Below are 63,008 nucleotides of genomic sequence, written 5' to 3'. Positions count from 1 at the left end.
AAGATGAAGTCCTTTCCTGAGCACTTACTACATGCCAGACACTATACCAGGTATTTGCAAGATAACGCCATCTATAGGAAGTTCTGAAGAGGCAAAAAGAACAGTGGCTGGCTCTAGGGGGTGAGGGTGAGAGTGGGACAGACTGGGAAGGGGCATGAGAATGTTCTGGGGGTGATGGTAATGCTATCTTGCTGGGAGTTTGGGTCACACAAATGTATGCATTTGTAAAAACTCATTAGATGTGCATGTGGTAGGCTGAATAATTGCTCTCCAAGAGGGTCACATCCTGATTCCTGGAAGCTGTGAATATGTTGTTTCACATGGCAAAAAGGACTCTGCAGATGCGATTAAATTAAGAACCTTGAGATGGAAGATTATCCTGCAATATCCATGTGGAACTGATGTAATCACAGTCTTTATAAGAAGAAGGCAGGGGATCAGAGTGGGTAGGAGAGGTAACTATGAAAGCAAGAGGTGAAAAAGGCAAGGGAACAGATTGTCCTTCAGGGATACCAGACGAAGCCAGCCCTGATTACACCTTGACTTTGGCCCAGCCAGACTGATTTTGGACTTCCAAGAGAATAAATGTATGTCATTTAAAGACACTAAGTATGTGGTGATTTGTTACCATAGCAAGAATACTAATACACTGCCTCTAATATTTGTGCATTTCATTGTATGTTAATTTTATATACAATGGGAAAAAATTTCATTGTATGTTAATTTTACATACAAAAGAAGAAAAGAACTGGAAACAAATTTGGAACTCTAGTTAATAATATGCATGCTGAAGCATTTAGGGATAAGTAGGCAGATATCTACTACTTACTTTGAAATGCATAAAAATGGGATGGATAAATGAAATGATACATGATAAAGCAAATACAGGAAAATATTAATTTTAGTGTCTAGATAGAGAGGTATTCACTTGTAAATTTTTAAAATTTTATTTTTGAAAATTTTTATAGTAAAATGTTGAAGGGAAAAAGGCAGAGGCTTGATCCTCGATGGTTTTTAGGAATTGTGAGTAGTTCTGCACAGTTAGGTTGTCTGTACTGGGGTAAAAGTAGTTGGCTCAGCCAGTCAGAATGCTGGAGGAGTAGGGAAGGAGATGTGGAGGGAATTTAGACTTTATCCTGAAGGCAACGAGGAGCCAGTGAAATGCTTTAAACAGGGAGGTACAGAAAAGGATTTGCGTTTTCAACTGTCACTGCACAAGTCATACCCCCGACTGAATTCTTTGAACAGCTGCTTACTTGACTTGAATGCAGGTCATTCGAAGAGAAGTTAGGGCTTTAGTCCTTTAGAATTCAGCTTTAGTCAAAGGGGTTCCTCCCTCTGTGTTTGCCTCATCATCGGTAGTGGGGGACAAACCTGGAGGTTCTCTCATCAATAGGTACAGATTTGAAAGCTGAGAGTTGGTAGGAAAAGGGCAGTTAATTCTAGTCTCATCTTTAAGGCTTACCTGTTCTTGGGGGTAAACTACATGAAGGACAAAAATATAAAATCTTTTTATAGAACAAGTAACTGAGGTGAACCAGGAGTCAGAAAGTCTGGATTCAAATCTCAGTTATGACATTTTCTAGCTGTGTGGCCTTGGACAAATTCTGAACTTCTCTGAGCCTTAGTTTCCTAGTTCAAAAATGGGGAAAACACTAGTCAGGGCCTCATAGGGTTGCTGTGAGGATTCTAATAAATGAGGTCAAAGTATCCACCATGAAGTACCTGGTATATTGCCTGCCGTGTAGTCAGTACTCAAGAAATGTTCAGCATTTTCATTATTGTTCACTGACCTACTTCTCAACAGAAAGCACAGAAGCAGAAGCTTAGCATACTCCTCGCTTATACCATTCCTCCCCTATCATGAAAATGATGATCAACTGCATGCCTTTAGTCTAGACAATTCTGAGCTTCAGGCCCATATCCCCATTTTCCTCATGGGCATTTTTCTTTGCCTAGCCCACAGGTATCTCAAACTCAACAAATTCCAGGCAGAACATATTGCCCCTCCCTTATCATGGGAATGCCACCATAAACTCCCAAATGCTCCAGCCAGGCATGTGAGAGTCCTGCCAGACTCATATTTCTTCCCCTCCCAGTCACACCCAATGCCCCAGCAAGTTCTATTTCCTGAGAATTCCTTCACCTATCTCCTTCATTCCATGTCCTCCCGTATTGTTTTGGATTGTGCTTTTGCTATGTTTTACCTAAATTCCTGCAGTAGACTCCTACTGGCTTTCCTACTCCCAAACTTGTCTCCTCCAAATGTAGCCTGTCTGCCTCTGCTAGAATGACCTTTCCACAGTGGGAATCTGGCCATTTGCTACCCTGCCCAAGTCCTCCAGAGGCTGCCTACTGGGATATGTTGGCTTCTGTGTACCTCTAGGGTCTGACCTCTCATCAGTCTCAGCAATGCCAGCCTACCTAGGCTCCTATCTCGGCACACATCCCTTGCCTGGAACACTCTGCCCCTTCCGAACTTGGCCTGGCTGCTGCCGACTCTCTGATGCCTCCCTTGATCATCTTCCTCTCTCCGCCGTGCCCCCACCTGGAGCTGACCTCCATCATAGCCCTGGCCTCACAAGATATCCACAGACTGTAACCTTTGACTCTTATCTCTGCATGGCCAGTGCTTAGCACGGTGGCTGGCAGTTGTAGGTACTCTATTGTGAATGCAGTTGATTCCAGGATCAAAGGAGAGTAAAGTTGAAGAAAAAGAAAAGTCACAAAAGTCAGTTAGGGTTCTGCTAGGAAACGGCATTCTCAGAAGGAGCAATATCGAGTTTAAAGAAGGGACTATTTACAAAGATGAGGCAGGGGCAAGGACATCACCAGGGGAGGTGAAGCACCTTGGGGCTAAGGGCAGTTGGAAGCCATTTTCACCCCTAGGTAGGTGAGAAGAGGCAAGGAGAGGGCGTGGCTAATAGATCGGGGGAGACTTGCAGGACACAGTCACCCGACCAAATCGGTGGCTTTTGGCAGAATAGTGCCAAGCCAGGCTGTGATCTGGCACAGAGGAAGCCAGGGGAACAGATACTTTGATCTCATTCCTTTCTTTTGTTTTTGTCTTCAGGGCTGGCCACATACTCTGTTGGGAAGAAGGCTCAAAAATGAATCCTTTCAAGTAGACCCGCTTTGGTTTCCACCCCTCTATTCTGAGAACCCAAGCTCAACCCATGTGTTCTGCCTTCAGGCAGAAAATGTCAGAATCATAGGGAAGACTAAGCTGAAAAAAGAATTTGGAGTTCCAAAGGAATTCTGTGCCACCTGCCGTCCGGCAATTCCCTTTGCCAGGTAATGGCATGACAGTAAAGACGCACTCTGTTCTGAATAGGCAGAGAACTGGCTTGGCCCAGGACTTAGGTTAGGGTGGGTAATGTTCGAAAAGACCCATTTGCTAGGGCATCTCAGGGAAGGCACAGAAGCCTTTGCAGGCGAGGCTGCAGGGAGAAGAAAACGCACGGGAGACAGTCCTGATTCTAAGGGGTTACAATTGGTTGGGGAGGCAAGGCAGCCACAAAGAAAGCACAGCATGTTTGGGCCAGGTGGGTGCTTCCTTAGGACAGCACTGCCTATTTGGGAAACAGTTGTAGAAACAGATGGGACAATCCTTGTCCATCGAGATGGGGTCAGAGTGACTGCACAAAAATATGGCTACCCCGAGTTACCACGGTTGCCAACACTTGCCCGCCTTCCATGCTCACCAGGCAGGGTGGAGGAGCTTGTTCTTTCTGCAGCCTGACCCAGGAGAGGAGGTGAAGCAGAGGGCTCCCAGAGGCTGCCCTTGTAGGTCCTAGCGCAGCAGGGTGATGCTGGGCCAGGAGGGCCGGGGGAGTGGGGTTGGGGAGGGCCACCGGCTGGAGGCGCCGGCTCCAGTTCCACTTCAGCTCCTGACCCTCAATTCCCGACTGCGGCCCGGCGACCTCGGCCTTCTCCCCAGCCACCTTGCTGGCTGGCCCTGTCTTCCCAAGGTCAAGTTAAAGAACCAAGGTGTGTAAGGTCATGTCTTCCCAGTCAGGGAGCTGCCATATCTTGGTATCCAATGGACAACCTGCCTGCTGCTCACTCTCTAACAGCCAATGATGAGGGAGCTGTGTACTAAGCCCCGCCTCCCCACCCCATGAATGTGCGCAGCGCCACCTTGTGTCCCAGTAGCGCAGCTTTGGGGAGTTTGGAAACACTCCTGGTTTGGGATTCTCTCAGCAAATATTTAATTGTGTGTGCTGTGGCCAGGTAAAATGCCAGGTACTATCTTCCTCTACATGGCAGGGACAGACATGTGTTCCTCAAGCTCACTGGGGATAGCACCACCTTTCTAAAGTTCCTCTCATCTGTTGCCCGGCCTCCAAACCCGGTGGTCCTTTATTAATTCAGCTGTGGCATGGGAGTTCATACTCTCAGCTTCCTTTACTGCGTTTCCTGCTCTTTCTGGCTTCAAGTTGTTGAAGTCAAAATAAAAACGTAGAGACTGAGCTCTAAATTTAACAGTTTATTTGGGAAGAAAGGATTGCCACTTGGGACACACATGCACACCGTAAGAACAAAGAGAAGGCTGGAGGTTTTACCGAATGTTACCCATTGCTCTTTGAGAAAGTTCATTGGCACTAATAAGGTTCTGGGGAGCTGGCAAGTTCCAACTGGTGGGCAATGGCATTGGGCAAAATTAGTCCTAGAGTTGCAGCAAGTTATCTCAGCAGGGTCGATAAAACTGATCTCAGGTTACAACAGTTGGTTTCAGCAGTTAGACATGCGGAGAATTACATTCTTGGAGCAATGCTGTCTTTCCTGAGTGCTTTTCCCCCTGGCTTTTTGACTTTGTTTTAGTTGGGTGGACAAAAATGACCCAATTCATTTGATCAACTTTCACAAACATTTCTGGAACTAGCGGCATCCCTGATGTTGGTTTTATTTTGTTCTTGAAACTGTTACCAGATGGTGCTGTGCAGCTCCAGGCTCTTGGTGTCCTGAACAAAGAATTGGATGAGATACACACAGATAGCAAAGCAGCGAAAGTGTATGATGCATAGTATTACACTCTCGGAAAGGGGAGAGTGGACTGACCTCTGCAAAATGAGATCAACGTCAATTTGGTGTACTTTGAGTTCTTTTATATATTTTTTCTCTTCTGTGGCCAAGACTGCCTGATCTCTAGCCAGTGTCTGCCTTTTGATGGACAGGTGGCCTGCTTAGTTATTTAATATTTTGGCCCGTGTGCGCTTGTGACTTTTTGCTAGTCACCTCCATCCCATAATTTTAAGTACATGCATAATATGCAGTCCATATGCATGAACCTTAAGTAGCTAATTACCATATGGGAACATTTTAAGGATACGTTTTCTGTCTAACGTGCATGCTCATCTCTGAGGAGCTGCCCCTGACAGGTTTGGTCCAGATCTAGCCGGCCATGTGGGCTCCTTACGCACTTTTTAAAAATCTCACTTTTGTTTTGGCTGCTCAGCCTCTGCTTCTTATCTCACTTCTTGCTCACTCGCTCCTTCACCTTGCTTCTGCTCTCATGCTCTCACTCATTCTTCCTGTATCCAGTCTCCGGTTCCCTCTCTACTATCTCCTGCCTCAAAAGTGCTGCTCAGCATATAATTTCTCTTCATAAGTTGTGGTTCTTGATTTTGGGAAATGAGTTTCTTAACTAGAGAATACTGTTGGGATGTGTCTACATCTATGTGACACTACTGGGACCCCTTGAATCCTATTTAGAGTCTAAAAGAGAGACATTGTTACTTAAAGGCAGTGGCCATTTAGCTGTCCCTCTTAGATTTGGTTCATATAATTTCTGATTTTCATGTCAGATTATAATCTGTAAACTTCTACTCAGGTCACCGCACCACTTTGATGGAATTTCCATTCCCTTTGTCCTCAAGATTTGTCTAAAGATATTTGACTTTGACAGAATTTTGGGTTCTTCAGTTTTCTTTTTAATTATAAAATATACATACAAATGAACATTAAGCATATATAGTTGTGTAAATAATTATAAAACAAACTTAATGTATCACCAAATCAAGGAATAGCTCATTGCCCCAGAAACACCCCCAACCCCCTAATAACAACCGCTCCCTTTCTCCCTCTCTCCAGAAACGAGCCATATAATAACTCTTGTACAAATTACTTTTTTGCTTTTCTCTAGATTTTTTTCCTTTTTTGTAGGCATTCCTGAAGGATATAAGTTGGTTTTGTCTGTTTTGAACTTTCTATAAAAGGAGTCTTACTGAAGATAATTTTTTGTCTTATATATTTTTCTCAATTTTATGTAGTTGTAGGTTGTTCATCAGTGTGTAATTTTCTACTCTGGGAATTTGCAACAATGGGTGTATCCATTCAAATGATGATGGATATTAGTCTTGTTTCTAATTTGGGGATATTATGAACAATGTATTTATAATCATTTCTGCACACATGACCTTGGTAATTTGTGTATCTGGGTGTATACCTTGAAATGCAATGGTGGAGTCATAAGTCATATATTTCAACTTTGCTAGTTCATGCCTGTTTTTCAAAGTGGTTGTACCAGTTTACATTTCTGCCAGCAGCGTACAAGAGTTCCCATTGCTCCACATCCTAACCAACACTTGGTATTGCCAGACTTTAATTTTTGTGGAATATTGTGGATTTAGTTCATGTTATCTTATTGAGGTTTTAATTTGACTACCTGGTTTATTGATGAGGTTGAACACATTTCCATTATTTATTGGCCATTTGGGCTTCCTCTTATGTACAGTGTCAGATATTTGGCAATTTTTTTCTGTTGGGTTGTCTGCCTTAATGATTTTTAACAATTCTTCATGTGAAATTGCTGGCATTTGACCATTTTTGACTTACAAAAAATGGCAGTTTCATATGATTCAATTTAACACCTTCTAGATATTGGTCCTTTGTTAATTATGTGTTGACTAATATTTTATCAGATTATGTGGCTTATCTTTTCATTTCCTTCCTTCATTTTTTGAGAATCAGAAAGTTTTAACATGAGTGGATTTGAACTTATCAGTCATTTTCTTTATGGCTGGTGCTTTTTATGTCTTGTTTGAGAAATCCTTGTCTTTGGGGCTAAAGGTGACCAGATTGTGCTGGGGGACTGGGGCTGCATTCTCAGGGCATTCTACTTTGGGCCCTGGGTCACATTGCCTCTGCTGGGGAGGAGGCAGATTTCTCTGTGCCCCTAGCCTTGACTGGGTGGGGGAGGGAGGAGAGGCCACTCCCGGGCTCTTTGTAGGGTAGCACTCATGTTTCCAAGAAGATCCTCTCCTGTAGATTGTTTCCACACCGTTCTTTCAAGTGCAGAGGGTCTTCCTAATGAATCGGCAGCCCTGCATCTCACTGGGCCAGGGTTGGGGCAGGAGTAGGCCAGCATCACGGTGGATGCTCAGCTAGGGTGGGCTGTGACAGGGGTTGGCTCCAGCTCAGAACTGGAAAACCTGTTTTCTGAATTGTGTGTCCTAGAGCCGATGAGGTGGGACAAGAAGAAACTGGCTGAAGACAGTGAAACAGTAGGAAAAACCCTGCCTGCCCTGTAACTCTGGGGCCTGGGGGATGTAATGGTGTGATTCTGACCAGTTGGCTGGAGCAGAGCAGGTAGCCTGGGACGCGCCAGACGGAAGACTGGAAAATGTCATGGCTTTTTGGCCCTCACTCCTCAACGTCACTGTGGGTTGGGGGAGGCAGGGGACTGTCCAACCTGTTCACAGTTCCCTTTCCAGTGCTGACAGTGCCTGCCACATGAGAGGTATTAATACACATTTGTTCAATCAATGAATTAATATTTTTCAAAGAATTGCATGAAAGAGTTAATGTTTTCTTTTCTATTTTTTTCCCTGGGGAAAACTTTTTGTAGCCCATAGGTGGCAGAGTTAATCACATCTAGCTGGCTTGTAAGAGATAGTTCAGATACGGAACCAGGCTTTTGCATTTAAAATTAATCTTGTTCTAATTCTGTTTTTGAACTTGTTAATCATTAAGGTCCTAAGAAACATTGGCAGAGTAAAACCGAAATAAAGACCTGGTAAACTACTTTCTCAGGCTAAAGATGGTATGAATTTTTCTTCTAAGTGCTTCTAAATCAGTCCTTTAATGGTTAGGTTGGATGTAAATTCTTACCATTCTTCACTCAGATAAATGAATGACAACCCAGTTTTTCCTTCTGCTGGAAAATGGTCTTTTACTCTCAGAATCTGGCAACCTCCTTTGTGTCTCGTGTCTGGAGGATCAGAGTCCGGGAAAGCAGCTCCCCTCCACCCCACTTCTCAGGCCTTCTCCCAGCTTCCCTGTTTCTCTCTCTGCAGCCACTGGGCTTCTCTCCCTGCAGCCACCCTGCCCCCTCCCAAACTGCCTTGGAAAGTCCTGTGTCTCTGGTTTTCTCTTCTGTAGGAAATCAAATGTCATGCCACTGCAACCTTTCATTCAAAATAAAAATTCAAAAGCAATTTGTGTATTTGAAAACACATCCAAAGCCACAGGCTTGAAGTTCCTGTTTTGATGGGGAAAATGAATATTCGCATCTTTTTGGGATGTTGAGATAGAGACAGGCAAATTCATCTCAAACTCATTATTATTTTAGATTCTTATCAATTATCATTATAGCAAAACTGATCATTTTTTCTGTGTACAATTTGTGAATTTTAACATGTGTACAGATTCATGTAACCAACACCATGATCAGGATAAAGAACAGTATCGTCACCCCGCAAATCTTCCTTGGGTGGTCCCTTGTTCAGTCACATGCTTTTCCCAGCCCTAACCATGGGGAACCATTGAGTTGTTTTCCATCACTATAATTTTTCCGTTTTGAGAGTATCATGTCAGTGGAATCATGCATTACGTAACCTTTGGGGACTGGCATCTTTACCTCAGCATAATGATGTTAAGGTTCATTCATGTGATTCTGTGTATCAGTAGTTTATTCCTTTTATTGCTAGTAGTATTCCAGTGTATGGATATTCCTACAGTTTATCCATTCACCCATGCAAGGACATGTGTGTTGCTTCCAGTTGTTTGGTAATTATAAATAGAGCTCCTATAAACATTCACATACAGATTTTTGTGTAAACATGAGCTTTAATTTTTTAGGGTAAATATCATGGAGTGTGATCACTGAGTCATCTGATGTAAGGTTAAATTTGGAAGAAGCTGCCAAAGCATTTTCTAGAGTGACTGTACCATTTTGCATTCTGGCCAACATCTGGTATTGTCTGTGTTTTCTATTTGACCTGCTCTAATTTGTGTGTAGTGGCATTTGATCATGATTTTAATTTGTATTTACTTAATGCCTAGTGGTGTTGATCATTTTTTCATGTAGTTATTTGTCATCCGTGTATCTTCTTCGGTGAAGTGTCTAAGTCTTGCTCATTTCTAAAACTTGGGTTGCTTGCTTTCTGTTGAGTTTTGAGAGTGCTTTATATATTCTGGTTAAGTTCTTAACCAGGTATATGGTTTGCAAATATTTTTCTCCTTGCATATAGTTTATCTTTTAATGAAGTATTTTGTAGACCAACAGTTATTAATTTTGATGAAGTCAAATTTATCACTTTTTTTATTTTGTGAACTGTATTTTAGTGTCATGTCTGAGAAATTTTTGCCTAACCTCAGGTCAGGAAGATATTTTTCCTGCGTTTTCTTCTACAAGTTTTATGGATTCATGTTCTACATTTAGGTCTATTATGCCTTCTATGTTAATTTTTCTGTAAGCTGTGAGATTGTGACATCATGTCATGTGACATCATGTCAAGGTTAATTTTTTGCATATAGATGTCCAGTTGTTCCAACACCATTGGTGTTGTTGTCTTTCCTTATCAACTCCAGGACATACAATTTGGGAAACAGGTTTTCCAGCTCTGAGCTGGAGTCAAACCCTGTTCACATTAGTTGAAGAGACTATCCTTTCTCCATTGAATTGCTTTGGTACCTTTATCAAAAATCACTTGGCCACGTTTGTGCGACTATTTCAAGACTTTCTTTCTATCCTGTTCTACTGATGGATGTGTGTCTCTCTCCACCAGTACCACAATGTGTTGATTGCTGTAGCTTTATAGCAACTCCGAAAACATCCAATTTTATTCTTTGTCTTCAAAATTGTTTCAGCTGTTGTGGTTTATTTGCTTTTTCATATTCATTTCAAAATCAGCTCCCCTCTCTCTTTCTATCTCTCTCTATATATGTTTATATGTATATTTATATATACATAAAATTTCTGCTGGGATTTTGGCTTGAATTGTGTTAAATTTATAAAAAACTTTGGGGAGAATTGACATCTTTACTATGCTTAGTCTCCCAACCCATGAACGCAGTATGTATCTCATTTAGTAAGGTCTTATTTGGTACTTTCCTTAACATTTTGTTGTTTTCATCATACAGATCCTGTAATATTTTGTTAGACTTACATCTAAGTATTTAATTTTTTGGAGCTGAGGTAAATATATTTAATGTTGCTTACCAATTGTACATTGTGAATATATTCAAGTACAGTTGTTTTTTGTGTGTTGACTTGTATCCTGTGACCTTGATAAAGTCACTTATTAGCCGTAGGGCTTTGCGTGTGTGTGTGTGTGTGTGTGTGCAAATTCCTTGGGATTTTTTGTATAGGCAATTATTGTCACCTAAAATAGGGACAGTTTTTCTTTTTCCTGTTTAATCTATATGCCTTTTTCATTTCTTGCCTTACTGTACTGACTAGGACTTCCAGTATGATACTGATTGGAAGTGGTGGGAGGACTCATTTTTTTCTTTTTCTCTATCTTAGGGACAAAGCATTCTGTTTTTCACCATTAAGTATAATGTCGACTGCAGGGTTTTGGTAGATGCTGTTTATCAACTTGAGGAAGATTCTCTCTGTGTCTAGTTTACTGAGACTTTTTTTAAAAAATCATATTTTGATGTAGAATTTTGTCAAATGATTTTTCTGCATCAATTGATATGATCATGTGGTCTTCTTTATACGTTTCATGGGGGATGGTCTGTAATTTTCCTTATTTTTACTGTCTGATTTTGGTCTCAGGGTGATGTTGAGCCCATAAAATAAGTTTGGAAGTTTTCCTCTTCTATTTTCTGGAAGGGATTATGTAGAATTAGTGTTATTTCTTCTTTAACTATTTGGTAGAATTATCCAGTAAAACCATCCAGGCCAGGAGATTTCTTTTTCAGAAGATTTTTTGCTGTAAATTCAATTTCTTTAATAGATGTAGCACCATTCATGTCAGCTAATTCATATTGCATAAGTTGACATTTCATGGGTTTTGAGGAATGAGTTTATTTCATCTAAGTGGTTGACTTTCCATGTATAGAGTTGTTCATAATATTCCCTTATTATCTTTTTAGTGTATGTGGGGCTTGTAGTGATATCCCCCCATTTCATTCTGGATATTGGTAATTTGTGTAGTTTTTCTTATTTTCTTTTTCTTTTTTTTCTCTTTTTGGACAGAGTCTCACTCTGTTGCCCAGGCTGGAGTGCAGTGGTGAGATTGTGGGACTCACTGCAGCCTCAACCTCCTGGGCTCAGGTGATCCTACCACCTCAGTCTCCAGAGTAATTGGGACTATAGGTGTGCACCACCATGCCTGGCTAATTTTTGTACTTTTTGTAGAGGTAGGGTTTTGCCATGTTACCCAGGCTGGTCTCAAACTCCTGGGCTCAAGTGATCCACCCATCTTGGCCTCCCAAAGTCCTCAGATTACAGGCATGAGTCACCATGCCTGGCCAGTTTCTTTTATTATTATAATTTTTTGACACTCTTATTAGAGGTGTATCAATCTTTTCAACAAACCTGCATTTAGTTTCATTGATTTCCCTAATTTTTCTGTTTAATCAATTTATCTTCTTTATAATTTTCCTTCTTCTGTTTTGCTTTGAGTCAATTTTGAGTTTATTTTGCTCTTTTTTTAGTTTCTTAAGATAAAATTTTAGATTATTGAGCTAAGAACTTTCTTATTCTTTCCTCATACAAATACTTAATGCTATGAATTTGCCTCTAAGCACTTCTTTAGCTGTATTCTACAAATTTTGTTAGGAAAAATTTTGATTTTTGTTCTGTTCAACATATTTTCTAATTCCCTTGAGACTTCTTTTATCCATGAGTGATTTAGAAATATGTTGTTTAATTTTCAAGTGTTTGGGGATTTTCCCATTACTTTTCATTGGTTGATTTATAGTACATTATGGTTAAGGGAATATACCCTGGGTGATTTTAATTCTTTTAAATTTGTTGAGGTTTGTTTTATGACCGAAGATATGGTCTATCTTTGTGACTGTTCTATGAGCACTTGAAAAGAATGTGTATTCTGATATTGTTGTGGATTGTATTATAAATGTAATGAGATCCAGTTGTTGATGGTGTGGTTCAGCTTTTCTATATCCTTGCTAATTTCTGTCCACTCATTCTGTCTGTTACTGAGCGAGGAATGTTGTGTCTCCAGCTATAATTGTGGATTTGACAACTTCTGCTTTCAGTTCTATCCACAGTTGTTCCATGTACTTGGAAGCTCTGTTGCTAAGTGCATGAACATTTAGGATGATTCTTTTTGAGGTGAAAATTTATTAATTAGAGTTATGTCTGGCAGTGAGTGCCAGAATATGTCAACGAACCTAAGCTTTTTTCACACATCAACATCTAGGCAGGCAGCTCAGGATTAGTATGTTGTGCATAGGTCACACTCTGTCCTGTTGCTCTTCAGTGAATGGATACTATTCCTAAATCATGTCGTGGCCCAAGATAGCTTGCTCTAGATCCAGTTGCACTCTTGTTGCCTAGGCTGGAGTGCAATGGTGTGATCTCAGCTCACTGCAACCTCCGCCTCCCGGGTTCAAGCGATTCTCCTGCCTCAGCCTCCCGAGTAACTGGGATTACAGGCATGAGCCACCATGCCTGGCTAATTTTGTATGTTTCTTTTTTTTCTTTTTTTTTTTTTTTTTGAGATGGAGTCTCACTCTGTCACCTAGGCGGGAGAGCAATGGCGTGATCTTGGCTCACTGCAAGCTCCGCCTCCCGGGTTCACGCCATTCTCTTGCCTCAGCCTCTGGAGTAGCTGGGACTACAGGCGCCCGCCACCACGCCCGGCTAATTTTTTTGTAATTTTTAGTAGAGACGGGGTTTCACCATGTTAGCCAGGATGGTCTCGATCTCCTGACCTTGTGATCCACCTTCCTCGGCCTCCCAAAGTGCTGTGATTACAGGTGTGAGCCACCGTGCTGGTCCGGTCCGTGTTTTAAGTGAAACTCTTCATTCAAAACAGTTTTTTTCCATCAGCTTGGCTGGTAGCTACTGTCCACAGCAGCTAACAGAGGTCTGGACAAAAGAGCAGCAGGACATCCACCTGCATGGGTCCCTTTGGGGAAGACTTGCCATAGGAGTCAGATTTCAGGCATGGCTTCAATGACACAACCACAATGTGAAAGTTTAAGAGATTTTAGTACTTGCGGACCCTGGGGGCTACACAGCATGCCTGGAGGTCAGGCAGCACAGGCAGAGACAGAGAGAAAAGGATCCCTTTATTGGGTCCATGGCATTATTTAAATAGGTTTCCCACAGGGAGTTTTAGTTGGTGGATTTAGAGCAAGCAGGCCTGAGTTCCAGGAGCATGCAGAGGTGCTCACTGCAGCATGTCTGCACAGTCGATACAGGGTGTAGGAGTCAGCAGGGCCAGTGGAACAGGGTGTATCCAGTTGACCTATAGTGAGCTGGTCACCAGGAGGCAGTTGTATAAGGCAGCTATCTGGATTGGCCACACAGGAGAGCTGGGATGAAGTATAGAAGTGGAAACTGTATCGAGGGTAACTGAGCCCTGCTGCTGGTATGGGAAAGTCCAGTTAATATTCAAAATTAATGCTGAGACAAGTAAAATTATAAGCATCCATTATACTGCTGCTATCACACCTGCACTCCAAGCATCAAAAGAGATCATGGGGGCAAAGGGCATCTCTCTCTTAAAGGATGTTCCCAGGACACACATGCACTATTTCCTTTTAAATCTTATTGCTTAGAATTAAGTCACCAAAGGAGGCTGAGAAATCTAGTCTCCATTCCGAGAAGCTATATGCCCAGTTTTTTTCCGAGGGACCTATTACAAAAAATAAAGGAAGAAAGAATGAAAACTGGGGAGCAACACCAGTCTCCGCCAAAGGCCACTTCATGCACCTTCTGTGGTGTCTGCGTGGTCAGTCCCACTGATGATGTATATAGCTCTGGTTTTCGTTATACCCGTTCTAGAAGTTTGACCAAAGGAGATTATATTCCCATTTGGGGACTCTGTTATACTTCCTTTGAAGTAGGGAGGAGAGAGGATTTGGGGATTGGTGAGTACTTTCTGTTCTCCCCAATTTTTTTGTTAGCAATCCACATTTATTTGAGTAATTCATACTGTAGGGTGTCCAGTTTTTAGACACTTCTATATTTATATGTATCATTTGATCCTCACATTAGCCTTGGGTTTTAGATATAATTATCCACATTTTACAAATACAAAGACTGTTGCTCAGGAGGTTTTGTAGGTAGGTCAAGGAGCTAGGAAGTGGCAGTGCTGAGATTTGTGCTCATGTCTCTGACTGCAAGCTCAGAGCTCTTACAGAGCACCATGCCAGCTTTATTCCCCCTGTTGTCCTTGGGACAGCTTTGCCAACTGGGGCCATAGTCTGGTTTGATTCCCTGCTTTGTCTAACTATTTATTTGGATTTCGGGGGACATGGAAATTTTCTTCGACATTCTTGATTTTTTTTGTCGTGTTTAGTGAATTTTTTTTATTACTATACTTTAAGTTCTAGGGTACATGTGCACAACTTGCAGGTTTGTTGCATAGGTATACATGTGCCATGTTGGTGTGCTGCGCCCATTAACTCGTCATTTACATTAGGTATTTCTCCTAATGCTATCCCTCCCCCAGCCCCCCACCTCATGACAGGCCCTGGTGTGTGATGTTCCCTGCCCTGTGTCCAAATGTTCTCATTGTTAAATTCCCACCTATGAGTGAGAACATGCGGTGTTTTGTTTTCTGTCCTTGTGATAGTTTTCTCAGAATGATGGTTTCCAGCTTCATCCATGTCCCTGCAAAGGATATGAACTCATCCTTTTTTATGGCTGCATAGTATTCCATGGTGTATATGTGCCACATTTTCTTAATCCAGTCTATCATTGATGGACATTTGGGTTGGTTCCAAGTGTTTGCTATTGTGAATAGTGCTGCAATAAACATACGTGTGCATATGTCTTTATAGTAGCATGATTTATAATCCTTTGGGTATATACCCAGTAATGGGATCGCTGGGTCAAATGGTATTTCTAGTTCCAGATCCTAGAGGAATCGCCACACTGTCTTCCACAATGGTTGAACTAGTTTACACTCCCACCAACAGTGTAAAAGCGTTCCTATTTCGCCACACCCTCTCCAGCATCTGTTGTTTCCTGACTTTTTAATGATGACCATTCTATCTGGTGTGAGATGGTATCTCACTGTGGTTTTGATTTGCATTTCTCTGATGACCAGTGATGATGAGCATTTTTTCATGTGTCTGTTGGCTGCATAAATGTCTTCTTTTGAGAAGGGTCTGTTCATATCCTTTGCCCACTTTTTGATGGGGTTGTTTGTTTTTTTCATGTAAATTTGTTTAAGTTCTTTAAAGATTCTGTATATTAGCCCTTTGTCAGATGGGTAGATTGCAAAATTTTTCTCCCATTCTGTAGGTTGCCTGTTCACTCTGATGGTAGTTTCTTTTGCTGTGCAGAAGCTCTTTAGTTTAAGTAGATCCCATTTGTCAATTTTGGCTTTTGTTGCCATTGCTTTTGGTGTTTTAGTCTTGAAGTCCTTGCCCATGCCTATGTCCTGAATGGTATTGCCTAGGTTTTCTTCTACGGTTTTCATGGTTTTAGGTCTATCATTTAAATCTTTAATCCATCTTGAATTAGTTTTTGTATAAGGTGTAAGGAAGGGATCCAGTTTCAGCTTTCTGCATATGACTAGCCAGTTTTCCCAGCACCATTTATTAAATAGGGAATCCTTTCCCCATTTCTTGTTTTTGTCAGGTTTGTCAAGGATCAGATGGTTGTAGATGTGTGGTGTTATTTCTGAGGCCTCTGTTCTGTTCCATTGGTCTATATCTCTGTTTTGGTACCAGTACTATGCTGTTTTGGTTGCTGTAGCCTTGTAGTATAGTTTGAAGTGAGGTAGCATGATGCCTCCAGCTTTGTTCTTTTTGCTTAGGATTGTCTTGGTTATGTGGGCTCTTTTTTGGTTCCATATGAACTTTAAAGTAGTTTTTTCCAATTCTGTGAAGAAAGTCATTGGTAGCTTGATGGGAACGGCATTGAATCTGTAAATTACCTTGGGCAGTATGGCCATTTTCACGATATTGATTCTTCATATCCATGAGCATGGAATGTTCTTTCATTTGTTTGTGACCTCCTTTATTTCGTTGAGCAGTGGTTTGTAGTTCCTGAAGAGGTCCTTCACATCCCTTGTAAGTTACATTCCTAGGTATTTTATTCTCTTTGTAGCAATTGTGAATGGGAGTTCACTCATGATTTGGCTCTCTGTTTCTCTGTTATTCGTGTATAGGAATGCTTGTGATTTTTGCACATTGATTTTGTATCCTGAGACTTTGCTGAAGTTGCTTATCAGCTTAAGGAGATTTTGGGCTCAGACGATGGGGTTTTCTAAATATACAATCATGTCATCTGCAAACAGGGATAATTTGACTTCCTCTTTTCCTAATTGAATACCCTTTATTTCTTTCTCTTGCCTGATAGCCCTGGCCAGAATTTCCAACACTATGTTGAATAGGAGTGGCGAGAGAGGGTATCCCTATCTTGTGCTGGTTTTCAAAGGGAATGCTTCCAGTTTTTGCCCATTCACTATGATATTGGCAGTGGGTTTTTCATAAATAGCTCTTATTATTTTGAGATATGTTCCATCAATACCTAGTTTATTGAGAGTCTTTAGCATGAAGGGCTGTTGAATTTTGTTGAAGGCCTTTTCTGCATCTGTTGAGATAATCATGTGGTTTTTGTCATTGGTTCTGTTTATGTGATGGATTATGTTTATTGATTTTCATATGTTGAACCAGCCTTGCATCCCAGGGATGAAGTCGACTTGATTGTGGTGGATAAGCTTTGTGATGTGCTGCTGGATTCAGTTTGCCAGTATTTTATTGAGGATTTTTACATCAATGTTTATCAGGGATATTGGTCTCAAATTCTCTTTTTTTTGTTGTGTCTCTGTCAGGCTTTGGTATCAGGATGATGCTGGCCTCATAAAATGAGTTAGGGTGGATTCCCTCTTTTTCTATTGATTGGAATAGTTTCAGAAGAAATGGTGCCAGCTCCTCTTTGTACCTCTGGTAGAATTCGGCTGTGAATCTGTCTGGTTGTGGACTTTTTTTGGTTGGTAGGCTATTGATTATTGCCTCAATTTCAGAGCCTGTTATTGGTCTATTCAGAGATTCAACTTCTTCCTGGTTTAATCTTGGGAGAGTGTATGTGTCCAGTAATTTATCAATTTCTTCTAGATTTTCTAGTTTATTTGCATAGAGGTATTTATAGTATTCTCTGATGGTGGTTTGTATTTCTGTGGGATCAGTGGTGATATCCTGTTTATCATTTTTTATTGCATCTATTTGATTCTTCTCTCTTTTCTTCTTTGTTAATCTTACTAGCGGTCTATCAATTTTGTTGATCTTTTCAAAAAAACAGGTCCTGGGTTCATTGATTTTTTGAAGGGTTTTTTCGTGTCTGTATCTCCTTCAGTTCTGCTCTGATCTTAGTTATTTCTTGCCTTCTGCTAGCTTTTGAATTCGTTTGCTCTTGCTTCTCTAGTTTTTTTAATTGTGATGTTAGGGTGTCAATTTTAGATCTTTCTTCCTTTCTCTTGTGGGCATTTAGTGCTATAAATTTCCCTCTACACACTGCTTTAAATGTGTCCCAGAGATTCTGGTACATTGTGTCTTTGTTCTCATTGGTTTCAAAGAACATCTTTATTTCTGCCTTCATTTTATTATTTACCCAGTAGTTTCAGGAGCAGGTTGTTCAGTTTCCATGTAGTTGTGTGGTTTTGAGTGAGTTTCTTAATCCTGAGGTCTAATTTGATTGCACTGTGGTCTGAGAGACAGTTTGTTGTGATTTCTGTTCTTTTACATTTGGTGAGGAGAGCTTTACTTCCAACTACGTAGTCCATTTCGGAATAAGTGCGATGTGGTGCTGAGAAGAATGTATATTCAGTTGATTTGGGGTGGAGGGTTCTGTAGATGTCTATTAGGTCTGCTTGGTGCAGAGCTGAGTTCAAGTCCTGGATATCCTTGTTAACCTTTTGTCTTGTTGATCTGTCTAATATTGACAGTAGGGTGTTAAAGTCTCCCATTATTATTGTGTAGGAGTCTAAGTCTCTTTGTAGGTCTCTAAGGACTTGCTTTATGAATCTGGGTGCTCCTGTATTGGGTGCATATATATTTAGGATAGTTAGCTCTTCTTGTTGAGTTGATCCCTTTACCATTATGTAATGGCCTTCTTTGTCTCTTTTGATCTTTGTTGGTTTGAAGTCTGTTTTATCAGAGACTAGGATTGCAACCTCTGCTTTTTTTTTTTGCTTTCCCTTTGCTTGGTAGATCGTCCTCCATCTCTTTATTTTGAACTATGTGTGCCTCTGCATGTGAGATGGGTCTCCTGAATATAGCACACTGATGGATCTTGATTCTTTATCCAATTTGCCAGTCTGTGTCCTTTAATTGGGGCATCAAGCTCATTTACATTTAAGGTTAATATTGTTATGTATGAATTTGATCCTGACATTATGATGTTATGTGGTTATTTTGCCAGTTAGTTGATGCAGTTTCTTCGTAGCATCGATGGTCTTTATAATTTGGCATGTTTTTGCAGTGGCTGGTACTGGTTGTTCCTTTCCATGTTTCGTGCTTCCTTCAGGAGCTCTTGTAAGGCAGGCCTGGTGGTGACAAAATCTCTCAGCATTTGCTTGTCTGTAAAGGATTTTATTTCTCCTTGACTGATAAGGCTTAGTTTGGCAAGATATGAAATTCTGGGTTGAAAATTCTTTTCTTTAAGAATGTTGAATATTGGCCCCCACTTTCTTCTGGCCTGTAGAGTTTCTGCCGAGAGATCCACTGTTAGTCTGATGCGCTTCCCTTTGTGGGTAACCTGACCTTTCTCTTTGGCTGCCCTCGACAATCTGACAATAATGTGTCTTGGGGTTGCTCTTCCCAAGGAGTATCTTTGTGGTGTTCTCTGTATTTCCTGAATTTGAATGTTGGCCTACTTTGCTAGGTTGGGGAAGTTCTCCTGGATAATATCCTGAAGAGTGTTTTCCAATGTGGTTCCATTCTCCCTGTCACTTTCAGGTACGCCAATCAAACGTAGATTTGGTCTTTTCACATAGTCCCGTATTTCTTGGAGGCTTTGTTTCTTTTTACTCTTTTTCTCTCTAAAGTTCTCTTCTCGCTTTATTTCATTAATTTGATCTTCAATCACTGATACCCTTTCTTCCACTTGATCAAATCGGCTACTGAAGCTTGTGCATGCTTCATGTAGTTCTCATGCCATGGTTTTCAGCTCCGTTATGTCATTTAAGGTCTTCTCTACACTGTTTATTCTAGTTAGCCATTTGTCTAATCTTTTTTCAAGGTTTTTAGCTTCCTTGCGATGGGTTCGAACATCCTCCTTTAGCTCAGAGAAGTTTGTTATTACTGACCTTCTGAAGCCTATCTGTCATCTCGTCAAAGTCATTCTCCATCCAGCTTTGTTCCGTTGCTGGCGAGGAGCTACGATCCTTTGGAGGAGAAAAGGCACTCTGGTATTTAGAATTTTCAGCTTTTCTGCTCTGGTTTCTCTCCATTTTTGTGGTTTTATCTATCTTTGGTCTTTGATGTTGGTGACCTACAGATGGGGTTCTGGTGTGGATGTCCTTTTTGTTGATGTTGATGCTATTCCTGTTTGTTAGTTTTCCTTCTAACAGTCAGGTCCCTCAGCTGCAGGTCTGTTGGAGTTTGCTGGAGGTCCACTCCAGACGCTGTTTGCCTGGGTATCACCAGCGGAGGCTGCAGAACAGGAAATATTGCAGAACAGCAAATATTGCTGCCTGATCCTTCCTCCAGTAGCTTTGTCCCAGAGGGGCACCTGCCTGTACGAGGTGTCAGTCGGCCCCTACTGGGAGGTGTCTCCCAGTTAGGCCACACAGGGGTCAAGGACTCACTTGAAGAAGCAGTTTGTCAGTTCTCAGAGCTCAAACGCTGTGCTGGGAGAACCACTGTTCTTTTCACAGCTGTCAGACAGGGAGGTTTAAGTCTGCAGAAGTTTCTGCTGCCTTTTGTTCGGCTATGCCCTGCCCCCAGAGGTGGAGTCAACAGAGAAAGCAGGCCTTGCTGAGCTGCGGTGGACTCTGCCCAGTTCAAGCTTCCCCAGGTGCTTTGTTTACCTACTCAAGCCTCAGCAATGGCAAACGTCCCTCCCCCTGCCAGGCTGCTGCCTCGTAGGTTGATCTCAGACTGCTGTGGTAGCAGTGAGCAAGGCTCTGTGGGTGTGGGACCCTCCAAGCCAGGCATGGGATATAATCTCCTGCTGTGCCATTTGCTAAGACTGTTGGAAAAGCACAGTATTTAGGCGGGAATGTCCTGTTTTTCCAGGCATAGTCTGTCATGGCTTCCCTTGGCTAGGAAAGGAAAATCCCCTGACCCCTTGCGCTTCCCTGGTGAGGCAATGCCCTGCCCTGCTTCGGCTCGCCCTCTGTGGGCTGCACCCACTGTCCAACCAGTCCCAATGAGATGAGGCAGGTACCTCAGTTGGAAATGCAGAAATCACCTGTTTTCTGCGATAATCACGCTGGGAACTGCAGACCGGAGCTGTTCCTATTTGGCTATCTTGGAACACACCAACATTCTTGACTTTTTTATCTTCTGTATCAAGTTGAGAATTGGCCAATCACATACTAAGAAAACTCTGGTGAGATTTTGATTTGGATTGCACTGAATTTATGCATCAATTTAGAGGGAGACGCCATCTTTACAAAATGGAGTCCTCTCATCTAGGAACATAGTATATGTCTTTTTTATTTAATTTAGGTATTCATTAATGTTTTTCAATAAAGTTTTATGATTTTCTTTACCAGTCTTGAGTATCTAGATTTATTTCTAAGTATCTTATAGTTTTGTTGCTACTGTAAATTTAAAAATTTCCTTAAAAAAAGCCAGCAAGGCATTTATTTTTTTGTCATCTAGAGCTGTTCAAAGGTAAGTATACAGGATTGGTTGGGCATATTCAGTTAATGTTGTTGAGGGTCCAGCCTCCTTAGTCTTTTGTATCATTTCCAACCTGTGACTATTACCCACGTAGCCACAAGATGGCTTCTTCAGTGCCAGGTATGGGGTCCTGATTCCTGGGAAAAGGGGAGGAAGCAGGGAGCAGAAAGTAGGGAAACCAACCAATTCTTTCTGTTCCCAGTGAATTACCTCGACTTCTCATTGGCCGAGAGTGTGGGTCATTGCAATCCTCAGTTGCAAGGAAGGCTGGTAGTAGCGACTTAAAAACAAAACAAAACTGGATTTCTGTTAGTAAGGAAGGGAGAATGACGATTGGATTGACCGTGAGTGGCCTCTTTGTCTCTGGCAATGCTCTTGAATACAGCCATACTAATTTGGTTGTTATATCTTTTTTCCTCATCCTTTTACTATCTTTCTGTATCTTTGCTTTAGTTGTGTTTTGTGTAACTAGCATATGGATGAGTTTTATAAAAATATAGTCTATCTTTCTGGTTCAAATGGACTATTTTATCCATTTATATTTATTGCAGTTACTCGTAAACTTAATTTATAATCATCATCTTTTTTTTGCTTTCTATTTATTTGTCTCACTTTAAAAAAACATAGTCATGCAGATCATTTAAGGGCTTAGTTGAAGGTAAATTTCTCCAGCAGAATTTGCATTTGTTTCTGACAGGTGGCAGGGGTCACTACCATCTTGAGAACCTTTAAATTATTTTCTCAGGGTTTGGGGGTTTATCCAAGGAGTGGGAATTCCATCCATAAGTCCATGTTAGGGCTGGCTTGTATTCATGAATCTTCATCTGACTCCTTTCACCAAGAGTTTACTTGTCATCTCCCTCAATGGAGTGGATTTTTTCCCAATTGTTCTCTGAAAGTGAAGATTTATACTGGGTCCTTCACTGTAACTCTCCAGCTTAAGTGGCTCTAGGCTTCATTTACTATCTTTCACATAGTTATTAAGTGCAGTTTTGGGTTGCAAGAGGTTGGCAGATGCCCTTAGGGCAGTGTGCAAGAAAGAGTTAACACAGAGGGTTGCCCTTTACAAGGTTTTGCTACCCTTGGCTGTCTTCTAGGAATTGGGCTTCTGGAATGTTCCTTGGCTGATAAGGTGTTTTTGTGTGCCTGCATACTAAATTCCAGTCTATCAGCTTGCCTAGACTGTATAATGTGATTTCAGGTGGACACCTGCTTTTCCTCTGGGAGTCTGGAATTGCAAGAGCTGTGCAGGTGGAGGGAGTGCCTATGTGGCCAGCTCTTAATAAAAACCCTGGTCTTTGAGTCTTAGGTGGGTTTCTCTGGGCAGAAACACTGCTGTGTTACTGTGTGGCCTCTCACTGTGGGAAGATATAGGAAGCCTGTGCCGGATTCTTCCAGAGTCCACCTAATGTGTTCTTTCCCCACCTTGTGTATCCTTTTACTATAATATAACTTAGCCATGAACACAACTACATGCTGAGCCCTGCGGGTCCTTCAAGTGGAACACTGAGTATGTGGGTGGTTGTGGGACTGACACAGGCAGATACTGGCTTCATTCTCTGAATTCTTGCCCCTACTTCTACTATAGGCTTTGATGGCCTCCATCTTTTTCTTGGTTCATAGTCATGAATTTAAAAATATATGATTCATGTTTTATCAAGCAGTTTTAGGGTTTTTTATGGGACAATTTGTAAGGGTTTCTATTTTGCCATATTGTTGGATGTCCTTTCTATATTGTTGGATGTCCTATCAGTGTTATGTTGTCTACTTAATTTTTTCAAACTGTCACAATAAAAAAAAAAATCTAATTCTTAAATTGCCAAGCATTCACCTTCTTAAATGTTAGTGGTAGGGAGTGGGCTCAGAGTCTCAGCCCCGTTCATCCTTTATTCCTAGGCCTTTGAACCTACAGCCACAGGATCAGCCTCAAAGAGGTTCTAGCTCCAGGACCAGCAACTCTAGCCTGAGGCAGGAGGATGGGGAGCTGTGGGAGGTTTGCCATTGGCTCCTTCTCCACTTCCTCCTGCAGCCAAGAGAAATTCCCTGGAATAACTCAGCGAGAACCTGGGAACAATAACATGAGAGTTTATTATCACATGACTACTCAGGAGGGGACATGAAGCGGAGCAGGATGGGGAAGGGTTGTAAGGAATGGGCAAGTGCTGCTGGAGCAGGGCTGTGGCCATGGTCATGGGGGCAGGAAAACTGGGGCTGTTGAAGAGTCTCTTTTCCTCAGTCTGGGTCTTCTTCCAGCAGTCAGATGCAGGGACGCCTGGTGCAGAAACACCAGGCACTAATAATCAGGAGAGGCATGGCTAGATTCCACTCACTTCCAACATCTCCTTCTGGTCTCTTTTCTAAGGGAAGAGGAAAGGCAAGACAATCGTGAGTGGGAGAGAAAGGGTGGAGTCTCTCCTCCAGGGCAGCTTAGCTCTGGAGCTACCAGAATCAGCAGCATGGTAACTGATGCAAAGGCATAGCATGGATATGGACTTCCCTGGATTCCTGGGCTCTTTGACTTGGGGGCCACTTGGTTGGGGATAGGGGCTTTCTGGGCTGGGCCACCACTGGGTAGAAAGACAGGCATGATAATAGGTGGGACTTGGGTCATGGGCCCCTTTCTCCTCCCCAAACGGTACACTGTCCATTCCTGTCTCCTTTGAGCAGTTCCACTGCCCCAAACACACAGGCACACACTTTAGGGACTCACCCCTTTGGTTGGGAACATTCTCCAGCAGTACAGCCACAGAGGGGCCAGAGATGCCAGAAGCAGCAGAATCCAGACACCCAAGAGCATGGCCTGAAGGGTCCTGAACAAGGCCTGGGGACAGAGGGCCAAGGCCATAAGCACCAGGATGACAGCTGCCTTCCTGCTGTGTCCCCAGGCTCCTTATTGACCTGGGAAAATCTCTACCCCTTTATCTCCAAGTTCGTGGCTTCTGGAGGGGAAGTCAATGCATTCAGTGTGCAGAATGCAGCTGGAAACTCCTCACATTGGGCCTGTGTCCTCATTTGTACAGTGACAGGTTTGGGCTATGATTTGATTCCCTGATAACCTCCAAGACTTCAGAGGATCAAGGGAAAACATGCATTTAACACCTTTGCAGTACTCTGCACACTTGCTATATTGGTTCATTTCTTATTATTTTAATGCTTGTATTTCCCACTAGTCTGTAACACCCTACAGGAGCCATTTCTATTTTGTCTGATGCTTTGTCTTTGGTGACAATACTCAAGCTTGGTGCAGAATAGGTAACACCTATTTCTGGTGGAGAACCTGACTCTTGCCCCCGGCCTGGCCTGGCCATCCCTACCTCACCTGCTGCTGCCCCTTCCCCTTGGCCACCTACCTTCAGCATGTCCATGAAGGAGGTACACAGGTGTAGCCTTCTGACTTCTTCTGGACTATGAGTGGGGGCTGGGGTGTACCAGTCACTTGAGCTGGAGACACGGCAGGCACTGTTGTAATAATAGTAGCCGTGTCGGAAATCTTCATTCCAAAGTTTGAGGGCAGCGATGGCTGTGGAGAAAGCTGCCAGCGCCAGCAGAGTCCTCAGCAGGGCCTGGGGAGGGAGGAGGCAGAGAGAAATCTTCGTGTTTCAGTCTCTCTCAGAGTCCAGTCGGGGGAAAAAATGGGCAAGGCCCAGAGAAGCCTGCAACAGGGCAGGAGATTGGGGTGACCTCCAGCCTGAACCTGGTCCCCTCCCATGCCCTTCCCTGAACTTACCCAGTATGTACCACCCCGTTTCTCGTAAATGAAGGCAGCAGCTCCAGCCAGCACAGCCTGGGGAGAGATTGAGCCAGAAGCAGGCTTAGCACAGGAAACGCAAGTCCTCTCCCACGAGAGAGCCTCCATGCAGGCCCTTCCCCGGCACACAGCTTGGGCCGGAGGTTTCATGCTAAGCTTTATTATCCATGGTAAGATAAGTGCTGAGAGGGTGGAGCCTGGATCCAACTCCTGAGGCTGCAAAAGGCCCTGCTTTAGTGACACCTAAGAGCTTGTGGTCAAGCCAGGTGTGAGCCCCTCTTCCCTTCTAAACCTTCCTTTTTAAACAACACCAAGTGCTTTATGAAAATTCCAGGGATGGTGGGATCTTGTGGATAAAAGTCATGGGGTGCTGGAGAAGATCTCGACGAAGGGTGAGTCTATACAGAGTGGGCACTGTTAGGTCTAGAAGCCTGTCCTAACAGTGCCCAATAATCCACTCAGCTGGGCTTGAAGAACAGGAAATCTAGTATATCCCAGTGGACAGGTGGACCTGAATCCTGTTTGGCTAATTATGTAACTAAGCTGGGTATTTTGCCACAGCCTGGCTGAAGGTAATTACTCTCGGCTTCTGTCAGTAAATATGAGTGTTTTAGTGTTATTCTGAGGGTGTAGGTACCATGACCAGCCTACCCAGCTCCTGTGCAAACTGCACACACCCATCTATTGACAACAATTCCTGGGTTCCCATTGTGTGCAGGGCCTGTGGAGGACAATGGGAATAACCAGGGGGAGATGATGCTTCCTGGGGGATCACATACTATCTGGAACGCTCTGCCTTCCCCATCTCAGTGCAAGTATCTGGAGATGAGCAGGTCCTTAGATCCTTAGTTGACGTTAACTGTTGAAGGCGGGGAGAGGCGGCCAGCCTGGTGGGAGCAGCACTGGGCAGGGTATGGGAGAGCAGATAGTGTGACTAGGACATGCCACCACTGCCCTCAGCTGTTTGCTCATCTGAACAGGCAGGGAATGGGCCTAGATAATCAGATCTCTCCGACTGCCAGCATTCTGTGGTGCCATGTTGAAGGATGGCAATCAGGAGAGCAATGCCCCACCCCTCTCACAGGCAGTCAAGCACTGTCCTGCTCTACTCACCACGGCTCCTGTCCAGATGGCAGCTCCTGAGGTGACCAGGAGGGTGTAGTTGCGGATGTAGAAAAATCCTCCCAGGACTGCACTCAAGATCCCCAGCACGATCTGCATCACCTGAAAGACAAAGGACCCAAGATCCTGGTTCCTAGGTGGACTTGCCACTGTAGGGATTAACCGCTAAAACCCCAAAAAGAGAGGGAGAGGTAGAGAGAGAGAGAGAAAGAAGAGAAGAGAAGAGAGAAGAGAAGAGAAAGGAGAAGGAAGAGGAGGAGGAGAAGAAAGAAGAAGAGGGAGGAGGAGGAGAAAAGAGAAGGGAAAGGAAGGAGAGGAGAGCCGGCCCATCCTGAGTTTGGCCCAGAGGAAAGGATGGACTCAGGGCTCCACTGACTGGGACTCTGCGTGGCCAGTGGCTCCTCCACACCCCTTCAGCCCAGAGCCTCCCCTCCCCAGGCTCTTACTGAGAAGGCCAGAGAATCACATCTCTAAGAAGACATGACTGGCTCGGTGTCCTGTTCAGAGGGAGGCTGGCAGAGAGTGCTGCTGTGGCCAGAGGTGGGGAGTCCCTCCCGCTGCCCCACGAGGCAGGCCGTCACACTCACCCACGAGGCCACCAGCAGGCGGCTGCTGCCCCTGGCCTGGGTGGCCCGGGGCCGCAGCGCAGAGCAGCAGGTCAGCAGGAGCTTGGCCAGGGCAGACTCCTGGTGGATGTGCACATCGATGTAGGTGGACTGTGGGGCCTTCGGGGCCATCTCATCACTGTCGGCTGTTCCCATTGTCAGGGACACAGTCTACGAGGAAGGGAGCACCAGAGAGGAAGGGCTGTCAGAAGATTTTCGCAGATTTCATTGGAGTTGGGGAGGTCAGGGGCCAGTGGTGGCTCAAAGTCACCCAATGAATGGCTGTCCTGGTCACAGGGCCGCACCCCTGGCCCCCTCACGAGGGGAATGTGTGTAGCAGAGGGGGCTGCTGACCATGCTGGAGCTGTGGCGACTACTGAGCCTGCGGGAACCTCCCTTTTCGCCCAAGATCTGCTCTGTCCCCCTCATCCTCCTCTCAGGGCCCTGGCGTCTGGGTCAAGCAGCGCCCCACACCCCGACCCCTCACCCCCTCCACCCGGGCTCTTCCTGCGGCCTCCCCTCCACAGTCAGCAGGCTCTGGAACAGGACCGAGTCCTTGGCTGCCTGTGGAGCTCCTGTGGCAGCAGCTGCGCCCCGGCTGGGCTCCGGATACCCACCGCCGACCTCCCGCTCCACCGACGGCTGCTCACGCCCGACGGGTTCACGCCGCCCCTGCCCCGTGAAGGACCGCGCTGCGGTGCGGAGGGAGGTCAAAGGCCGGGGCCGCACCTGGCTTCCTCCGCAGTCCCCTTCCTGCAGTCTCACCCCTGGGTGGGGTCCCTCCTACGCTCCTCCAACTGTGCGGAGGCAGCTCGGGGCGCGTGCGGAAGGAGGCCCGGGGGCCCGCCGGGAGCGGGGCGCCGCCTCACCTGCGCTCCTCGGGACCTGCGAGCGGGCGGCGGGAGGGCTGGGGCGCCGGCTGGAGAAGTGGGTTGAGAGCTGGAGGCGGAGGCGGGGAGGGGAGGCGGGGGTGGGGCTGAACTTCAGCCCCTCGGGTTCACGGCAGGCTGCAGGGCCTGGGGTCCGTCTGGGGTTCTCCCGCTGGGCGAGGGTCACTGGGCTCTGGGGAGCTGGGAGGGTGCGCGGGCGGACGGCCCTGGGAAAGCCCGTGGGGTCGTTCTCGCCCCCAGCCCCGCCCGGCCAGGGCCGGCGTGCAAGTCTGCGCGAGTGGGAGCGCAGGGGGGCGCGCGGGGGCTCGGCCTTCTCCCGCCTGGTCCCCTCCTCCGGGCGGAATCCCCTGCCGGGCCCCCGGGCCGCAGCTGGTTTCGGGAAACCGCGCGGCCTGGGCGGGGCCGCAGTCCCCACCCGTGCATCTGCCGTCTCTGCCCTCCCCTGCTCGGGGTCAGCTCCTGTCCGCTCTGCTCGGCTGCCGGCTCCCGGAGGACGGCAGGTGAGGCAGGGCCTCTGTGGCCCGGGAGACCCTCTTGCCGCAGGACCCTCTGTCATGAGGAGTCCCCAGGGCCATGCCCCCCTCCGCCCGTCCTGTCCACAGGACGTCTTTCTTCCTCCATCCTGGTTTCCAGGAGGACTCGCGTAGGAGGGAGGGACAGCTAGGTGCAGGTGTTTCTCCCCAGAAAAACGGCTGGAGAGCGGGAAGAGAGGCCTGGGCCTGGCGCGTCCCGTCCACCTTCCGCCGCCTGCATGCCTGGACCCTGGCTGGAGCCCGATGGTGGGGTGGCTCCTGGGACGCGGCCAGGGCGCGGCGGGGCTGCCTGACGCTTTCCCCAGCCCCGGGGCACGGGAGGAGCTGGACAGAGGAAAGTGTTCGGGGCAGCCGGGAAGAGCCCACCACCTACCAGGTGTCGGGCGGCCCGCAGGGCAATCTCCGTGGTGCCGGCCTGGTTCAGATCCGACTCTTCAGGCGGGGGCGAGGCAGATCTAGGGGTTGGCGTGGGGCGGGGGAAGCGGTGGTCCTGGGGGCTCGGAGGTAGCTGGAACCTGAGGTGCCTTCAGGGCGAGGCCTGGGCCCTCAAGGGAAGGTCTGGCTGGAATCTGGGGCTGGGCTTCCTTTTGTGGGAAGCAGTCTGAAGCTCTTTTGTGCACGTGCGGAATTGTCTAACTCTTGTCCTTTCTAACCCCAAGGAGGCCAGGTGGGTGAAAGAGTGAAACTGCTTTGAAAAGTAGGTAGCGTACGAATGGGAGGTGTTATTAGAATTGTTAATAATGTTTGATTTAAACTGTGATACTTAGCCAGGATGTCCATTAGAATTGCCTATGCAGGATTTATTTTAGAGCCAGGCAAGCTGATTCTAAAGTGCACGTGAAGAAGTAATCTAGCAAAAACGGCCATGACAATTCTGAAAGAAAAACCACACGAGGGGATCATGAAGCAGCCCGATTAGCATTAAGCTCCATGTTAAAATTGTGGTAATGATGCCTAGCCCATGAGACATGCCAATGGGCAGAATATAAGGACTGGAATAGGCCTACATTGTAGGGGAACTTCATTTCTGCTCAGGAGAGAATTTTAAATCACTGAGAAAAAGAGGATGTATTTTCCACAAATGGAACGTATCTTTCAGAAGTTAAACATCTGAATGACAGTAACAGAACTTGGATCCATGTCTCCCAACGGCCAAGGTTGGTCACCCAGCTCCCGAATTCCAGATGGTCAACATTTAAAAGTGAAAACTGAAAGCATAAAGGCACTTAGAAGAAAATATGGAAGATTTTTTTATAATCTTATAATCTTGAAACAGGGAAGTCCTTTAAAAGTATGAGCTAGACACCATAAATAGAATGAAATAGAATATGCATTGTATGAAAATACAAGCAAGGTAAAAAAATAAACTACAAATTGTAAAGAAACATTTGAAACGCATATCACAAATGGTAATTTTGTGAATAGATCAAGAACTTCCATAGAAAAAAGCAAAACAAAACAAAACGAAACAAGGATATGGAATGTGAACGGAGAGCTCACAAAAGAAGAAATAAAAATGGCCCTTAACATATGAAAAGACAATCAACCTCACTCATAATAAGAGAACTATGGGCCAGGCGTGGTGGCTCATACCTGTAATTGCAGCACTTTGGGAGGCTGAGGTGGGAGGATTGCTTGAGTCCGGGAGTTTGAGACCACCATGGGCGACAAAGCAACACTCCATCTCTCTCTCTAAAAAGAGAACCTGCCGGGCGCGGTGGCTCACGCCTGTGATCCCAGCACTTTGGGAGGCTGAGGCGGGAAGATCATGAGGTCAGGAGATCGAGACCATCCTGGCTAACACGGTGAAACCCCATCTCTACTAAAAATACAAAAAATTAGCTGGGCTTGATGGCGGGCACCTGTAAGTCCCAGTTACTCGGGAGGTTGAGGCAGGAGAATGGCGTGAACCTAGGTGGAGCTGGCAGTGAGCCGAGATCACGCCACTGCACTCTAGCCTGGGCGACAGAGCGAGACTCCATCTCAATAAATAAATAAATAAATACATAATAAAATAAATAAATAAATAAAATAAAAGAGAACCATGGATTAAAAGTATATGGAAATCGTTACAGAAAGCAGGTCAGTGGTTGCTCATGGCCAGTGGTTGGGGGTATTTCCTGGGGAGGAGCTTTAGGGAATGTATTGCTGCGTAGGAATGTCCTATATCTTGATTGTAGCTGTAATCGCACAAATGTATAAATTTGACAAAACTCGTTGAGATATACATTTAAAATGGGGCATTTTATTTCGTAAAATTGATTAAAATCAATGCATTTTTCCCCATATAAAAGGAAAAAGATAAAAGAGTTTGCCTCCTGCATGTGAATTGCTACCACCTCCATGGAGGATAACTGACAATATGTACTAAAATTGCAAATGCACATTCCTGTTGCCCTGCCAATTCCACATTGTCTGTAATGGAAAAGGATTGGAAATAACCTAAGTGTCTGCCAATAGGGAACCACTTAAATAAATTATGAGGAATTCATACTCTCAAAATATATGCAGTTACACAAATGAGTGAAGAAGCTTTTGTGAAAGTTGTCAGAATCATCATTGAGTCACTTGAGTTAAAAAAAAAATCTGAAAATGGGAAGCCCACAAGGCAGGATTCTCATGTGTAAATAACCTGGTAACAAAAATCATCACAAAGGACTCTGTAAAATGACAACCTTACACAAACAATACTTCCGTGAGGATATCCACCAGCAACTGCCTGTCTAACCCTGGACTGGTGTCACCCTTGTTATTGATCCTTGTAGCCAAGGATGATCATCTCAAAGAGATTATGTAAGTCTCCCCATTTTTTCCTTTAAAAACTTTTGTCTTCCTTTACCTCCCTGAATGTGCACATGATTTACTATGGTAAGCATATTCTCATTGCAATGCCCTATTCCAGAATAAATCTCATTTTCTTTTGGAGAGCCTCTCTCTGTTATTTAGGTTGACACTTTTTATGGACTCATGTAGGATTATTCTAAAAACATATGATCATGTGATCACAGCATCATGCTAATCAGTGTGTATAGTATGCTGCTATTTGTGGGAAAAGGGGGGAGAAATACTTTTTCACACTTTTGTATGCAAAAATGTCATGGTAGGTTTTATAAGAAACTAATAATATTACTTTCCATCTGCAAGGCAAATAGGTGGTTGAGGGAAAAAGATGAAAGATAAGGTTTTAAAGGTATATAAACCCTTTTGTAGCTCTTAACTTTTTTATGTGTAAAATCACTAAGGTCACAGTGACACTGATCTCTGCACTGGGAAGACCCTTTGGATCTTGACAAAGACACTGTTTGTTTGTTTGTTTGTTTGTTTTTGTTTTTTTTGAGATGGAGTCTCACTCTGTCGCCCAGGCTGGAGTGCAGTGGCAAGATCTCAGCTCACTGCAACCTCAGCCTCCCGGGTTGAAGTGATTCTCCTGCCTCAGCCTCCTGAGTAGCTGGGCCTACAGGTGCGCACCACCGTGCGAATTTTTATATTTTTAGTAGAGAAGGGGTTTTGCCACATTGGCCAGGCTGGTCTTGAACTCCTGACCTCAGGTAATCCACCCGCCTCAGCCTCCCAAAGCGCTGGGATTACAGGCGTGAGCCATTGTGCCCAACTGGGATCTTGACAAAGACACTATTTCTCTCCTTTCACCTGTGCTGTGTATTTTTCCCTCACCTAGTTCCCAGACCTCACTTCTATATGTCTTCTCCCTGGCAGGCAGGATGACCCAAAACACGGTGATTGTGAATGAAGTTGCTATGGCCTCTAGGTCATCCCAGCCCACCCACGTCAACGTCCACATCCACCAGGAGTCAGCTTTGACACAACTGCTGAAAGCTGGAGGTTCTCTGAAGAAGTTTCTTTTTCACCCTGGGGACACTGTGCCTTCCACAGCCAGGATTGGTTATGAGCAGCTGGCTCTAGGGGTAAGACTGGGCTGGTGCGGGGTTGGGGGGCACATTAACGAGGTGATGAGGTCAATTAAAATATAGAGCCAAATCTTCAAAATTAAAACATTTTATTTGGGAGGAGAGAATTGCATTTTGGAGCATGCACACAGACCAGGTGGCCTCCAGTACATCTTTAGAACAAAGAGAAGGTTAGAGGCTTATAAAAAGGAGAAATGTTACATATTGCCCTTCATGAAAGATCGTAGGTTTTGGGGAGCTGGCGAGCTCTGATGGGTGAGCGATGGTGTGGGTAAAACTAATCCTAGAGTTGTAGCAAGGTCAGAAGCTGTAGATAAAGCTGGCTTCAGGTTGCAGCAGGCAGCTTCAGCAGCCTGATTTGTAGAGAATTACATTTTGGGAGCAACATTTTGTGCCCCGAGTGCTTTTTGCCCCTGGCCTCTCGACTCTGTTTTAGTTGAGTGTGACAAGAATGACCCCATTTGTAGGCTCAGCTTTCACAATGGAAACTCTCCTTCTTCAATAGGATGCAAAAGAGGAAAATGGGTTGAATTCCCATGAGAGGGACATGAGAAATCACTATTTATATCTCATCCTGTGTAGGAAAAAGTTGTAAGTATCCCCACAGAAATTTGGATGAAAAGGAAGAATCAACCTCCTCTTTGGCGCAGAGGAGTCAGTCCCAGCCAGAGGTAGGGCAACAGGAAGAAGAGTCTAGAGGCTATTAATTCAGTTTCATTGATCCCACATGGACTGAAAGCCTACAGGTGCAAGGCAATGTGTTCGGCACTGCAGGCCAAGCTACAGAGAGAATCCCTGGGCTATATCTAAAAGTACTCAGTGACCATCAGAAGGAACAGCAGCTACACTAATGACTGGAACTAAAGGTAGATCAGGTGAGGGAGAAGCACATCTGACATCCTTGAGGGCAGGAGAACCCTGAATGGAGAAGGAATAGGTATAGACAGAGGTGGAAGATGGACAAAAAAGAATTCCAGGTTAAAGAATGGCAGGAGCAAAGGCAAAGAGGCCAGAAGGCATAGGGCAAGTTCTGTAATGGTTAAGAGTAAAGGGAATGGGCTTCGTGAATGGGTGATTTGGGGCCATATTGCTGAAAACCTTGAAAGACCAGGTGAGGAGTCTGTCCTGAATCAGCTTTGACAGTGAGAAGGCTGTCGATTGATTCTGAGCAGGAACCTGCCTCAGAGTCAGGAGGCATCCAGGTGAGAAGGATCGAGGGTCTGCACTTGCATAATCATAGCAGGAATGGTGAGGAGACAAAGGAGTCCCTGTCCTTCGCAGACCTCCATGGCATGGGAGTGAAGGGGTTTGGGGCATAAGGAAAGAGAGGTATCCACAGCATGCAGAGGGTTGAAGTGTGGGTGACCAGGAGATCGGAGCCCTGAAAGTCAGGAGGAGCAGACATTTGGGAGGTGTGTATGTGGTAGTAGGGGATTTGGATGTGACAAATCCGAGATGCCGGTAGGATGTGGAGGTGGTGACAGTTGGGTTTTCCAGGAAGAAGAGGAGTTCTCTTCTGAGTCGGAGTTGGGTGTGTGAATGGCTTATTGGGGTATGACACCTATGAAATGAAAAGAGGGGGAGCAGGATTGGGCAGGAGGAACCATCAGGCTGCAATGCAGACTCTGCCAGGCTAGTGGGGAGCGCCCAGGCAAAGGTTGCCCACTGCAGGAGTTCCACACTGGGTGAAGATGGCCCTTGAGCCACTGTCTTGCTTAATCACTGGCTGGGGGGCCCTCCTCAGTGTGTGTCTTCAGCTTGAAAAATTAGGGTGACCCGGAAGGAGCTGACAACTGCAGGCTGTCAGCAATCAAACAAGCCCTTTCTTGAAGGGGGTCTTAGAGGCACATCTTTGTGTCTGCCACAGAGCCCTCAAGAGTGTGTGTTTGGATCTGAAGAGAAAGGATAGGCCAGAAGCTCAGGTTCAGGCTGGGGGTTTGGATGGGACAATGGGATCTCTGAAGGAGAATGGGGGGGAAAAAGTGGGAATCTTCAGGTGGGATGAGAAAGTGTTGAAGTTGGGAAAAATTGATGAAGGATAAATAGCCAAGCCTATGAGAAGGGTAAGGGGAGACCCAGGCCAGTGCTGCTTCATGGATTTTAAGGGGACAGAACCTTCCAGAATCAGAGCTGCAGAGAGGTCAAGGCAGAGGAAAAGGAGAGGAGAGCCACCTAGGTAGGAGCCAGGCAGCTGCTCCCGGGGCAGCCGGGGCACGTGGGCTCACGGGAAGGGGTCTGGTTTCTCATCCTGTCTTGCAGGTGACTCAGATATTGCTGGGGGTTGTGAGTTGTGCTCTTGGAGTGTGTCTCAGCTTGGGGCCCTGGACTGTGCTGAGTGCCTCAGGCTGTGCCTTCTGGGCGGGGTCTGTGGTGAGTAAGGAACAGGCTGTGAGCCTGGAGGGAGGCAAGTGGTGATGGGCAAGAAGGCGCTTATGGATCTCGGTTGGGGCTTTGGGGAAGCGACCAAAGTCTCTGAGGCCAAATAGCCTTTGGCCATGAGGAGGCTGCTCTGGGGTGTAGCTAAAACCCTGTCACTTCCATTTTTCTCTTGAAGACAGATGGGAGGGGCGGGGCAGGTATAGGTGGAATCCTATCTGTGTGTCAAAGTTCTTTGTCTGTCCCTGGGATCCTGCTTCACATTGGCTATTCTGGGAACTGCTGGTGGGAGGGTGATGATAGACCAATTCAGAAGAGTAAAGGGGAGGCCTTTTTCTGGTGTCTCTTTTCAGGTGATCGCAGCAGGAGCTGGGGCCATTGTCCATGAGAAGTGCCCGGGCAAACTTGCTGTGAGTCTTGGACACCCTCTCTCCACCTTGTTCACTGACCCCCTCCTGAGTTCTGCTGCATTATCTGTCTTCTGCCCTTTGGTTGTCAATATCTTGGGGTCTTTCTTGGAGGGGAGGAGAGGGTTTCCTGGACAGGGGCTGAGGAAGAGGAGATGGGTTTGAGGTGGGGACCTCATGACTCTTCACCGATTGAAGGAGCCTGTGTCTTGACCCTCTTTCTCTTCCAGGGCTATGTATCCAGCCTGCTCACCCTGGCAGGCTTTGCTACAGCTATGGCTGCTGTTGTCCTCTGCGTGAATAGCTTCATCTGGCAAACTGAACCCTTTTTATACATCGACACTGTGTGTGATCCCTCGGACTCTGTCATCCCTACCACTGGGTACAGATGGATGCAGCAACGTCAAGAGATCCAATGGCAGAAGGAGGAGTGTAGAGCTTACATGCAGATGCTGAGGGTGAGCAGGAAGAGTCCAGTCTTCGGGGACCCATCACAGTTCTTTGTTCCTAGGGAGCTGGGGGCCCTGGAGGACAGAGATGTAGGCTCTTTGAGCTTGGACCTCATGCTGGGTCTTTCATTCAGGAGGTTTTAATGTAAGCTACAGACATTTCTCAGACCTCATGACACGAAGATTCTCTGAATCAAGGAGGATGAGGAACAAAGAGGAAACATTTGAGAGAGGAGATAGCAGGCCACCCTTCTGGCTTTTCTGGCATGTTGGTATCCCAGTTTTCCATTACTGAATTAAAAACCACACCAAAATGTAATGGCTTAAAATTACAACTTATTATTTCTCACGGTGCTGTGAGTTGGCTGGATTCAGATGAGCCATCCTCACTCACGGGTTTTCTCATGCAGTTACAGTCAGATGGGGGTGAAGTTATCCAAGTGCTCGCCGAGGCTGGAGGTCTGAGATGATGCAGTTGCATGGTCCGGAGCTCAGCGGGGGCTGTCAGCAAGAGCCGGCGATGGCTTCTCCACTTGGCTTGGGCTTCTCATAGCACAGAAACTGGATTCCAATGGGGAGTACCCTAGTTGCAAGCATTTCAGGAGACAGAAAGCAGAAGCTGCCAGACCAGCTAAGGGCTTCCCTGTCACTGTATAGTGTCACTTTCACTGTGGCCAAAGCAGTCCTAGGCCCTTCCAGATTCTACGGGTTGAAGGAATAGTCTCCACTTCTTGACAGGGAGTGATAAGGTCACTCTGCAGACAAGCCAGCGGGTTGGAAGCTGTGGCTGGAAACACAGTCAGCTGTGGTGGGAGCTGCAAGCTGGATAGAGTCAGTGCCTGGGTGGGTGGAGAGGGTGGTGATGTGGGCAGCATTGGAGTAGCTGACACCTGACTATCTTTGTTCTTCCCTTATCTCCAGAAGTTGTTCACAGCAGTCCGGGCCCTGTTCCTGGCTGTCTGTGTCTTGGAGGTCATTGTGTCCTTGGCTTCCTTGGGAGTAGGTCTTCGAAACTTGTGTGGCCAGAGCTCCCAGGCCCTGGTGAGTTGTCGGGGAGGGGCCGCTGGGCAGTGTGAGTCTGGGTGGTGAGTGTGTGGGACAGGTAGGAGTGCGGGGCCAGGGGCACCCGAACCTGAGGCTGGGCCTGGTGCCCCTCAGCTTCTTTCCATATGCAGCTCTCCCCTTTGCTGTCTGGGGAATGTGGCCATCACCACGGTCCTGGGCCAGCTCTCGCTGCCCTGTGCCTCTCTGCGCCCTCCCCTGCTCTGATCTCCCCACTCTCCCCTCTGCCCTGTCCCAGGTGTTCGTCTGACTCCGCTTCCTCTGCCACCTTGTTTTCTTTTGCCTGATCTGCGTTTCCCGTCACCTTTTCCTTTCCCTCCTCCTTTCCTCTTTCTGCTGAGTTCTATGATGCTAACTCTGCCTGCATCCTTTTCCCCTAAGGATTTCTTTTTTCTATTTTTTCCAGAATGAGGAAGGATCAGAGAAGAGCCTACTGGGGGAGAATTCAGTGCCCCCTTCGCCCTCTAAGGAGCAGACCTCCACTGCCATTGTCCTGTGAGCCGCCAAAGACCCCATGGGGTGCCCACATGTCCCTGTCTAGGGCAGCCCAGGGCCCCCACTCCTGGCTCCTCACACTTGCCTCCCCTATGGCCGCTGTCCAGACCCTCCTCCTTTCTTCTCCCCACATTGGCACCTGCTGTTCCCACTCCGGGGTTCTCAAGTCCGTGAACAGATATTGTTGCATTTTCCACAATGGTGATTAAATATAATAATCCAGAAAAGCAATTTTGCCCAGAAAGATATGGTTTCCCTTTGTTTATACACCTCATGCGCTGTGAAAGGCCTTTCTTTGTGTCGCTATGTATGAGGTTAAATGGGAGCTGATTTATCCCATTGAAACACTGTCCCAAGAAGATTAAATTTAATTATGTTCCGCTCTACATCCAGGTGGCAAAACCCCTTTTTATTATTTTCTTCAATTCAGTGTAAAGTGTAAGTCTAGTGGGCCTAGAATCTTCTTAACCTGCTGAGATTGTCTAGGCTCCTACAGCCTCGGCCTGTAGACTTAAGAGAACTGTGTGGAGCATGGAACGAGATTTTTGCCCCCTCCCTCCCTATCTCCTTCCTTTCTCTTTTTTCGTTTTGCAGTAATTAGTGTTGGTTCTGTCTCTTTTCCTCTCTCCACACACACATAAACACATCCTTAGTCTTCTTTCCTTTCATTGTAAATGATAGCGAATTGATTTTGACTTTTTCCATTTTCTTTATATATGAAGATATAAATATATAGATGTAAGCATTTCTGAAGGGCAGGAAAGCTGGTAGGGGCTTTATGAAGTCTCCATGAGGTCAGTTTCATGACTTAGCAGCCCCACAGGGCTGGGCTTCAGGTCCAAGCCGATGGGCTGCAGGGCCTGCACCTTTCCTCTTGGCAGAGCAGCGCCACAGAAGTGCAGAGCTGCTGCGCTGGGCAAGACCTGCTCCCGCACAGGACTTGGAATGGGGGCCTGTGCTGAGGGCGGTGCTGCTCTCCCTGGGGCCCTCACCAGCCTGTGCTTTACATAGAGGCTTGTAAAGAAGCCTGCGAGACAGGAGTGTGTTCAGAATATGGACAGGGTCAGCCGATTACAGCCTGAGGGGTAAATCCAAACTGCCATTGAATTTTGTAAATAAAAATTTATCTAAACACAAGCACACCCATTTCTTTACACATTGTACCTGTTTTTGTGCTACAAGGGCAGAGTTGAGGAGTCTTAACAGAGACTGAATGGCCCACAAAGCACAAAATATTTACTATTAGGCTTTTTACACACAAAGCTTGCTGGCCCCGATGTAGGAGCTTGCAGTGTAGAATGTTACGTTCTCTTTCGCTGTTGAGGGGTGTGGAGTGCTCAAGAATCCCTTCCCAGGGGAGCCAGCCTTGGATGAGCAGCAGGTGTGTAGCCAGCTGGTTTCCTCATTTCCCAGGGTCCAGAGCCCACAAATCATCAGGCGGAAAAACTTGGACTCAGAACCATTGCAGTCCCCATCCCTCCCTCAGTCCCCAATAAAGAAGACATTAGAATCTCAGAGGAATTTAGAATCTCCTGAACCTCAACATTTATTTTACCCCCAGTGATGGAGTAATGGAAGCCCCCAATTCTTTGCTAAACAGGCAAATGTAAAGTAGCTGGGCCCAGAAGCCAAGCTGGGTTGAAGTGGAGAATGTGGAAAGAGACCCATTAGCAGGGCAAGAACCTGTGGGGCCTCACTTAGCCGGGCTTCAGGGAATGCTCAACCCATCAAAAAGTGTGGATGGCTGCCTTTCCCCAGGTCTCATGTTTCCACACATCTTGTGAGCAGTGGCACTGACTGCCTTTTCAAAGATGTTCTCACCTCCTAGTGGGCAGCCTTGGAAAATAGTGTCTTCTTCTGGACCAAAGGACAGGCATGGTCACCTGTTATAAAAGAATCAGATTCCTTAAGCTCAGGGTTCCTTTTCTAGAACCCAGCCCACTCTCTGTGCTGGTGTCACCTGCAATGCCTCTTTGCATTGTGTGTGGGAACTGGGGTCCTAGAACCCGTGCGAAAATGCTGCTACTGTGGCCACTGCTATTGCCGTGTGTAATAAATTGTTCTTTGTCACAACTCGGGGTTTTGTGGCTTCTACCAGCATCCATGAAACTGTGGCAGACTGACTTGTTGACCTGCGTGTACAGTTAGATCTCAGACCCTTCACTGTTCCTGACTACCATGTCCTGCTGTGTGCAGGGTTATGATACACACAGACTTAAGATAGAGCTTCTGACACTAAGAAGTTTACAGTCTGCTTAAGAGGTGAGGCATAAACCCTTGACTACAAAGAACGAATGTTACTTGACTGCCAAGTTAGCAATGCATCAGGCAGGAAGGTGGTGTGCTTGCTGAAGAACTGTAGGAAGACAAGGGACATGAGAAAGGAGAATGCAAAGTAGCAGACACTCAGGGGCAGAGCACCCTGAGCTTGCTGTTGCTCATGTCGTGAACAGCCATGAGAACGCAGAGTGGGCAGGGCTGCTCAGACCTCAGTGTCCATGGGCACATTTGATAGGACTGAGTTACTTGCCCACTCACCACCCTGACTGCAAGGAACTGTGGCCAAAGTTGGGCAGGGGGGGTTGTCTTTTAGTTGTCACAGATGTTGACATTCAGAGCTCCATCTACAAAGATCTCAATCTGTACTGCAGCGTGGACAGAGGGCTGGTCCTCAAGCCTGGAGAGGACCAGAGTCCTTGAGGCAGGAAGGAAACCTTTTTTGCTTCTGGGGTAGGGTGGGAGGTGGTGGGCGTGAGAGGCTGAATTTTTGTCCCCTCCAAATTCCTGTGTTGAAGCCCTAACCCCTAGTAGCTCAGGATGTGACTGTATTTGGAGACAGTGTCTTGAAAGAGGTAATTAAGTTAAAATGAGGTCATTGTGGTGGGCCCTCATCCAATATGTCTCATGTCATATCAGAGGCAATTAGAAGGCCGACAGGCCCAGAGGGAAGGCCACATGAGGACACAGGGAGAAGACGGCATCTACCAGCCAAGGAGAGCCTCAGAGGAACTCCGCTGGTGCCAAATCTTGGACTTTGGCCTTCCAGAACGGAGAGAAAAGGAATTTCTCCTGTCTAAGCCCCTCAGTCGGTGTTTTGTTATGGCAGCCCTAGCAAACTCAGACACTGGGAGACGGGAGACAGCTTGAGACAGCCTGGGAGGGGGATCAGGTGTGCCCCAGCACTGCGTTTTCAAAATCCCTTCCTTGTTTAATGTTAAGGAGCCCTTCGTGCAGCCCCCCGGGTTCCCCATAAAGGGGTGCCTCTCATGGTGTGGGACCACACCTGCCTTTGCCACAGCTGAAAGCTGCAGTTCCCAGGAGCTGCTGTTCCTGGCACATCACCCTGAGGTCTCATCACATCCTCAGGCCACCGTCGCCCTGTGTTGCCTGGTCCCACCAGCCTCTCCTCTCCCTCCACATCTGACTCCTCAGGGTCTCCAGGACACCTCCCCACTCCCTAAGTGCTGCCTGAGGGGCACCCCACCCCCTTTGTCTTCACAACATCTCTTCTAGCATAATCTCTATAATCACAGGCATTTCTAGCACAGTCTCCTCTAGTATAATTTCCAGTAAATCTCCCAGGCTTTTCTGGTATAATCTCTTCCGGGAGCTCAGATGTTAACAAGCCAGAAAGAGCAGCTTCTGCTTTCTGCTTTGGATATCAGCCAAAACTGTCTGAGGCCGAGAGAGGCTTCTGAAATGCCTTTCTGTCAAGGGCCCAGCTATATGGTCAAAAAGAGGAAGGAGAAATACTTGGAAATTCGGGGCCACTTAAGCCTGTTCGTTATCTTGCCCTGATGACCTTGGGGTGCTGACATTTGCAGCTCCTGCTGAATGTCCTCTCTGTCTTGAAGCAAGGCCCTGCCACTCTGTTCTGGGACCTTTTCTTTCTGTTTCCACGTAGGGCAGATGACTCTGCTACCCCAGAGTGGGGCTTTGCAGGAGCTGCCCTGTCTCAAACTGGGCATGTCTGTTCCTTGGGATGTGTCACTGGAGCAGATGAGGTGAAGGAGGGAGAGCCTGGCCAGGGATAATGAAGGAGCAGTAGAAACTCTACTCTGTTCTCTATAATCATGAGGGCTTTGGGGGCAGAGCACGGGATTCTCTATGCAGGTCACACTCCCCATGGGATGGCACAGTGCTGACCTGTTGGCACTAGCAGAGCAGGTGGCATGCGGACACACCTGGTCCAGACTGGAGGGGAGGGAAGATGTCACAGTTTCTGGGCTCATAATCCTGAGCTTCTCCATGGGCTGGAGGAAGGTGGGAGCTACGCTTTTCTTGTATTCAGCCTTATAGGGGTTATTAATAAATATTCAGTCAATAAGCAATAAAAAAATTTTTTTTTTTTTTAGAGACTAAGGGGTAAAGGTTGATTTTTTTTCACTTCTATATTCTGTAAAAGAAAAAGTTTGGCAGCCAGTGGGTGGTCTCAATTCTTGCTGCTCAAGGTGTGACGCACTGGCCTGCATGGGCAACCCTGGGAACCGGCTAGAGATGCAAAATCTCCTCCACCCCAGACCAGCCAAGTCAGAGCCTGCATTTTCACAAGGTCCCAGGCACTATATGTGCTTTGTGCATTTCGAGGGGCACTGGTATGAATATTACAGTTAGGTGGTTTGCAGGAAAGAATTCAGATACAGAACAGGGCTCTTTGAATTTAACCTCTTTGTTTTCATTCTTTTCACGAACTTGTTAACCTTGGAGTTTTACAAAATAATTCTAGCGGTGGCCAGACGCGGTGGTTCACACCTGTAATCCTAGCACTTTGGGAGGCCAAGGCGAGCGGATCATGAGGTCAAGATATAGAGACCATCCTGGCTAACATGGTGAAACCCCGTCTCTACTAAAAATACAAAAATTAGCTGGGCATGGTGGCGCTCACCTGTAGTACCAGCTACTTGGGAGGCTGAGACAGGAGAATTGCTTGAACCTGGGAGGCAGAGGTTGCAGTGAGCTGAGATCATGCCATTGCACTCCAGCCTGGGCGACAGAGTGAGACTCCGTCCCCTACACCCCCTGCCAAAAAAAAAAAAAAACTCTAGTGGTTTTGAAATACTGAAATTAAAAGTAAAAAGTGGCCTCTTTCCTTAGCTGAAGATAGTATTAATTCCTGTACTTCAGTGTCTCTAAGTTAGTCCTTTTATGGCTAGATCCAGCAGCAATTCTTTTCCTTTTTTTATTCTGGTAGACAAAAGTCAACTTGGTGGTTTTCTTTTTTCTTTTTCTTTGTTCCCCCTGGGTTGTTGTTGCACAAAATGGCCCCTTTCTGCCTGGCAACTTCTGCATTTTTCCCCTGGAGTTTCCAGGCCTCTGAGTGAAAATGGTTTCCCCTCTATCTGATCCCTCTCCCGGCCCCACTTCCTCTATTCCTGTCTCCCCTTCCCATCCTTTCCCTTCTCCCCTCCAGTGAATAGCCTTAGAAGTCTGAATCTTTGTGCTTTGTAGAAAGTCAGATGTGACACTCTTCCTTTCTGCTTCTGTTTACTTGGAAAAGATGACAGCTGTTTGTCTCTTTGCACAGCTCAGTCTTGGTGGTAAAACTGCACAGACACAGATGGGCATGACTTCATGGCCCTGGCACGAGGGCATGCAGATAATCTCAAGCCTATTTGTGTTCAACGTATTTATTGAAGGATTTAAAACCATTCAGAGTATAAACAGGAAATGATTCTTCTTTTTTTTTTTTATTTTCTAGTCACTTCTTTTAACTGTATTTTGTCAACTCACTCATTCGCCATCAGATCTTGGGTTCTTTAACATCTGGACAGATTCTAGATTTCACAACTCCGTCATTACAATGGTCTCACATTCAGTGTTCTAGGCCCAATCCTTTTCATGTTAAAAACTGCAGCTATAGGCTGGGTGCAGTGGCTCAAGCCTGTAATCCCAGCACTTTGGGAGGCCGAGGCGGACGGATCACGAGGTCAGGAGATCGAGACCATCCTGGCTAACACGGTGAAACCCTGTCTCTACTAAAAATACAAAAAAAATTAGCCGGGCGTGGCGGCATATGCCTGTAGTCCCAGATCCTTGGGAGGCTGAGGCAGGAGAATGGTTTGAACCTGGGAGGTGGAAGTTGCAGTGAGCTGAGATCGAGCCACTGCACTCCAGCCTGGGCGACAGAGCGAGACTCCATCTCAAACCAAACCAAACCAGACCAGACCAGACAAGACCAGACCAGACCAGACCAGACCAAACCAAACCAAACCAAAACAACTGCAGTTATTGGATCCTGGTTTGCCTCTCTCCCAGAGGAGACTCAGATTGCATGGACGGGGAGGAGCTGGGGTCAGGGCTGACTCCTCTTCCCTGCTGCTTTCCCACTGGTCTTCTCGCGCCCCTCCAGCTGAGACAAGGAAGAGGGATGCAGGGCAAGGTTTCCAGAAGTGACTGGCCGCAGGAAAGCTGCAGAGGGAGTGGTGTCTGGGCTTCGCGTTCATAGCCTTTGCTCATGTGATGTGGGTGATGGGTGGTGTCTAATTTTGTTGCTCAGTGTGGGAGGCACTTGGGAATTACCCTGCCCTCTGCTACCTTAGCTGCCTGGGTCAACCATGAAAATCTCCTGGAAAAGTGTTTCTAGAGGAGGGGAATATGAAATGGCAGAAAGGAGAGGACTTTCTTGTAGTGGGAAAATTCTTTGGACCGTCTCTTGCCTCTGCAAAAACCCAGAGTCTGCTTTTACAGATATTTCTAGCAGATAGCATAAGGCCCTGTGGTCTCAGACTCCACAGAGAAAGCCTGGAGCCTCAGATCCAAAGAAGCACTCACACAAAAAATTGCAACAAAGTATTAGGAAAACTGCCAACTGTACAAAAAAATCCCCTCCTGAAGTAGGAATTCACTTTCACTAGGTGCTGCTATGAACTTCAGGATTTATCTCATTTACCTCCCTCCCTTGACTCCTCGTTTTCTTACTGGTTTAATCTATTCCTCCCGTTTTACCCCTAAAAACGAGGTTTGTTCACTTGCCAAGTAACAAACGACTTTTAGCGGGAACTCAGGTTTTGATTAATGGGAGGCCTTGTACTTTGTACAAGTGAGGAGAGCACTGAGGGTATTCTCCAAAGCCATGCCTCCCCGACAGAAAGTGACAGGAGGGCTTATGGGGCGGTGGAGGGGGTGCGTCATCGTCATCACATGCAGAGGATTCTCAGCTGCACGCAGCGAGTCCTCATGCCAGCATATAGGTCGCGTACAATGAACAGGAAACTGTAACTTCCCTGGGTGGAGGTTTTAGCATGGTCATGAGAAAAGTCCACTCAGGTTCATCTATTTTTTTTTTTTTTTTTTTTTTAAGAGACAGAGTCTCACTCTGTTGCCTAGGCTGGAGTGCAGTGGTGTAATCATAGCTCACCACAGCCTTGAATTCCTGGACTGAAGTGGTCCTTCCACCTTAACCTCCCAAAGTGCTGGGATTATAGGCATAAGCCATCATAGCTGGTCCTGCAACTGATTTTTGAATGTTGATTTTGTATCCTGCAACTTTGCTGAATTTACTTATTAGTTCAAACAGATTTTTTTTGTGTGTGTGTCTGAGTTTGAAATCTTTAGGGTTTTCTACATATTAAATCATGTTGTCTGAGAACAGAGATACTTCTGCTTCTTCCTTTCTAGCTTGGATGCCTTTTATTTATTTTTCTTGCCTACTTGCTCTGGCTAGAACTTCCAGTACTATATGGAATAGAAATGGTAAGAATAAACCTCCTCATCTCATTTCAGATATGAGCAAAAAGGCTTTCAGTCTTTCACCATTGATGTTAGCTGTGGGATTTTTATATAAAAATATTTAATTATATGTTTTGTGATTTTTAAAAAAATTTTGACCTCATGTTTGTTGGAACTTTATCTGTGGGATATATTTGGAACCTAGGTTGATGAATATACTTTTTTCAGAGAAGATTTTAGTTTGTTTCTGCCAGAAACCTGGGATCACTATAAGTTTAGGATTTAAAAAATTCCCAGATTGAGATTTTTTGGTATCATACGTTTCGGCTATAAATTCTACATATTTTTCAAAAGATTTATAGCGGATTAAGCCCATAGTGCACGTGCTGTTTTTTTCCTCCTTTTCTTTCTCACTCTCCTAACTCCCTCACTTGTGATCTCCAGGATCATCTCCAAAATAAATTACGTGTATCCACATCCTTGCCATAGTCTGCTTCGGGGAAATCTAAACTAAGGCGGGCCCCAAATCTACATGTGAGCTATAATGCCCACAGTTTCTCAGGAGAGTCTTTCCTTTATATCCAGAACCATGGTAGTGTCCTTGCCACAGTTTGTTACGGGCAAAATTCTTTTCGGGTTTATTTTTCCCTTGAAAATATAATTTTTTTTTTTTTGAGACAGAGTCTCACTCTGTCACCCAGGCTGGAGTATGGCCTACTGCAATCTCACCTCCCAGGTTCAAGTGATTCTCCTGCCTCAGCCTCCTGAGTAGCTGGGATTACAGGTGCCCACTACCACACCCGGCTAATTTTTGTATTTTTAGTAGAGATGGGATTTCACCATGTTGGCCAGGCTGATCTCGAACTCCTGACCTCAAGTGATCCGCCCGCCTCAGCCTCCCAAAGTGCTGGGATTACAGGCTGGAGCCACCCTGCCCGGCCAGAAAATAGAATAATTTGAATATCGAGGTTTCATATAAGCACCTAAATCTGTTTTCCACCTGTGTTGGCACTCAGTTTTTCTTCTGTCCTCTATGTAGCCATGAAAACTCAAGTTTTTAACAAATTAACAGAAATTAACAGTTGCTCTTAATGAATTTACAAAAATTTAAAATAACTATTTGTGTCCAGAATTTTCTGCTTTTTTGTAGTGAGTATTTTTTAAGGCTTTTGGGCTACTGCAGTGCTAAAAAATGAATACTTGAGTTACATTAGATCTTATTGATTTCTAATTTAATGACATTATTATGTTTAGATGATTTAGGCCACCAGACCTCCATATTTTTAGATATGAAAGCCCAAGTCTGTCTTGAAAGTAACAGCTCTGGTGGCTGGCTGTTTTCTTCTTCACCAAACGTCTTCTTGGTCAGGACAGATAACTGCCAAGCCTGGCGCTTCTGGAACTTTTTCCTACTGTCTAGTGTTTTGTGCCCTCATCACATGCCTGTTCCTGAAGCCAGCCCGGGAACAGAGAGAAGCTACTCTGGATCAGGTTTGTGAGCCTGGGGAGCAGCATCTTATGATTTTGTTTCACTCATTTGGTGATCTCTTCCGCAGCCCAGAAGATTTCCTTGTGAAGTTAACAAAATCTGGGAGGCTGCGTTCAGAAAAGATGACATGCACACTGGCTGGTAGTTGTGGAGATGAGGATGGGAGGGTGCATGAGTGGCTTCAGTGGGTTAGTGAGTCAGAGAAGGGTCTGTATGGTCACTGACGTGCGGCTACTTGAGATGTCCAGGGGGCCTCCCACATCCTAACCCTGCACCAGTTGTATGTCAGTGTTTGTGGTCCTAGGAGTCAGATGCAGGGACATGTGGCCATGCTGAGGCTGCAGGAGCCAGGAACCCCAGGAGATGGGCCTTGCCCTTCTTCAGCAAAGGTAGGGCTAGATGCCTCTTGTTACAGTTCCTTCTAGAGCCTTTTGTAACTGGGAATGTGTGGAATTGGGGGTGGGTGGGTGGGTGGGTGAGAAGGATGAATCCTGAATACTGAGTTAGGGATAAAGGGCAAAGGACACTGAGCAGGCTCTTGTGATAATCCAGGCAAGCACTGATGTGCTTTGCACCGTGGTGGTGGCAGTGGAAGTAGCAAGAAGTGATTGGATTCTCAATATATTTGGGCAGCAGAACTTACAGGATTCCCAAACAGGATGAATGTGGGTTGTAAGAAAAGAAGGGGAGTAAAGGACAGCTTCCAAATTTTGGGCTCAAAGTATTGTTAATTACCAAGACATGGAAGACTATGGAGGGAACATTTTTAAATGACAGAAAACAGGAGTTCAATCTGGGGCATGTTAAATATGAGAGGATTTTGAGAGATCAGGCTGAGATGTTGAGAAGGCATTTGGACATGTTAGCCTGGAGTTTAGAAGCATTTGGTATATATAAACTTGGAAGTCAGCAATAAATTGTAATGGCAAACAAATCCTCCTGCCTTGTATATACAAAAGAGATATTAGAGGGAATTGGGAGGACAGCTTCTAAATATTTGTTGGATGAATCAATAAATGGAATGAATTATTTTTTCCAGCTGTACGTGGAGTTTGTTTAAGCCATTTGTATTGAACAGTTTGCAATGTGATCAACAGGACATATTTGGGGAATAATCGAGTAGGTCAGTGGTTCTTGGTGTGAGCTGGGAGAACTTTTGCACCCGGAGATATTGTGAAATCATCTAGGGACTTTCTCAAGTTACACCACCATTCTTGGTTGAAATTTTTGTGGTGGGGAAATTTTTTTTGAGAACCATCGAGTTAGTGCTAGCATAGAATCTAACAAGAAATGGCCCTGCATCCATTCTCTTTGCTTCTAATAACAGCCCCAGATTTCCATTTTTGGATCTACCTTTTCCTTTTTATCAGGCTAAGTGTTCACGGTGGGGCTCTGTCCTTAGTTCCAGGGATAAAGCCTGTGACCCAAACTTAAATCAAACTGCAGATCATTTTCCCCGGGCCGTGGAGATTGTTTCAAATGTGGGCCCATGGCCTGAATGGGTCATATCAGAGTAAATCTTTGGGCTTCTGGGTTATGCCACCAGCACTGGCTCTTGTTTTTCTCACTGAACTTGAACCTAGACGGATGTAAGCTGGAGCTGTGGCAGCCGTCATTGCCCCGTGAAAAGTCCACTTGGAGCTGCCAAAGACCACCCCAGGAGCTTCAGAATGAAGACAACCTGGAAGTCAGAGCTGACAGGTGAAAAACAAAAAATCATTCACACCTGATTGTATTGCTTGAATTCTGAATTCAGCAGTGCTTGAAGCCAGATTGAGCCTTGACCATTTTAGTATATGATCATTAAGCAATCTCTTGCTTACGACACATGCAGTTGAAAGAGTCCCAATTTATAATAGGCTGAGAGAATAGGTATAGTAACTAGCACTTAAGTGGGTTGTCTAGGCTCTAGGCCCCAGATATTTAGGAGCTGCACTCAGAGGCTCCTGAGCAAGGTATGTGTCTGGGGTGACCCCAAGTGCACTTGCCAATCTGAACTATGAGGAAATACGGTGTAATGGGGGAGAGGTGAGTGTGGCAGGCATTCCGATACTTTGGGGAAACTCACTTCAAGCAAGTGTTCTGTTCCTTAAAAAGCTGCATATAAACTCAAGTTTTGCAAATGTATATATACATATACATAAAATGTACAGTTTATTTGTCTAGATAATTCGCTCTGCAGACAAAATCCAGGTGGAGTAACTTAGTGCCTGTGAACGCTGAATCCCCAAGAGTCTATCTTAATGTCTGTGCTAGAGAAACAGAATCAAATCAGAATGCTAGATCCCATTCACCTCTTAATACCTGCACTCTGCAGCTGAAAAAAGCATGAAGAGGCTATTTATGTATTCATCTCATTAAAAAATAAAAGCAAGGCTGGGCGCAGTGGCTCACGCCTGTAATCCCAGCACTTTGGGAGGCTGAGATGGGTGGATCACGAGGTCAGGAGTTTGAGACCAGCCTGACCAACACGGTGAAACCTGTCTCTACTAAAAATACAAAAATTAGCCGGGCGTGGTGGCGCACACCTGTAATCCCAGCTACCCAGGAGGCTGAGGCAGGAGAATCGCTTGAACCTGGGAGATGGAGGTTGCAGTGAGCTGAGATTGCGCCACTGCACTCTAGCCTGGGCGACAGGGCAAGACTCCATCTAAAAAAAAAAAAAAAACAAAAAAAACCCAACTCAGTGTGTAGAGTGTGCTATGATTTATTTTAAAAGTCAGTGTGGGTAGTGGTGGTGGGGAACAGTATGGACATTTCTGCTGTAACATTTATATATTGTTGAAAAATCTTGCATTCCTTAAATATTTCATGTTAAAAACAACAGACTTATGAGAGAGTCATGGTTGGATCACGTTGTTGAAAATTAGTGCTTTGTGAAGAGCGCTGACAAAAGCAAAAAACCAGTCTTAATACAAATATTAGTACAATGAGAGACAAGTTAAATTTCTTATAAATGTAGAAACACTGTAGTAAAAAAGAAAAAAGAAACCTCTTTACTTTTAGAAATAAGGTGAAGTTAGCTTGAGGAAAGCGCTGTAAGGAAGAGTGAAGTCAGCTGAGTCATGGACACACGTGGAAATCGTGCAAAGATGAGCCAGAAGCATGGAAAAGCACCTCCAAGACAGAGGAGAACTGATCCAAGAGAAAGGAGAGGGGAGTGGGCATCACGTACAGCCAGAGGGCGCCACCTGCCGGTAAGAGCTGAATAGTGAGCTTCGTGTTTCTTGGGATAAAACATTGTATAATAAACAGTACCGGGAAAAAAATCACATACGCACTAATGCTGCCTCTACGTTATACTGCCATCATTCCCCTAATTTATCACTCCCTTATGAGTAAATTCGGGTTACAAAAACTTGTGTAACATAACATTGTATATATTCTTTGCAATGTATGCAAATACACACAAATATGTAAATATATGTTTGTATATGCATAGCATAGTTTCAGATGGAAACACCCAAAGTGGCAACACCGACCGCCTGTAGGGAGTGAAACCGAGCATCTAGAAGGTGAGGTGTGTGTGGGGGTACTTTTGAGGTGTGGCCCACCTGTATGTTTTGAATATTCTCTAATAAAAAAAATTTAAATAAAATCATTAAAATTTTTTAAAACTGAAGACTTCCCCTAGATCCTTTATATCATCTTTAACTAGAACCATTCTGGCTTTATGACTAAACCTATCTGCTTTGGTCATTTTACTTCTTTAAAACGAGACAACCATGTGACATCCTAGGATCCACCGAATGACCTGGTTCACAAGAGAAGCCGGAGTGCAGTCAGGACAAGGCAAACAGCCCTTCACTGGAAGAATTGGGCAATCTATCTGGTGAGAGATAAATTTAAATAGGGCTGTGACACTGCAGAACAAAGTCCCATTTTTTGGACATTATGGGGGTTGAAACCCCTGCCTGACAGACTCAAAGTCCTTAACCAGACTGCCCCAGCTGGGAGAACGGTACCAGGAGGGTTTCCACGAGGGCAGAGGCAGCAGGTGTCTGACTACCTACTCCATTTGCAAGGATGAATGGAAAGCCAGGGCTCACTACACAGGCGAACAGTAGAAGACCGCATGAGCCTATGGAAAAACAGACCCTAGGAGCAGCAGAAGAGGAGAAAGTCCAAATAACATCTTCAGTGAGATTAAGACTATAGTTTATGGCAGTCTCGTGCATCTATCAACAATAAGAACATGCTATATAGAGAGACAATTAGAAGACAAGAGTTACCTAGAGATTGAAAATATAATTGCTGAAGTTAAAAAACCCTGTATTGGCCGGGCGCAGTGGCTCACACCTGTAATCCTAGCACTTTGGGAGGCTGAGGCAGGCAGGTCACTTGAGCCCAGGAGTTCAAGACCAGCCTGGGCAACACAGGGAGACCCTGTCTCTACAAAAAAATTGCAAAAATTAGCCGAGCATGGTGGCATGCGCTTGTAGCTTGGGACTGCATCCTAGCTACGTGGGAGGCATAGATAGGAGGATCACTTGGGCCCAGGGAGTGTGAGGCTGCAGTGAGCTGTGATTGCACCACTGCTACTCCAGCGTGGGCAACAGAGTGAGATTCTGTCTCAAAAACCAAAAAACAAACAAACGGAAAAAAACAAAACAAACAAACAAAAACCACCCAAACTCCCCCCAAAAACCCTTGACTTAGAAAATGATGAAAAAGAGAAAGTGGCATAAAATATTAGCGAAAAGTTAACTATTCAAGAGGGCAATCTGAGATTGGACATCCACTGGCAGGCATCTCTGAGTGAGAACAGAAGAAAGAGGAAATATGAAGGCATGGGAAGGCAGCTGCACAGAGTTAAGGAAGACTTTGGTTTGCAGAGCGAAACGGATCGCCTAATGCAAGCACAATAAGTAGGAAAAAAAAATACTCACTTAGACTCATATATATGAAGTTCCAGAGCCCCAAGGATAAGAAGACTCCAAAACTTAAACAACAACAGCAGCAATAATAACAACAGCAACTAGGTCACTTACCAAGGTGTAAGAATCAGATTGGCATGAGACCTAACAGAAACTGGATAACAAACAGAGCAATGTCCTCAGGATTTTGAGAGAAAATAATTTTGGACTTGAATTCTAAAATTCACTCACTCCAGGAATTACTGCATGAAGGGGCAGAAAAAAATTAAAAATTTAAAAATTGTGAAGAAAACTCCAAATAACTTAGAAATTGGACACATTTACTTAAATTATGCATAAATAAGTTCCCAAATTACATTGCTCTAGTGTGCACCAAGATTATCAATAAATAAATGATTAATCTTTCTTGAATGACTTTAGTAAACATTGGTTGTTGTCGCAGCTTTGCATCTGTTCTGCTCCTTCCTGGAACAGGCCCCTGATTTTTCCTTGAAAACATTATTCCTCCCTCCTCCGTCCTTGGGTTTTAAGTGACTCTAACTTAATCCTCTTTGCACCACAGGGACTTGGTATGCTCTATCCCTGGGGCTACAGTGATGGGTTCAGATATGGGTTTGTAATCCAAGGCTGTCCCATAAGACTGAGTCCTGGGATTTTTTTTTTGTAAATTAAAGAAGTTTTTCTCGATACATAAAATACATATTTATGGAGTATATGTAATATTTTATTAAATGTACAGAATGTGTAATGTCAAATCAGGCTATTAGGGGTATCCATTACTTGGAGTATTTATCATTTCCATGTGTTGAAAACATTTCAAGTCCTCTTTCCTAGCTATTTTGAAACGTACAATACATTATTGTTAACTATAGTCACCTAGCTCTGCTATCGAACATTAGAACTTATTCTTCTATCTAACTGTATATTCGTACCCACTGACCAACCTTTCTTCACCTTCCTGCCCTCCACATCCTTCTCAGCCTCTGGTGTCCATCATTCTACCCTCTACTTCCATGTGATCAAATTTTTTGAACTCCCACATATAAGTGAGAACATATGGGCCAGGTGCGGTGGCTCACACCTGTAAAGTCAGCACTTTTGGAGGCGAGGTGGGTAGATCACTAGAGGCTAGGAGTTTGGGACCAGCCTGGCCAACATGGTGAAACCCTATCTCTACTAAAAATACAAAACTAAGCTGGGCATGGTGGCACGCACCTGTAAACCCAGCTACTTAGGTGGCCGAGGCAAAAGAATCACTTGAATCTGGGAGGCGGAGGTTGCAGTGAACCAAGATCATGCCACTACACTCCAGCCTGGGTGACAGAGCGAGATTCTGTCTCAAAAAAACAAAGAACATGTGATGTTTGTCTTTTTGTGCCTGGCTTATCTCATTTAAGGTGAATATATATATTATATATAATATATGTATATGTATATATGTGTATATACAGGTGTATATGTAAAATCTTATGGTATATATGTTATACATACACATATACATGTGTGTATATATAACATACATATATACACATACACATATATAAAACATTTTCTTTATCTACTCATTAGTTAATGGGCCCTTAGGTGTGTTTAATATCTTTGCAGTTATGAATTGTGCTGCAATAAACATATATGTGAAAGTGTCTTTTTGATGTAATGACTTCTTTCCTTTGGGTAGATACCCAGTAGTGGGATTGCTAGATTGAATGGTAGATCTACTTTTAGTTCTCTGAGAAATTTCCACAGTTTTCCATAGAGATTATACGAATTTCCCTTTTTACCACATCCATGCCAACATCTATTGTTTTTTTCTCCAACTTTTATTTTAGGATTAGGGATATGTGTGCAGGTTTGTTGCACAGGTAAGTTGTGTGTCATGGGGATTTGGTGTACCGATTATTTTATCACCCATGCAATAAGCATAGTACTCAATAGGTAGTTCTTTGATCCTCACTCTCTTCCCACCTTTCTCCCTCAAGTAGGCCGCAGCGTCTCTTGTTCCCTTCTTTGTGTCCATGTGTGCCCAGTGTTTAGCGCCCACTTGTAAGTGAGAACATGTGGTATTTGGTTTTCTGTTCCCGTGTTAGTTTGCTTAGGATAATGGCCTGAAGCTCCATCCATGTTGCCACAAAAGGCATGATCTCATTTTTATGACTGCATAGTAGTCCATATGCAGGTATATATGTAGCAATTTTCTTTATTCAGTCTACCATTGATGGCCATCTAGGTAGATCCCAGGTCTTTGCTATCACAGATATTGCTGCGATGAACATATGCATGTGTGCATCTTTATGGTAGGATGATTTATATTCCTTTGGGTATATACTCAGTAATGGGATTGCTGGTTCAAATTGTAGTTCTAAGTTCTTTCAGAAATCACCAAACTGCTTTCCACAGGGGCTGAGCTAATTTACATTCCCACCAGCAGTGTGTAAACTTTCCCTTTTCTTAACAACCTCAAGCATCTGTTACTCTTTGACTTTTTTTTTTTTTGGGATGGAGTCTCCCACTGTCGCCCGGGGTGGAGTGCAGTGGCACTATCTTGGTTCACTGCAACCTTCGCCTCCCAGGTTCAAGTGATTCTCCTGCCTCAGCCTCCCAAATAGCTGGGATTATAGGCATCCACCACCATGCCCAGCTAATTTTTTGTATTTTTAGTAGAGATGGGGTTTCACTATGTTGGCCAGGCTGGTCTCAAACTCCTGACCTCATGATCTACCTGCCTCAGCTTCCCAAACTTTTTGACTTTTAATGATAGCCATTTTGACTGGTGTGAGATGGTATCTCATTGTGGGTTTGATTTGCATTTCTCTAATGATTAGTAATCTTCATTTTTTCATAAGCTTGTTGGCCATGTATATGACTTCTTTTGAGAAGTGTCTGTTCATGTCCTTTGCCCATTTTTAAATGGGTTTTTGCTTGTTAATTTGTTTAAGTTCCTTATAGGTTCTGGATATTAGACCTTTGTTGGACGCATAGTTTGCAAATATTTTCTCTCATTCTGTAGGTTGTTTGTTTACTGTGTTGGTAGTTTCTTTTGCTGTGCAGAGGCTCTTTAGTTTAATTAGGTCCCATTTGTCAATTTTTGTTTTTGTTGCAATTGCTTTTGTTATCTTTGTCATGAAATCTTTGCCAGGGCCTATGTCTAGAATTGTACTTCCTAGGTTTTCTTTTAGGATTTTGTAGTTTTAGTTTTACATTTAAGTCTTCAATCCACCTTGAGTTGATGTTTGTGTATGGTGAAAGGAAGAGGTCCGGTTTCAATCTTCTGCATATGGGTAGCCAGTTATCCCAGCACCATTTATTGACTAGGATGTCTTTTCCCCATTGCTTGTTTCTGTTGACTTTGTTGAAGATCAGATGGTTGTAGGTGTGTGGCTTTATTTCTGGGCTCTCTATTCTGTTCCATTGGTCTATATGTCTGTTTTTGTACCACACTGTGCTGTTTCTGTTACTGTAGCTCTCTAGGAAAGTTTGAAGTCAGGTAATGTAATGCCTCCAGCTTTGTTCTTTTTGCTTAGGATTGCTTTGACTATTTGGGCTCTTTTTTGGATCCATATGAATTTTAGAATAGTTTCTTCTAATTCTTTAAAAAGGTCATTTGTAGTTTGATAGGAATAGCATTGAATCCGTAAATTGATTTGGGCAGTATGGCCATTTTAACAATATTGATTCTTCCTATCTATGAGCATGAAATGTTTTTTCATTTGTTTGTGTCATCTCTAAATTCTTTGAGCATTGTTTTGTAATTCTCATTGTAGAGATCTTTCGCCTCACTGGGGTTGAGAATTACAAAACTCTCCTTGGTTAGGGAGGTGGAAGATATTTTATTGAAAGGTATTTGAAAATGCCTAGGTATTTTATTTTTTCTGTGTGTGTGGCTATTACGAATGGGCTTGTATTCTTGATTTGACTCTCAGCTTGGGCATTGTTTGTGTATAGAAATGCTACTAATTTTTGTACATTGAGTTTTTATCCTGAAACTTTCTTAAAGTTGTTTGTCTTGAATCTGTAAGAGCTTTTGGGCAGAGACTATGAGGTTTTCTACGTATGAAATCATATTGTCTGAAAACAGAGATACTTTGACTTCCTCTCTTCCTATTTGAATGCTTTTTATTTCTTTCTCTTGCCTGATTGCTCTGGCTAGTACTTCCAGTACCATAATTGAATAGGAGTGGTGAGAGTGGGCATCCTTGTCATATTCCAGTTTTCAGAGGGAGAGAGAGGGAGAGAAAGGGGAGAGAGGAGAGGAGGAGAGGAAGGAAGGGAGGGAGATGGGAAGGATGAGGAGAGGGAGCAGAGAGGAGAAGGAGAGGAGGAAATGATGAGAGGGGAGGAGAAAAACAGTAGGGAGAGGGAAGGAGAGGAGAGAAGGGAAGGAGGGGCAGGAAGGAGGAGAGGGAAGGAGGGAAGGGGAAGAGAGGGAGAATCTGAGCCATGACTAAAATCTAGGTAAAATCTTTGGACTTTGGTCATGTGAGGAATTGCCTTTTTGGCTTAGGCTCAATAGAAGTTGAGCTTCTCTTACCTGAAACAGAAGGCATCCTGACTGATTCAATAGCTTACCTAGAACTAGAGACAAAATTGTAAAAGTTACAAAAATGTTGCCAAGCAGTCAGAACCAGCAACGCTGACTATAACTGTGGCAAGTGGACCAAAACCTACATAACATTTACAAAAGCATTCCGGGGTTCAGAAAGTTATCCAAAGATATCCCTTCCCAATTCTGGGATTGGACATAATTGCTTAAAGGTGCATAAAACTTCTTAGAACAGCAGCCATGATGCACAAATTGTAAAAACGTGTAAAACCAATGACAGAAATGAGTGATTTTAACATTTTTTAATATTTTTATCGTGGAATTTTAATATTTGTTTTTATTTTTAGTGCAGTATTTTCCCTCTTTTTCCTTCTTTTTTAAATTTATTTTTTACTTTTAAAAATTTGTACAAATTTATGGAGTACATGTGAAATTTTGTTACATGTATATAACATGCAATGATCAAGTCAGGGCATTTAGGGTGTCCATCTCATGAGTACAATATATTTTCGTTTCACTATAATCACTTTACTCTGCTATTAAACATTGAATTTATTCCTCTACCTAAGTGCATATTTGTACCGTTTAACCCACTTCTCTTCATCCTTTCTAACTTTGTCTTTCCTTCCACCAACCTCACCCCACACTCACCCCAATTTTCAAGTAATTTGTCTTAACAACTTATGTCTGTTTAGAGTCTTCTCTGCACTAATTTAATTATACTTCATGTGTGTATGCATCTTTATTGAGGTACAGTTAACATACAATGAACTATATACACGTATTTAAAGTGTACAATTTAATAAGTTTTGACACATATCCATTGGCCCCCCCCCAAAATATCCTCATGACCCTTGTCAGTCCTTCCTCCCAACACTTCTCACCCCCATCCCCGGGCAGCCACTGACTTGCTTTTTGTCACTATAGAGTAGTGAGCATTTTCTAGAGTAAGTGGAATCACACCATATACACTACATGTACTCCTTTTGTTTGACTTTTTCCACTGAGCATAATAATTTTGAGGTTCACCCATGTTGCGTGAATCAGTAGCTCATTTCTTTTTATTGAGAAGTCATTTTCCATTGTATAGATATGCTATAGTTAGTTTATCCATTCACCTGTTGATATATATTTTGTTTGTTCCCAACTTTTGCCTATTGCAGATAAAGCTTTTATGAATGATCAGGTGTAAGTCATTTATGAACACATGATTTCTTTTCTCTTAGGAATATACCTAGGAGTGGAATGCCTGAGTCATATTATGGGTGTGTAAGATTACTTTTTAAGAAACTGACCAATTGTTTTCCAAAGTCATTGCACCATTTTTTTTTTTTTTTTTTTGAGACGCAGTTTTGCTCTTGTTGCCCAGGCTGGAGTGCAATGATGTGATCTCAGCTCACTGCAACCTCTGCCTCCTGGGTTCAAGCGATTCTCCTGCCTCAGTCTCCTGAGAAGCTGGGATTATAGGCGCCTGCCACCATACCTGGCTAATTTTTTTGTTTTTTTTTTTTGTATTTTTAGTGGAGACAGGGTTTCGCTATGTTGGCCAGGCTGGTCTTGAACTCCTGGCCTCAGGTGATCTGCCTGTCTTGGCCTCCCAAAGTGCTGGGATCACAGGCGTGAGCCACTGCGCCCGGCCAATTGCACCATTTTATATACCACCAGTCCCTCCACATCTTCACCAACAGTCAGTGTGGTCAGTGTATTTTTAGCCATTCTAATAATCCTTTTTAGTGCTGCATAATAGTTCCATGATATGAGTATACCAACATGAGTATCCCTACTGATGCACTTGTGCCTCTCTTCCTATGTTTTAGCCTCTAGAAACAATTCTGCAAAAGCAGACTATACTAACTGGAGCTTTTATTGCCATGAGACGGAGTCTTTGGAATAGGGTTGATGCATTAAAGTATATAAATATTTTAAAATAAAATAAATCCTATTGAGGGCTTTCTTAAAAGGCTGTAATAATTTACATTTACTGGCAATGCATTAAAGTATCTTTTGTGTTTCTTCCCAACCTCACCACTAATTTTTTTTTTTGAGATGGAGTTTTGCTCTTGTTGCTCAGGCTGGAGTGCAATGGCACGATCTCGGCTCACCACAACCTCCGCCTCCAGGATTCAAGCGATTCTCCTGCCTCAGCCTCCGGAGTAGCTGGGATTACAGGCATGTGCCACCACGCCTGGCATTTTGTATTTTTAGTAGAGAAGGGATTTCTACATGTTGGTCAGGCTGATCTCAAACTCCAGACCTCAGCTCACCACTAATTTTTGTCAATAGTATATAACTTTTTACAATGTTTTCAAGTTGTTTTGATTTTCATTTCCTTCATTATGAAGTTGAATATTTTTTCACATGTGTATTGGCCATTGATTGTTCATCTGTGAACAGTCTAAGGATGTCGCACATTTTTATTTTTGTGAGTTTTTTTGGTAACATAGATTTTAAAATTTCATCTTAAATTTTTTTTTTCCTTAGAGATGAGGTCTCACTCTGTTGCCCAAGCTGGATTTCAGTGGTGCAGTCAGATCTCACTGCAGCCTACAACTCCTAGGCTCAAGAGAAAAATTTATTTTTTTATCTTTAAATTTGTTTATGGCATCTTTGCCATATTAAACACTTTAAAACCATCTTTTCTTTTATAACTTCTGGCTTCATATCTTGGTTAAGAAAATACGTTCAGCTCTTGGCTTGTACATATAATCTCCTGTATTTTATCTTAAGATTTTCATGTTCTTATTTTTTTACAGACACAAATTCAATCCTTCTTGGATTTTATTTTATTTTTTATTTTTTTTAGATGGAGTCTCGCTCTGTTGCCAGGCTGGAGTGCAGTGGCACGATCTCGGCTCACTACAACCTACGTCTCCCGGGTTAAAGCGATTCTCCTGACTCAGCCTCCCAAGTAGCTGGGACTACAGGCAGGCACCACCACGGTCAGCTAATTTTTGTGTTTTTAGTAGAGATGGGGTTTCACCATGTTGGCCAGGATGGTCTCGATCTCTTGACTTCGTGATCCGCCTGCCTCGGCCTTCCAAAGTGTTGGGATTACAGTGTGAGCCACCGTGCCCAGCCTCTTGGATTTTTACGTAGTGTGAGGTAGCAGCCCAGCTTTACTTTCTTCTAATTGGAAAGCTGTTTTTTTCTTACCACTTAACTAAATAACCAATTTTCCTCTGCTTTGTCATACATTTATTCCCATTATTAACTAGGATTCATTATGTACTATGTATATTGTCCTACTGATTTATTTGTGTGTTTTATGCCAATGCCAGACTAACTTATGTTCAGGCATTCTTTTTCCCCACAAGGGAGCCTTAAGAAAGCATATCTAATTCCACACACAAAAAGAACAGATTTCAATTGGAATTTAATTATGTATATATCCATTTTGGGAGAATGTATATTTTCATAGTGGTAAGTATTTTCATACAAGAACATGGTCTGTTTTTCTGTTTGTTCAGATCTTGTTTCATGTTTTTCAATATGGTTGAGTTATATTTATAGTTAAGTATATCATGAATATATATATATAAGAGTATATGTACAGCATAGAGCTCAATAAAACCATACCCAGTTTAAGAAGTAGAGCATTGCCCTTCGAAGCTTCCCATCCCACCTCCATGAGTTCCTCTCCCTCTCACTAGGGTATTATTACTATCCTCTCCTTTGTGTTAATCATTCACTTTCTTTCTTTTTCTTTTTTTTTGAGATGGGATGTTGCTCCATTGCCTAGGCTGGAGTGCAGTGGTGCAATCATAGCTCACTGCAGCCTTGACCTCTTGGGCTCAAACAATCCTCCCACTTTGGACTTTTGAGTAGCAAGATCACCTTGTGCACCATGTCACCTGCTATTTTTTTTTTTTTGTTGTTGTTAGTAGAGACAAGGCCTCACTGTTTTGCCCAGGCTAGTCTCGAACTCTTGTCCTCAGGAATCCTTCTGCTCTGGCCTCCCAAAGGGTTGGGATTACAGGTGTGAGTCACCGCGCCCAGCCTTTCCTTGCTTTTCTTTATAGTTTTGTATCACCTATGTCTGTTGCTCTAAACAATATATAGTTTTAGTTTTTTTCCATGACTAACCTTGTCAAAAATGGAATCAGATTCTGTATTTTTCTGGGAAAAGAACAGTTCTTCTTTGATTAAACATTATGTATATGATATTTATTCATGTTGATGCAGGTAATTGTATTTTGTTCATTTTTCCTGCTGAATATCATTCCACTGTGTGGGTATTCTATAATTTGCTTATCCAATGCACTATTGATGAATATTTGGGCTGTTTCTAGCTTTTTACTATCATGAGTCTTCTTACAAAATATCCTTATGCTTTCATGTAAGGTTTTCTTTATGGCAATGGTCTTCAAACTTTTTTACTTCTGTATTCACTAAAGGGATTTTTAAAAATCTAGGTCTTCTCTTGAGGATTTTAAGCTGAACTTCTAAAATTTTTTCATTATGAATATTTGCAAAGGATGTAATTTCTAGCACATTGTAGATATTAACATTTTTAAATGAAATTACTTCTTCGTTTAAAATTATTTTCAATATAATACAAATAACAAAGCAATTGGACACCAATCTTCAGCTATTTAAAAAACACATGAGCAAGACTTTTTCTAACAGTCGGAAATTTTACCTGTTGCTTTTTCTCCTTGGCTGTCCATTTATGTCCCCACAGAATTGTATCTTGTGATCAATTTTTATGCTTGAAAAATCTTGGTCTCCCTAGCATCTTTTCCTATTACAAAAATAAATATGGAATTTGAAAAAAATTCTGTGGCCACAGATATTTAGTGTAAACATTTTCTTTCATATTTAGTTATTATTAAAGCATTTGGGGGGGTCAGTAAAAAATAAAATAATCAGTACACAATTGATCAAAGTACATAAATACATCTCAACATTAGTAAAATAATTTATCACTACCTTTTTAATTTTGAAAATGCATCTCTCAATGGGATGAATGAGACTTCTTTTAATTTATTTCATGCATGCACTATGACATCATTCTTTGCCAGAATGAGACAAAGTTCAGCATCAATTCTTTTCCTATTTTTTGTTTTCATCAGTGCAAAAATTGAGAAGCCTTGTTCATATAAATGAATCAATAGGAATGTAATCAATTCTGTTATGATAATGCCACTCAATTCTTTGTACTCCTTCCAAAATAAATGCCAAAACCACATAGTGGCTCCTCATTAATTTTTAATTGTCTATTGATGGATATATCTGTCTTCCTTTTTGTCAAAAACAAAATAGTGGAAACTGCTTGACTTGCAAAAGGATTTAATGGACAGTCATTAGAATCACTTGATTTCTCAATATCTAGGAAGTATACCAAAAAAGCTTTATCAAGACATATCAAATGACTATAAATTGTATGTCTTACTCTTTCACTGAAAGGTTGAAAAGTATCCCATTTAACCCATTATATCTAAAATATTTAGAAAAATTGAAATATTATGAACTTTGATAAACCCTTTGTCAATCTATTTGAAAAAACTTTTTAAGTGGAAAATTCTAAATATATAGAAGTAGAAAAAATAGTGTACTGAACTCAACGTATCTATCATTAGGCATCAACAGTTATACATGGGCAATCTTGTTTCATCTAAACCCCTATCCTTTCTACTTCTAGTTTTTATTATTGTTTTTATTTTTTGAAATAGGGTCTCACTCTGTTACCCAGGTTACAATGCAGTGGCATGATCACAGCTCACTGTGGCCTTGACCCCCGGGCTCAATGGATCCTCCTACTTCAGCCTCCTGAGTAGCTGGGACTACTGGTGCATGCTATCACCTTCCGCTAACGTTTTAAAAAATATTTTGTAGAGATAGGTCTGTGTTGCCCAGGCTGGTCTTAACTCCCAGGCTCAAGCCATCCTCCTGCCTTGGCCTCCCAAAATGTGGAGATTAAAGGTGTGAGCCACCATACTCAGCCCCTTTTGACATTTCTGACAAACTTCCCAAGATTAATTTCTAAATTAAGCCTTTTTTATTGATCTTGAACTAACTTTGGGATTTTTGAGATGGGCTCCTGGAAAATGTGAAAGTATTTATCTCTCACCTTGTAAAAGAGGGACATTAAACTAATTGGCTTATTTGATATGTTAAATTATGTGAGAAGCATTGTCAAGTAAAAGTGATGTTTAGCTTTCTTTATATTTATATGGGCACATGTTACTGATAAAAGTGTTTCAGAAATAAAATTCGTTAAAATTTGTCAATACCCTTAGCTATTCATGATATGTCTGATATAATGTTATCAATCAGAATTCTACATCTTATTTTACAATGTTGTATGTCACAGAAATAACCAAATTTCCTCATCAATTAGATTGTAAGAAACTCTCATTAGATATTTAAATGTGACTACTTAAAAATCTTTTATCATTTACATGTTATTTTACTTTGATATTTTCCTAAAAGCTTTTGCAAGCAACTATGGTCAAAATTTGTCTTCAAAGAGATTCATGGAAAAGACTCCAACAAGTACAGGTTTTTGATAACTTTAAGATCACACCATTGGCCTGGGTAAGAATTTCCAGAACTCTAATGAAGAAACTGATTGATTTGTAAAACTGTTAACCCGATGATGGGCAAAACAAAAATTAATTGGATGGGACTAACTGAACTGATGAAGAAAAATGATGCTTTAAAAAATTACCTTTTTTCAAAACATTGCTCGTTCTTTAATATTTTGTTTTCCAGATCTGAGGAAATGTTTTCTCTTTTATCCTAAGCTACCTGTAGTTGACCACAATCTGGTAGATTATGCATTTGTAAACAGAAATACAGCATTTAGTTTTCTCCCTACCTAATCCCTCCAGAATTTGAAAATGATGAGTGAGTATTCTTATATTCATGGCAATAGTTGTTTGTATAGGTCCAATAAGAATCTATCTATTTGTAACAGGACACAATGGGAAACATTGGTTACATTACCAAAGCTTTGGAATGTAATTTTTAGAATGTCATAGAATCAGATATGACTACACAGTTTTAAGAAATTAAGGTTGACTTTGTGGGGCGAATAAGGCCCCTTAAAAAAACCCCAGCCTGGTACCTTGCTCACAGAGTTCCTAGCCTTTCTCGCAGGTAACTTTCTCGCAGGCGCAGGAGCCTTAAAAATATTTTGGAGACCTTGAGAAGAGAGGAACTCACCCAAATCTAGAGATGTTACAGGCAAAATCTAATGACAAGCTTTTGGCTTGGCTTCCTAGACTTGAGAGGCTTTTAGATTCCTTATTAGCAGTTCCAGCAAAGCAGACTTAAAAAGAGCCTATACGATCAATCACTATTCTTGCTGCATTATGTAAATAATCAAGACAAGTTTAATGTGACCAGACTTATTTTGTAAAAAAATTAGTCTTACTGTGATTATGTTTGGTAAAAATGGGAGTGACTGTGGAGAGAAAAATTATATTAAAAAAACTATAGTGTACCCGTTATCGGATTCTAGTACTGTTCATTGTCTTTGAGGTTTTGTTATCTCTATGTAGAATGGATTAGATATTAAACTCTAATTTCCTCCCATATCCAGCAACAAATCTTCAAGCTAATGTTTCATGTTCTTCTCCTACTCTCTTG

At 43.8% G+C, this 63,008-nt stretch overlaps 2 protein-coding genes across 9 annotated transcripts; one reads left to right on the top strand and one right to left on the bottom strand.

Moving 5' to 3' along the window:
- The first annotated feature begins 3,272 nt into the window (after positions 1-3,272).
- On the top strand, positions 3,273-37,072 carry TMEM176B (transmembrane protein 176B). Of its 6 annotated transcripts, none has more exons than XM_055284519.2 (7): positions 3,273-3,294; positions 31,841-32,049; positions 34,312-34,422; positions 34,782-34,838; positions 35,066-35,293; positions 36,206-36,325; positions 36,753-37,072. In XM_055284519.2, the coding sequence occupies exons 2-7, from the start codon at positions 31,846-31,848 to the stop codon at positions 36,843-36,845; spliced, it is 813 nt and encodes a 270-aa protein (XP_055140494.1). In that variant the 5' UTR covers positions 3,273-3,294; positions 31,841-31,845; the 3' UTR covers positions 36,846-37,072. The 6 variants fall into 6 exon arrangements, with proteins under 6 accessions (XP_055140494.1, XP_055140496.1, XP_055140498.1 ...); XM_055284523.2 differs by lacking the exon at positions 3,273-3,294 and adding an exon at positions 27,990-28,093; XM_055284517.2 differs by lacking the exon at positions 3,273-3,294 and adding an exon at positions 28,697-29,283.
- TMEM176A (transmembrane protein 176A) lies at positions 23,298-27,965 on the bottom strand. Of its 3 annotated transcripts, none has more exons than XM_055284525.2 (7): positions 27,433-27,965; positions 26,686-26,874; positions 26,090-26,200; positions 24,956-25,012; positions 24,579-24,791; positions 23,939-24,049; positions 23,298-23,585 (listed from the first exon to the last, which is right to left on the bottom strand). In XM_055284525.2, exons 2-7 carry the CDS (start codon positions 26,857-26,859, stop codon positions 23,544-23,546), a joined length of 708 nt encoding a protein of 235 aa, XP_055140500.1. In that variant the 5' UTR covers positions 26,860-26,874; positions 27,433-27,965; the 3' UTR covers positions 23,298-23,543. The 3 variants fall into 3 exon arrangements, with proteins under 3 accessions (XP_055140500.1, XP_055140499.1, XP_055140501.1); XM_055284524.2 differs by having other exon boundaries at positions 27,573-27,942; XM_055284526.2 differs by having other exon boundaries at positions 27,321-27,923.
- Positions 37,073-63,008: the final 25,936 nt, after the last annotated feature.

This window comes from Symphalangus syndactylus, chromosome 6 (assembly GCF_028878055.3).
Source record: "Symphalangus syndactylus isolate Jambi chromosome 6, NHGRI_mSymSyn1-v2.1_pri, whole genome shotgun sequence".
NCBI lineage: Eukaryota > Metazoa > Chordata > Mammalia > Primates > Hylobatidae > Symphalangus > Symphalangus syndactylus.
This window is presented reverse-complemented; position numbering and strand designations above follow the sequence as displayed.

Excerpts from the sequence above, each read along its gene's own strand:
- TMEM176A (XM_055284525.2), bottom strand. The coding sequence starts at position 26,859 with ATGGGAACAGCCGACAGTGATGAGATGGCCCCGAAGGCCCCACAGTCC. Across the intron at positions 25,013-26,089 it reads CCATCTGGACAGGAGCCGTG|GCTGTGCTGGCTGGAGCTGC; the intron begins GTGAGTAGAGCA and ends ATCTCTCCCCAG. Across the intron at positions 23,586-23,938 it reads GAATGTTCCCAACCAAAGGG|AAAAGAGACCAGAAGGAGAT; the intron begins GTGAGTCCCTAA and ends CTCTTCCCTTAG.
- TMEM176B (XM_055284517.2), top strand. The coding sequence starts at position 29,241 with ATGACAGTAACAGAACTTGGATCCATGTCTCCCAACGGCCAAG. Across the intron at positions 34,423-34,781 it reads CCTTCTGGGCGGGGTCTGTG|GTGATCGCAGCAGGAGCTGG; the intron begins GTGAGTAAGGAA and ends GTCTCTTTTCAG. Across the intron at positions 35,294-36,205 it reads CTTACATGCAGATGCTGAGG|AAGTTGTTCACAGCAGTCCG; the intron begins GTGAGCAGGAAG and ends CCTTATCTCCAG.